Source organism: Chanodichthys erythropterus, chromosome 9, assembly GCF_024489055.1.
Source record: "Chanodichthys erythropterus isolate Z2021 chromosome 9, ASM2448905v1, whole genome shotgun sequence".
Classification (NCBI taxonomy): domain Eukaryota; kingdom Metazoa; phylum Chordata; class Actinopteri; order Cypriniformes; family Xenocyprididae; genus Chanodichthys; species Chanodichthys erythropterus.
The window spans coordinates 34243032-34303979 of record NC_090229.1 but is presented as its reverse complement, the minus strand read 5'-3'; the positions used below and the strand labels follow the sequence as shown (position 1 = coordinate 34303979).

General features: G+C 38.1%; 2 protein-coding genes and 1 pseudogene across 3 annotated transcripts; 2 read left to right on the top strand and 1 right to left on the bottom strand.

Moving 5' to 3' along the window:
• Nucleotides 1–579: 579 nt before the first annotated feature.
• On the bottom strand, nucleotides 580–44806 carry gfpt1 (glutamine--fructose-6-phosphate transaminase 1). Of its 2 annotated transcripts, XM_067395426.1 has the most exons (19): nucleotides 44749–44806; nucleotides 40062–40169; nucleotides 39832–39939; nucleotides 38629–38754; nucleotides 38465–38523; nucleotides 38237–38368; nucleotides 38079–38140; nucleotides 37243–37322; nucleotides 36861–36969; nucleotides 35720–35883; nucleotides 31788–31883; nucleotides 31328–31425; nucleotides 29953–30073; nucleotides 29712–29869; nucleotides 19282–19396; nucleotides 16150–16277; nucleotides 15066–15233; nucleotides 10576–10737; nucleotides 580–3522 (listed from the first exon to the last, which is right to left on the bottom strand). In XM_067395426.1, exons 1-19 carry the CDS (start codon nucleotides 44753–44755, stop codon nucleotides 3478–3480), a joined length of 2046 nt encoding a protein of 681 aa, XP_067251527.1. In that variant the 5' UTR covers nucleotides 44756–44806; the 3' UTR covers nucleotides 580–3477. The 2 variants fall into 2 exon arrangements, with proteins under 2 accessions (XP_067251527.1, XP_067251528.1); XM_067395427.1 differs by lacking the exon at nucleotides 10576–10737.
• LOC137027444 (5S ribosomal RNA) lies at nucleotides 27512–27628 on the top strand (annotated as a pseudogene).
• A 5978-nt stretch (nucleotides 44807–50784) lies between the features above and the next one.
• Nucleotides 50785–52891, top strand: LOC137026487 (serine/threonine-protein kinase pim-1-like). The gene is made up of 7 exons (XM_067393840.1): nucleotides 50785–51286; nucleotides 51602–51696; nucleotides 51802–51852; nucleotides 51950–52328; nucleotides 52420–52596; nucleotides 52709–52797; nucleotides 52880–52891. The coding sequence occupies exons 1-7, from the start codon at nucleotides 50785–50787 to the stop codon at nucleotides 52889–52891; spliced, it is 1305 nt and encodes a 434-aa protein (XP_067249941.1).
• Nucleotides 52892–60948: the final 8057 nt, after the last annotated feature.

Genomic DNA, 60948 nt, shown 5'->3' with positions numbered 1-60948 from the left:
AGCGTTCACGTCCTCGTAGAGCTCGTAATTAGTTTGTAAGCTGGGAGTTTTCTGAAAGCTCCCACATGTAACATGTGGCCACTATACCACCTGACCGCTGCAGATTGATTTATTAGGCGTTGATAGTGGTGCCATGGAAACGCATAATTTCCAGTCCAAGGACCAAAAGGACGTGAACAGCTCTGAATATAACGTCATTTCAAGATAGCGGTAAATACAAGGTGACGTGAACGCAGCTTATTACTGGCTCTCACAACAAAAGTAAAAAGAAAAAAACATATGTAATTACTATATATATTTTTTTCAAAATGCTTTAAATATGTACCTTATTAAGGTGAATTAAAATGCAGCCTTATTAATGAGCAAAACGCTCGGATGTTAAACGCACTATTTACGTGTGACTGGGAGCAGGTGTAGATTTCTTTCGTACCAACTAACATTTGGAAAATACGAACATTTTAATGAATCTGAAAATTTACGCCAGAACCACTTTACACACGATTTACACAAAAAATCGTTCTGCTCGCGTTTCATGAATGAGACCCATAGTCATGAAATATTTGCCATACACAGTAGGATCACAAAGTATTTTATTTGAGTTTGCACTACAGGGTAACTTAGTTGACAGGTAACATAGTTGACACCATTTCACCATTTTGCCTAGTAACATAGTTGACAGAAGATTTTTGCAGAGATTAATAAAATTAAACATTTTCGTATTTGAAAGAAAGTTAAATTTTAAACTCAATCTATTTTTCTAAGTTATTTAGATAGAAGAAATAAATATAGATAAACTTGAAATGTACCTTAAATTATAGAATTTAGAATTACAGAATTCTGTGTGATATTAGAAGAATATCACATGGCTGGAAAAGACTCTCAGCCAATCAGATTTCAGAACTGTGTATCGCCTGTTTGGTAAGACTACTGCAAAATTACAAACTTTATGTAATGTGAAAATAAATTAAAACAGCTCACATAATATTTAGTTTGACCTTAACATAAGGGGAGGCACCTCCTTGAAAAAGAAGAGTTCCATGCCCTATTTTTTACCCTAGTAAAATGACTCTAGACAAAGCATTTTTCCCACAGTATGACTTGGCCAAAGTTGAATGAAAGCAACCAGAGAGTTAGAAAGACTGAATGTTTTATTAACTTTTTTATCATAATTTTAAATCCTGTACACACTGCCTTTTTTTGTACTACAAATTGGGGGTGGGGGGAATGTTGTTTGTGGATGACAGAACTGATCTGGAAAACATAACTTACCACACAATCCTTCAAGGTGAAAAGATAAAGCTACACGTATATAAGATGCTCTTGTAAAATCTAAATGCAGTTCAATGCTCCACAGACCAAAGAGCATTACTAGTATTTTAGCCTGTGAAATTAAAACCCTTTCCATGAGCTGGCATAACTTAAATATTTAGTCTCAGAATATAACAAGAATATAACCACAGAACTGTAATTGTACCTTCATAGCTATTGCCCCATATGCCCCTTCTTCAACCTTTGGTTATATGCTACTAATAGAAGATATTTTGGTTAACGCTCATCTGATGCTTTGAACAGAAGTTTCAGATGATATAATCTTTATTCACGTTGATTTTATGCACAACATAGTAATGTAATCATGAAATTTAAAAATCACAATATTTGAATGAAAGGAAGTACATAAGCATTTTAATCCCAAATAAAGTAGTATATAAAATATAACCCTTCAATACCCAAACACAAAACAAGTGAAAGACAAAACACAAAATGGTCCCATGGAAACAATCAAAATGATGGTGGCGTTGTATGGGGCAGGCTCTATGTAACATAGCATACTTCATGTTCGCGGTTTTTCTCTGTCATTTGGCAGTACTATTGTAAACCGGAGACACACTGTAACAAGGCCTCTGAATTTCCTAAAACAAAGGAATCAAAGAACGGAAGCCAAAATGTTCATCCATATATTTCAAGTACACAATTGAAGTGTTAATCTCAGTAACTGATTATAAATATTACACTCATACAATAACTACCGATACAGTTGAGTCACCAACTGCAGTGATTCATTATCGCTATCTGTGTTTAAATCATTTTTATGATTTTTTTTTTTTGTGGGAACTGATAGCTAGTACTCAAAAAGGCAATATTCAAACATTTTGTTCTCTTCATCATGCGATGTAAACATTTCATTTCATTTAGAAATGGCTGACTGGTCTTTTAAAACGCCAGTAGATTTCCTTGTGCGAAATTAAACCGAACATGACCGTTTCTATGACCCAGTTTGGCAAAAGCACATAGAAATTGAATTAAAATGTAGCCACATAGTGTAAATCAGATCATACATTCACTTTATATTTGACCCTTCATGCACATGCATCTACAGGGGTTGTAGTCATTTCGCCTTCCTTCCGGCAGGGATTCATTCAGGTCTTTGCAACAAGACTCTAAAGAGAAGTATCATGAACTTTTTTTTTTTTTTCTGCATTTATTAATCTAGGTCATTTATAAATATACTATTAACTGTTAATTCACGATTGTTCAGAATACATTAATTATGTTAATTTATATATCTTTATTTGTTAAAAATAGAAATTAACATGAACCAAGATTAGTAAATGCTAATAAAAATACTTACCTTACTGTACCTTACTGTAAAGTATTAGCCAACTATTTTAAACACCATTAAAGTTATCAATCAATTGCTTTGAGATATTAATATATAAGACATGATCTCTAGACCAAACTCTAGTGGACATCAGAAATGGTTTAAAATTCAGACAAAAGAAATACTTTATCAATGCCCCTAAAGGTCACTGTGTGCTCTGAGTAAAGAAGGTTAACTATGGAAATCCCTGTGGATATGAAAATCCAGATGATTAGAGGTCATCCCGGGAAAACATGCTCATCAGTAACAAGTGCGTCCCCTTAAATAGCAGCAAACCGGATAAACTAAATAGTGTGCAAACTACCACTAAGCACTGATTCACAGTTTTTTTTTTCTCAGTGCCATATTCACTAGAATCCTGCTTTTTTTCCCTCATATGGAAAGCAGCTAATGGAGAGTTTTGAGCCTCTTTTGTTACTAAAAGCAAACTGGAACACCATCTTTGCTACACAAATGCATATGTGTATTTGATGATAGGCATCTAGAAGTCTTTCTGGGCTAAACAAATATTATGAATAGAGCAAACAAACAATAAACAGACCTAAGACAAACGTGTTATAGGTTTAGGTCTAGTATCGCCACCCCATACACGCCACCACTAAAAGACAAATATAAAAATAATCACATTCCAGTCAACAGCAATGATATGAAGCCAGAATCATGCTCTGAGATGAGATATGAGATAGGAGGTACACTTCAGGTTCTTTAGGAACGTTATATGAAAGCTGGCGTGTATAAAACTCACTGTCTTCATGTTTTGATAGTCTGTACTTGGGAATATGTGTGTGTGTGTGTTTGGGGCATCGATCAGGAAGCGTTTACTCAACAGTCACAGACTTGGCCAGGTTTCTTGGGCAATCAACCTGCATGGAACAAAACAAAACAAAAAAAAAAGAAATATTACTACAATTTAAAACAACCGTTTTCTATTTGGATATATTTTAAGATATATTTAAAGCAGGATTTTCAGTGTCACATGATCCTTCAGAAATCATTCTAATATGCGGATTTGCTGCTCAAGAAACATTTTTTTTGTATCAATGTTGAAAACAGTTCTGCAGATATTGTGGAAATCGTGATATAAGATTGTTTGATAATAAAACGTTTAAAAACAGCATTTCAAATAGTTTTTTTTTTTTTTTTAATCAAAAGCCTTTACGGTCATAAACGTATATTGCTGAATATAAGTTGTAACACTTGGCCTAGTATTTTAAGCTAAACTGTCACAAGATTTATATGAGGGAGGGACCATCAGCAAAAGATCCATGAAAATCAAAAATACTCAGTAAGGCAACCAGTAGATGCAAAAGTATATATAATTTGTAAAAGAGAAAAACAATGAACACATTCAATCATCAATATCAGGTTATGAAATCACCCGTAAGCAAGTAACCACTGGAGTCAGATCATTTAACCACTGGGAAGGATCATGTGTAAATAAACACCCTTCCCAAGTGACATGGTAACTTATCTGGATAGTTTGCAATGTTGAAGTCCTTGCAGCTGAAGTCCAGGGAGTAAAAATCTTGAAGTGATGTGAGTTGAACCAGTCAGGTATAATCCAACAAGTGCCCAAGCATACCAGCATACATTTCCCCTAGCGCCTCATGAAATCACAAGGAAGTTGAAGGCAACAATTCCTGAGGTAAAGGGGCCTTTTTGGTGAATAATCCACCTTTGTATTGTTCATAAAGACTAAAGAGTCCTTATTGACTGAGCAGAAAATCCCCAAAGATTCCCAGTCAGGACTCATAAGAGTGGGTTGCAGACACCATCCACCATGCTGTAGCACCAAACCAATCTTACTTCTTCTACCTCTACGTTGCTGATATACTACAGCAATCAGGGCCACACTGCCCCTAGTGTCAGGTAGTGGATCTACATTTACCAGGGCACCTAATGTGACAGTTCAAGATTGTTACATACCCTCCCCCTCAGAAGAAGGTTGACTAAAACCATAACATGGCTTCATATTTTGAACATGTACAGTTTCTACAACATTAGGATCATCAATGTACCTCAAAGAACAATTAACAGGTCCAAGTACTTTTACTACTCTTGCCGGGCCTTTCCATTTTGCTGCCAACTTAGCCATATACCCTTCGTTAGCTCTGGAAAGAGGATGGGTTCGGACCCACACCACATCTCCCACCTGAAACTGAACTGATTTATGCCGTTGATTGTAGTATCTCCTCTGTTTATCTTGGGCTCTTTCAACATTTGCCTTCACCACGTTGCGGAGCTGCTGTTGTCTGTCGATAAGGGAGTAAGTAAGATTGTCTGGATCAGGTGGTTTGTGGATGGCTCTTTCTATGGATCCCTTCAATTTTCGCCCCAATGCAACCTCTGCAGGTGTAAACCCAGTGCTCTCGTGCCATGCTGTATTGAGGGCAAAACGAAATTCTGCAAGCCACTTGTCCCATAGTCGATGTTGGTCACCGACATAAGAGGCAATCATTGTTTTGAGATTGCGGTTAACCCTTTCTGTAAGGTTGGTTTGGGGGTGATAAGCAGTTGTCAATCTCTGGATAACCCCCCATTGTTTGCAGACTGCACTGAGTAGTTGAGATGTAAATTGTACTCCTCTATCCGACACCAAATACGTAGGCGTGCCCCACCTGGTGAAAATCTCCTCCACAAGAATCCGAGCTATTTGCGGTGTCTTGGCTTTCCGTAATGGAAACATTTCTACCCATTTAGAGCAATAGTCAACAACCACAAGGAGGTATTCATTTTGTTTACTGCTCTTAGGGAAAGGTCCCATTAAGTCCACCCCTAACATATGCCCAGGTTCGACGACAGGCGTTGATTGGAGATGACCAGACAACTTGGTTATTGCAGGTTTGTATTTTTGACAGATGGTACATTCCTTGCAATACTTCCACACATCATTTCTCACGTTCGGCCAATATGCTATGTCGAGTAGTTTTAGAAGAGTTTTCAATCTCCCCAGGTGTCCACTAAGGGGACTGTCATGTGCATAATGTAACAGAGCTTCACGTTGACTGGATGGAATCATCAGTTGGAGTTTTTGTCCTTGTCCTTTTGGTAGGCTACGAAAGAGAAAACCATTCTGCATCACGTAATGGATGCGGTTAGGATCAGCAACATCCTTGCACTGTGTCTCTTGAATCAATTCTTGTAACTCTGGGTCTCTTTGTTGATCATTGGCAATTTGTGCTAGATCCACTTCCATGTTATTTGGTAACACGTCGGTGGGTTTTATTACTGCAATCATTTCCTGAGTATGGTTATGAACTCTGGACAAGATGTCAGGCACCACATTGCATTGGCCTTTACGATATTTTATTGTAAAGTGAAACCCTTGTAACCTTAATGTCCAACGGGTGAGACGTGATGACGGCTTTGGGTGTTGGAACACCCATGTCAGTGCTGCATGGTCTGTAATAACTGTAAATGAACGCCCCTCCAAATATGGCCTCCACTTTTCCACAGCCCAAATTACAGCCAAACACTCTTTTTCAGAGACAGAGTAGGCTTTCTCTGCTCCTCGTAGTAAGCGTGAAGCATAGGCAATGACCTTTTCTTCACCTGCCATCTCCTGAGTGAGTACCGCACCTAACCCAACCTCACTAGCATCCGTTTGTACTGTGAAAGGTTTACTGAAATCAGGGGTTTCAACACGGGTGCTTGGGTTAAATCCTGTTTTATAGTGTTGAATGCATGTTGGCATTGTTCTGACCACAACCAAGTAGATTTTTTTGTTTCAGTGCATGAAGTGGGGCAGCTTTCTCAGAGAAATGTGCAATATAGCGGTGATACCAACCAGCAAGCCCCAGAAAGCGCTGTACATCCTTGAGTGACTGAGGGGTTGGGAAAGAAGTGACTGCCTCCACTTTTGCTGGATCTGTTTTTATCCCACTGCTTGACACAATGTGACCTAAGAAGGTGAGAGTCTGCTGCATAAAGTTACACTTACTCAGGTTGAGGGTTAGACCGGCTTTATGGAGACAATGAAAAACTTGCTGTAGGTGGCAGAGATGATCTTCCTCATTCTTGGAGAACACTACAACGTCATCAATGTAGATGAAACAGCACTTGCCTTTGAGTTCTCTTAGAGCCTGTTCCATCAGTCTCTGGAACGTTGCAGCAGCATTTTTGAGCCCAAACGGAAGACGACAAAATTCATATAGCCCAGATGAAGTGACGAAGGCAGTTTTCTGGATGCTGTCAGGTGCCATTTCCACTTGCCAGTATCCACTTTTCAGGTCAAGTGTACTAAATATTGCGGCACCATGCAAAGATTCAAGAATATCTTGAATTTGGGGCATAGGGTAGGCATCGAGGTAGGTTTTTGCGTTCAAACCACGATAGTCCACACACAGTCTTGAACTACCATCCTTCTTTGGCACTACTACAACAGGTGCTGCCCACGGAGAAGTTGATGGCCTGACAATCTTCTTAGTCAGCAGATCATTTATTTCAGATTCAATGAACTGCTGCTTGTCTACAGACACTTTATATGGGCGTTTCCTGACAGGAACTTCATCAATTGTGAGAATTTGGTGTTTTACCAGGTTGGAATGCCCTATTTCATGTGTGCATATTGCAGGCCATTGCAACATTAACTTCTCCAATTCGGTTTTGAACTGACCACTAGTATTAGCCTGTTGAACCAGTTTTCGGATGGATAGATGGGTTTCACTGGATGTAAGAGGGATGGGTAAGGCTATATAAAAATTTACTGTTGCTTGGGGTCCATGTGGAGAGAAAGGAAACGCTTCTTCAGTTCTTCCTTCACTGGCAGGTATGATGTACTTTGATCTCTGGAAGTCCAAAGTCAATCCAGAATCCATCAGGAAGTCCATCCCTAGGATGATTGGCACGGTCAAATCTGTATCATTCATTATGTATAACGTTAGCTCCATCTTACGTCCCTGGACCTCACATTTCCAAGTCACCCTTCCAATTGCAGTCTGCTGCTGTCCATTGGCGAGAAGGAATGCCTGACCACCGCATGGCTGATATGGCTCATTCTTGCTGATCTGTTCCCAAGTTGACTTTTGAATGAGGGAGAGTGTACTACCCGTGTCTATCATCGCTGAACAGTACCGGTCTTGGAGAATAATGGGGATGTTGACAGTCTTGATTTCAGTTAGAGCCAAGTTAGGAAAAGGTTGTAACATACTGGTATTGGTACGAGAAGGTCCTACTTGGAGACAGTGAGTTGACTGAACTTTCTTTTTCTGATCAGCTGTATTAACTTGACTCCAATATCTCTTTGACTCTTCAAAATCTCTTTCAATTTGCGTGCCAATTCTTACCAGTTCACCAACATCCTTCACTGTCCCTCTTAACAGACTAGCTAGCCGAGGGTTACCGTTTCTTAATATAGCATGGACAATGTCTCTTTCACTCATCTCACTTTTCCATTTCATACACAGCGCTCGGTACTGGTAAGCAAAGTCTCGAATACATTCCTTCCCCTTTTGTTTCCTTTCTTGCAATCTTCTAATTGCTACTTCTTCATAGTCTTCACTTAAGAAGGACTGTAAGAAGACTTCTCGAAACTGCTTCCAACTCCTCACATGTTGCCGTTCCACCATCCACCAGTCCTTAGCAGTGCCTTTGAGCACAGCAGTCAACGCAGCCATAATTTCCGCATCACTGAGAGGTCGCACTGCAAAGTACTCCTCGCACCGCTCAATGAAGTTTACAGGATCCTCTTCCTGCGCTTCACAAAAGCTGGGAAACTCTAGTTTTACTGGAGGATTGTACTGCAAGGAAGTATGACTTTCTGGACATACTGAGGGAATGTTCTGTACACTATAAGTTTGGTTTTGAGAAGCTGAATATGGGGTAGAGCAATTAGGAACTGTCTGTCTGGAGTTAGATAAGCTAGCATTGATAGATTTTAATTTTTGGTCAATTTGTGCATCTCTCCGTTTCAAACAGTCTATCATGGATTGTCCCAAATCCCTTACTGCTAGTTCCAGCTGTTCCTTCATTCTATCTCTCTCTCTATCAAAACGATAGTTAATTTTATCCCTCAAGGCTTGAAACTTGGCATCCAACATCTCTTGAGAAACACACTCAATCATCCTCCGTTTGCTCTCTTCCCAGCAGCCTTCGAGTGTAGTTAGTCGTTCTGATAGCCTCTCTACTGTCATTGACGTCATTGTGGGTGTAGCCGATTTATCCTCACTTTCAACCTCAAGCGGTGGTGGAGGTGGAAATGTTTCCTGTACATCATCACAGATCTTTTCCTCCTCTTCACCAGAATCAATGTATAAGCTGCTGAACGTGTGAATCATCTCACCAAATGGGTCTCTTCGAGTAGTAAATGTCTCCAATGAGAAATCTGGTTCAGGACCAAATCCATCCTCTCCCAGAGCAGCCTCACCTGCCATACTGACGTATTCAAAGCATACACTGATCACCAAAGATTATAAACGCCTTCAGGTCCCTGTTCGGGCGCCACTTTGTAACACTTGGCCTAGTATTTTAAGCTAAACTGTCACAAGATTTATATGAGGGAGGGACCATCAGCAAAAGATCCATGAAAATCAAAAATACTCAGTAAGGCAACCAGTAGATGCAAAAGTATATATAATTTGTAAAAGAGAAAAACAATGAACACATTCAATCATCAATATCAGGTTATGAAATCACCCGTAAGCAAGTAACCACTGGAGTCAGATCATTTAACCACTGGGAAGGATCATGTGTAAATAAACACCCTTCCCAAGTGACATGGTAACTTATCTGGATAGTTCGCAATGTTGAAGTCCTTGCAGCTGAAGTCCAGGGAGTAAAAATCTTGAAGTGATGTGAGTTGAACCAGTCAGGTATAATCCAACAAGTGCCCAAGCATACCAGCATACATTTCCCCTAGCGCCTCATGAAATCACAAGGAAGTTGAAGGCAACAATTCCTGAGGTAAAGGGGCCTTTTTGGTGAATAATCCACCTTTGTATTGTTCATAAAGACTAAAGAGTCCTTATTGACTGAGCAGAAAATCCCCAAAGATTCCCAGTCAGGACTCATAAGAGTGGGTTGCAGACACCATCCACCATGCTGTAGCACCAAACCAATCTTACTTCTTCTACCTCTACGTTGCTGATATACTACAGCAATCAGGGCCACACTGCCCCTAGTGTCAGGTAGTGGATCTACATTTACCAGGGCACCTAATGTGACAGTTCAAGATTGTTACAAAGTATTCAATTTCTTCAAAAACAGAAATCTTACTGACCCCAAACTTTTGAAAGGTAGTGTATTTTTATGTCAAGTATCAGAAATATACATTTATATTTTTATATATATTGCTTTTTTAAGTCTTCGAAAACTGTGGTCAGTGTTTCCAAGTATCTTGCACATGCTTGGGAAGAGATGTATGGTAGACTGAAAGTATACTCGCCGTCCACTTTACCAGTTCAACTGCTTGTTTACTTAAATATCTAATCAGCCAATCACATGGAAGTAACTCAATGCATTTATGCATGTAGACATAGTCAAGAAGATCGAACTGAGCATCAGAAAGGGGACGAAAGGTGATTTAAGTAGCATCGTCTGATGGCTACTTCCAGCAGGATAACACAAAGCTCAAATCATCTGTCATCAACTGGTTTTTTGATCATGACAATGAGTTCACAATTCTCTAATGGTCTCCACAGTCACCAGATCTCAATCCAATAGAGCACCTTTGGGATGAGGTGGAACGGGAGATTCACATCATGGATGTGCAGCTGACAAATCTGCAACAACTGTGTGATGCTATCATGACAATATGGACCAAAATCTCTGAGCAATGTTTCCAGCACCTTGTTGAATCTGTGCCACGAAGAACTAAGACAGTTCTGAATGCGGGTCCAACCCGCTACTAACAAGGTGTGCCTAATAAAGTGGCTGATGAGTGTATATTAGTGAGACAGGAAGTGAGATGAAAGACTCACGTCGAATCCGCGGAGCACAGCGAGGTGGAAGGAGAGCAGCTGTAGAGGGATGACGCTGAGAATTCCCTGCAGGCAGTCCACACAGTGAGGCACTTTGATGGTGCGGCTGGAGTTGTTGATGGTTTCATAGTCGTCCTTATCGCAGATTACGATTGGACGGCCCTACAACAGCAACATAACCATATCCTCTTAAACAGCAAAAACTGCAGAAAACTAAGGCTGTACAAAAATTGCAAGCTTTTTAACAATCTTCAATCTATTCCTTCTTAAGCCGATGGCATACTAGACTTTGAGCACACAATACATTTGCGTTTACTGCCTCCTGCATTACGTATGAATTAGGGGTGGAACGGTTCAGATTACTCATGGTTTGGTTTTTTATCACGGTTTTAGGGTCACAATTTCGGTACGGTTCGGTATGTGCTATATTCAGTAAAAAAAAATAGGACAACTGTCAAATAAAGATAAAGAAAATAAAAACAAATAATCTAACTACAAGAAAGAGCAAAAATAAATACATGAGAGCTCAGATACAAATATAAAATAACACTGCATATTAACTACATAGAAAATATAGACATAAATGACTGGTCATAGGGCACACATCACTGAACATTTGTTTACAAAGAGTGACTGTTTTGTCCATGTTCTTTTGATCATCGCTATTGTAACATATTGGGAAAACAAAAAGGGTTTCTGCAGGTTTCATCAAATCTAATTTATTGCCTTTTAATGCCGATTTTTAAATTTTATATATATACAGTACTGTGCAAAAGTCTTATGCACGTCAGTATTGTCACCCCCCAAAAAAGGTTTTAAGCCAGTTATTTATATCTTTTGCTGTAGTGTGTCAATAGGAAATGTCCGTTCACATTTCCAAACATTTATTTTGCCATTAATTGTAATAATCCAGTGAGATTTGGAGTCTGACAACAGCCGGTGCTCCACATGGAGATCAGAGCTCACCATCATCAAATCCGTCTGTGATTACATGAAGAAACAGATGAAACTGAGACAAACCAAATCCAGAAGAGCTGTGGCCGTGTCTCTAAGATGCCTGAAGAAACCTGCCTGCAAAGATACAGTACTGTGAAGAGTTTTAGGCACTTGTGTAAAAATGCTGTAAAGTGAGGATGTTTTTAAAAAATACTGTTATAAATAGATTTTATTTATCAATTAACTTAATATTAATATTAACTAAATCAAAACAATATTTTGTGTGACCACCCTTTGCATTTAAAACGGCTCTTGTCCAGGTACACTTGGGCATCATGTTTCAGGTAGATTTGGAGGCAGGTTTCTTAAAATCTCTTAGAGACATGGCCACAGCTCTTCTGGATTTGGTTTGTCTCAGTTTCATCTGTTTCTTCATGTAATCACAGACAGATTCGATGATGGTGAGCTCTGATCTCCATGTGGAGCACCGGCTGTTGTCAGACTCCAAATCTCACTGGATTATTACAATTAATGGCAAAATAAATGTTTGGAAATGTGAACGGATATTTCCTATTGACACACTACAGCAAAAGATATAAATAACTGGCTTAAAACCTATTTTGGGGGGTGAAAATACTGACGTGCCTAAGACTTTTGCACAGTACTGTATATATATATATATATATAATGTTGCTAAATGTCGATAGATGACGTCATGCAGCAATTTGTTTGCTTCTCTGCTGCTACCATTTTTGCTCACATAATATATTTTAATACAGCCAAATTCCCAATAAAATCGTTTCATCTATATATTTTTCTGTTTTTGTTGTCAGACTATATGAAAATGGTGACTGAAACGCGGCCCATTAAGACTTCATACAGGGCTTGACATCAAGCCTCGTCATTCACTTGTACGAGTAAAACAGTTGCTTGTCCAAAAAAAAAAAAAAAAAAAAAGGATTTTTATGTGGTGTAAATATAAATTTAAAATTTCTGAAGCAATATCCTTTCAGAATATTGCAGCTTTGACATATTTAAAGGTACAATTTGTGATATTTTTTTTCCGCTAGAGGTCGCTAGAAGCCTATTCAAAACAAAAGGCGTAGTTTGATGACGCCAAGTTTTAGAGCGGAAACTTGGGACATGTGGTCTCCATCTCAACGGACGGTGCAAAAGAATAGGGATTGGAGTCTGGAAGAACTCATGTTCGTGGATGCGATTATTAACGTTACTGTAGTATGAAGCAGAGCAGGAGCGAGTGTTGCGGGAGCTGAACGAGGAGCTGGAGCGACTGATCAACACACGCCTCACCAGCAGCGGGACTTTTATTATGACACAGTCGCCGGCGCCGCTTCCGCTTTTCCGGTCATGAGTTTACGGGAGCTGTCCTTGTCGACAGAACCAGCGGCAGATGGTAAACAGTAATTATGTTCCATAAATAAGTAACACAATTCACCATAAAACGTGCAAGAAGTAAATAAGGAACTGCTTGAAGCAAGCTAGTGGTTTGCTGGACGCTAGACACTACTTCCGCATTTGTCCACGGCACTGTTGTCATGTGGTTTCTACGTCAGTAAAGGCGGTAACAAAGTTAACTGACGTCATTGACAGGCGACTGCACTGCCCCGTGTCACTGTTTAGAATGGGAATTTTCTCATGATTTACAAGTAGTTGAAAACATTAGAGATACTGTTAGTAATCAGCTGGACAAAATATATAACAATAGCCTAGTTGTTATTGGATATTTTACTGCAAAAATTTTACATATTGTACCTTTAAAGCTGCATATTTGTGATAGATTTTTAGTTAAAAAATTAAACTAAACCACCAGTAGGTGGCGTCAAGTAACCGTCTTAAGTGAGTCATTCATTTAAACGATTCATTCCAATGGCTGATTCATTCAAGGATAAGGCAGTCGTTTATGAATGGGTCATTGAATCTTTGACTCATAATGTTTCAAACTGCTGAATCATTCAGTAACGAAAACAAGGCTGAGCCTGCGTCTCAATGAACATTCTATCCATCCTAAATAGTATGTAACATTATTAATATTTAATACTATTAAGGGCAGATAGGGTGGATAGTATGCACATTGGGATTGCTACGCTATGGTTCTGCTGTGATCTTTGTTTGAAACTATTTTCGCTGCTAAAATAGAACAAAAACAGTTAATGTTCCTTCTAAAATGTAAGTGACTTAATATTAAATATTTGTTAACTGAACTGTTGTATGAAATCAATGTCACGTTTTTAATCGTGATGGTAGCCTATTTAGGAAAAACAGCATTCTTGGTCGTGTGATAGTGCTTACCTGTAACAAACTCCACATTTTGATTTTTGACCGCTGTATGTTTAACTGAGATTAATTTTGTGTGCGCTTCGCTCATGTTTCCATTTCTCCTCGAGATGGTGCGCGAGCCTCAACAGCGCAACCTTGATATCATCAGTACATTATACAGCCTATTGTCATCCACTACCGATCGTCACTCACACTAAATGTAATAAAATAATTTTTTTTTTTTTGTATTGACATTTTAATGAGGTCCTTGTCCGGCCGAACAAGTAAAATTCTCTTTCGCTTGCCCCTTTAAAAAAATCCACTTATCCCGGACCAATTGAAAAAGCGTTAGTGTCGAGCTCTGACATGTTAAACCAGCGCTAAATCCTGATTTATAATCGAGACGTTGTCTGGCAAATAGTATCTATTTTATTTGTTCTCTGACAGAGCGCACAGCCTCAACTGAATGCGCTGCTCCTCTCAGCCACTCACTAAACAGCAGATGCAGACAGAGGTACGGCAACGGGAGGGAAGCAAGATCTCGTGCTCGTGCGGCAGTACCGGTGGGTCTCGGTAGCTAGATCAGGTTAACAAGTATATTTGTCACAACGCGCTTTCTTGGAAAAAAGTCACAAAAGGGGTCTGACAAAGTCTCTAAGTTGGCAACACTGATGCAGCCTTCCATCTCCATGTCACAGCCCGCCGCTGCCCAAAATGGCGTTACGACAATTTTGCACCGGCCGGAGGCAATTAGTTATTAATTATGAAGGCTACATTCAAAATAAACTGGTAGTATTATTTTTCTTCAAAACTATATAAAAAAATTGAATGCCTGTAGGAATAAAATTGAATGCTTTTTAATGCCATTTAAGGCCTTAATTTTCGCAAAATCCATTTAATGCCCTGCGGATACCCTGATATCCGTCAACTGAAACATACATTTGCCGAATCCGTCTGTTTTACACGTTGTTGTTTTCAACAAACCATATTATAGATGCGTCGTCAGATTTGGGATGAACCGTGGTGCAAGCGCGTGCCGAACCATGGGTGGAGAACCGAACGTTTCTTTTTTTTTTTTTTACAGAGAACCGTTCCACCCCTAGTATGAATGGAACAAAAAAAAGTGTAGTGTGTACTGAATTGTGATTGGACTGCAACTTGGTTTACAACATGTTTAATCATTTTACCTAAACATTTTAACACTGCTATATCTTGCAAGCAGTGGCAGGACATGCAAATCTAGTAATGATAAAGGTGGACATCTGAATGGCTCTTACCTGTCTTGCCACCACCTGCTGCAGTGCGTTTTGGCACTTGGTGTACGTGTGGTCTCTCATGATGATCATTATGACAGGCATGAGTTTGTCCACTAGAGCCAGTGGCCCATGCTTAAGCTCTCCAGCCAAAATCCCCTCTGAATGCATGTACGTGATCTCCTTAATTTTCTACATGACACACAAACAAGAGCAATATCATGCTACTTGAGAAGACTGACTAGACAGGAACTATTAGACAGGACAAGACAAAACCTAAAACAAAACACAACTGTTACATAATAATTAGGGGAAAAAAATAGCTGCATCACATTTTTGTGGTCAGAGTTGGCTAATGCCTCAATGACAGTTCCCCCATCCTCACTTCCAGTGTAAGTGGGTTTTTTTCTGAACCAACACAGTCAAATTGCTTCCTCTGTTTATTTGCGGTTAAACTAAATGAGGCCAAACTTCTGGAAAATTCTGAAGTCCATCAGTTAAGATTCTTATTTTTTTCCTTGTTCTTACTTTCCTGGTAAGACTTAAATAGTCCAGGTCATTTTTGAATGTGAAACATCAGAGTATCAATCAGTGTAAATTACTCTCCAAACAGAACTAGAACTATCCACCCTCATGTCATTCCAAACCTGTACTTTTTCTTTGTTCTGCAGAACATAAAAGATATTTTGAAGAATGTTGGTAACCAAACAGTTTTAGTGATCATCAAAAAATACTGATACGTTTCTCAAAATATTTTCCTTTATATTCAGCTGAATAAAGAAAATCAAACAGGTTTAGAATGACGTGTAAATGATGACAGAAGTTTCATTTTTGGGCGAAAAAGACCAAGACAATTGCACAGTAAAAGGATATTCTGCATTTTTAAAAACATTTCCCCTTTTTCCACCTGTTCATTGACAGTTGATCGCATGTGAACTGAACAAGCACAAATTAAATTTGAGAGCTATGGTGGAGAGGAAAATTAGCAGTGAATAACTGGGGTATGTTCTTCCCACAAAGCTATTATATGGCTTCAGGAGACTTGAAACAGGGGCAGGAGGGGAGTGAGTGATAGATGGGTGAAGAAGGAGGGAAGAAGCGGTCTAACCAAAGCTCCCTCCAGGCAGGTGGCGTAGTGGTAGCCTCGGCCCATGATGAGAACACTCTTCTGTTGATACAGCTCAGTTGCCAACTTCTGTATCTCATCGTCCAGACTCAACACCTCCTTGATCAGATCTAGAGAAAGAGAGACACAGTGTAGCTTGTAAATGAATTTGTACTTTCGTAAATTCACACATTAAATATTTAGTATGACAGAAATTAGTGTACCAATTACAGAAAATCATCAGATAAGTAGTCATGTTTCATTATGTTATGATGTTGCATTAATGAAGCCTCAAAAATGTCTTGCGAAAATCTAAAGATTTCTTGAGTCAGAGCTAAATGATTTTCATTGATTCGTTGTGATGAACAGAAGCTGTCAGAAATCTTCTTTAAAAATATGTAGTGAAGATTAATTCATGATTTCCACAAACAGTACGGCTATTTTAAGTTCATAGGACTTAAAGGGTTAGTTCACCAAAAAATTAAAATAATGTCATTTATTACTCACCCTCATGCCATTCCACACCCCTAAGACCTTCGTTAATCTTCAGAACACAAATTAAGATATTTTTGTTGAAATCCGATGGCTCAGTGAGGCCTACATAGCCAGCAATGACATTTTCTCTCTCAAGATCCATTAATGTACTAAAAACATATTTAATTCAGTTCATGTGAGTACAGTGCTTCAATATTAATATTATAAAGCGAAGAGAATATTTTTGGTGCACCAAAAAAACAAAATAACTTATTTAGTGATGGCTGATTTCAAAACATGATGCTTCGGAGTGTTATGAATCTTTTGTGTCGAATCATGATTCGGATCGCGTGTCAAACCGCCAAACTGCTGAAATCACGTGACTTTGGCGCTCCTAACCGCTGATTCGACACGCTGATTCATAACGCTCCGAAGCTTCATGAAGCAGTGTTTTGAAATCGGCCATCACTAAATAAGTCATTATTTTGTTTTTTTGGCGCACCAAAAATATTCTCGTCACTTTATAATATTAATATTGAACCACTGTACTCACATTAACTGATTTAAATGTTTTTAGTACATTAAGGCAGTGTGTCCACCAAAGCGTTTTTAGCCAGGTGAAAACGCTAGGCGCTCTGCTTAAAACACCTATCTGTGAGCACTTGAGAGTGCTTCAGCTGCGCACTGTGCGCAGTGGGTTTTTTTCTATGATACGGAATATCCGCGGCACTGTTACTTATAACTGATTTTGCAGGTAATTTGTTTCAGACCAAAAATGTTGACACAATGTGGAATTACTTGCTATGTATGTTCGGAGACCAGCAATATTAATTTCTCATCCATTTTGTTCCATTCTCTGTTTGTTTGATGTCGCTGTACAGCAAGAATGTTGCGACAGTTGGTCGGTGTTGTATTTGTCCCGCCTCTCTTCCACTCTGATTGGATGGCTGAATAAAAAGTGACAGTGATGAGCACAGCGTTTTACTCAAAGTTGAACATTCTTCAACTCGAGGCAACCGCTTAAAAATAACGAGCTCTCAGCGCTTGAGCATGAAAAAGATGCTCAGCATCTCGTTACACTCATGCAGTTTAAAAAACGTGGCGTTCCCATTGAAAACAACTGAGAAAGTACACTAGCAGCAGGAAAAAATGCTTTGGTGGACACATGGCCTAAAGGATCTTGAGAGAGGAAATGTCATTGCTGGCTATGCAGGCCTCACTGAACCATCAGATTTCAACAAAAATATCTTAATTTGTGTTCCGAAGATGAACGAAGGTCTTACGGGTGTGGAACGGCATGAGGGTGAGTAATAAATGACAGAATTTTCATTTTTGGGTGAACTAACCCTTTAATATTTTTCCCTCTTGTTTTGTGTTGTTGACAAAATTTAACCTTGTTTTTGTTTAATTATATATTTTCATAATCTATATGATACTTTTTATCTTATTTATCTTACTTTATATAATACTGTACATGTACTGTAAATGATTTAATTTATGTAATGAATACAATTTTGATTTATTTTAATCAGTAATGTAATTTTATATTTCTGCTCAACTGGCCAAAGGATCCATTCAACTGAAATACTTAAACCTCAAGGGTTTTTTTTTTTTTTCTTCAAATGTTTGCTTGCTCAGTTTAACTAACTTGCAAGAATCTTTTCAAACTGCTGCTCTACCACAACAGAAGTTTAACTTCTAAGGAAACAGCAGATATAATATCTGCTGCAGCACCCCTTGTGGCAAGGTTGAGAATATGACACATACATGTGTACACATTTCAGAATGCAACTATGTTCATGTACTTGCATACATATGTTTTGAGCCAAAGACTGTAAATACAGTGACCAAAACATGCAAGCATTAATGACAGAATCAGCAGTTTTTAGCACGAATAGTAAGCTGGAGTGCAGGGGGAACTTTAGTAACTGGCTGCCAACACATTCCCGACCTCATTGGCTTGGAAGCCGAACAAAAAATCCACAGAGGGAGAACGAAAGAACTGGAGAAAGGAGAGGGAGGGGGGCGCCCCAGCAGACACTTGTGGTCCAATAAAGACTTCCAACAGTGACTGAGAGAGCTGGCCGAGGCCATCTGCTCCTCCCTGCACACCAATCCGTGAACACAAGCACTTACATGCTCTATGACAGTGAATCTCAACCTTTTTTGAGTAATGGACCCCAGTCATATTTGGAACCATCCTCAAGGACCCCAGAATAAAATTTGCTTATTGGTATGATTAATTTCTTTTGTGACGACTAAATGCAATAAAGTATAATTTACTACAATGTTAGTTGACTTGTCCTATATTTAGTCATATCATCAGTTATATTATACATATATTATCTTCTTCTTTTATAGGAACATGTCAAATGTCAAAATATACAAAAATTCATATTCAGATAAGTGATATAAGGACCCCCTGGCATTATGCCAAGGACCACTAGGGGTCCATGGACCCCTGGTTGAGAAAAACTGCTCTATGACATCAGCATCTCACTAACTTAAATGTACACAAAGAGCAAATGTGTAAAAAAAAGAAAAGAAAAAAAAAGAGGTTTAGAATTCATATATTGTGAATTATGATTGAGATCACACTAGAAGCCATTTTTGCAGAATTCCAGATAATTCTAAAACATTTACAGCTGTATGTGTGTTTACCTGGCAACACTTTGAGGCCTTGAATGATTTCTCGCCTCCGTGGCTGTACAGAGATTCTGTCATCACACATCAACAGGGCGAACATGATGAGAGCCACAAACTGACTTGTGTACGCCTGCAATAGACAAAACAAACAGCACAAAATAGAGTTCATATGAGCTCAAATGCAATTTGTATCGTTACAGATGGGGGTTCTGAGTTTTTTATTTTGGATATTCATGATGGCTAGCATAGAAATAGTGCAGAAACTTTTTTATTTCTAAAGCCATTTTTCATAATATTTGTTTTACATTTGTCAAAATCCTTTAGTTTGCTTGTTTTTAGGTTTAAATTAGCCTTTGAAGAACAGATTTCCAATGGGAAATCCAATGGTCATTCATGCGTTGATCAGACAGCTATCAGACAGACTTTGTTAAAAGTGTTCCATTTACACATGGTAACATAAATGTGTCTTCGCCAAATAAATAGACCTATAAATCTAATCTTCAATTACTGCACTGTATGCAAATATGCAAGATATGTGCTTCATTTTATCTATCATCAGCTAATTTCAAGATCAGTGGCCATAATTGGAGAGAGAGCATCATCAGCACTGGCAACATCATTTAGTCTCACTACTTTTAATGAAGATGATTGTGTTTTGCTTCAGGATGTGACGCTGAACTTTCAGTCTCATTTGCAGCAGTTTGCTGAAGAGTTGCAGCTACTCCTTTGTGGTGATGCGTGCTGCAATAGCACTGTCATATCTGGGTACCAGGAGCCATTACAACACGCTCTCGCACATTTAGTTTTTTCCATTTTAGGAGGAGTAAAATTTATATATGTAGCTTCAACAACTAGATGCATTTTGTCCAGTTTCATCTGGAATGCGAATAAAATGGTGTCTTTTTCGGCCTTTTCAAGTTTGGATAGCTATCAGATCAGAGAAAACACATGAAGTGACCAGATATGCGTTAACAGAGTTTCCATATGCATTACAGTCATTTTGATGTGTGTGGAATGTTTATTAGGACTCAACATACTTGGTTGAATGGGCTATCTCCGAAATTTATTGCATTAGCAATGTTCAGTGGAACAAGCTGTAATCTTTCATTCAGTAACTTGTGTGCGCATGATGCTTGGTGGTTGCGCTAATGGTTTATCAGAGAATGGTTTATTCATCGACGTGCACAGTTTAATTCTCACACTTTAATAGTATTTATATCTCCTAACTTAAAGCTGCCGTCCATAAGATTTGCCTCTTAGTCGCCATCTCTGTTTGAAACCTGCAACTGCAGTTATATGCAGAATTATCATCTTTACAGCACAGCTCGTCAGCGCGGATGAATCTAATGCTTGCTGTCAGTCACCATACCGGTGTAGATACTGTACTTCAGAATCACAGATTGTGCTCTTGAAATATGACCAAAGTAGGAATTTTCACCAGAAAATGTCATCTTTATAAGTAAGTAACATGTATGCCACTTTTGTTCTGACCAACTGAGGAAAAAAGCATTAGGCCTACAATAAATCATGCTGCTAATGGTGATTAAATCAACCATTACAAGTAGTCCAAAATGCGGCAGCAAGACTTTTGATGGATGCACAGAAATGGGATCATATCACTCCTATTTTACATTCCCTACACTGGTTACCAGTTCACTACAGAGTGGATTTTAAAATTTTACTTCTCATTTATAAATCTCTAAATGGAATGGCTCCACCTTACCTTTCCACCCTTTTGACTGAGCACCATCCAACAAGATCACTTCAGTCATCTAATCAGACTCCTGTCTATCCCTAAATCAAGGTTAAAATGTAGGGGGGACCATGCCTTTTCTGTAGTTGGCCCTAGACTCGACAAAGCATATAATACATGTTGAAGCACTCTTACGTTGTATTTTATTGTTATATTTTAACACTGAAGCACCAATTCTAGTATATTTTATGGTATGTTTTTACAATTCTCTATATGCGTTTTTTTTTTTTTTTTTGCTTAAATTTTTTGTCTTTTTTACTTTTTGTGTTTTTCTGTTTTTAGCTATTGTAAAGCACATTGGACAATGTAGGTTGTATTTAATTGTGCTATATAAATAAATTGCCATTGCCATAAATCTAATGATCGCTTAGCTCATATTAATATGCATTAAACCGTGCAAATTATTATTGATGTTATACTTTGTTCTCAAATTGTTAACGTTAACAACATCAGCATTGCGTGACTGTGTATTTAGTGTGTATTAGCGTTACCTGTAGATTTCAATTTCTGCAGCCATTCCACAGCCCGAAGTCTTTTGCTTTTTAACCAGGGTTGAATCTCCAGTTGTCATTGAAGATTGTCATTTGACCCTTTCTGGATTACAATCCGACATCAAAGTGATAAGTTTAATTATTGCAGCTGCTGTGAGTAAAGGCTATAAATTATCCGCTACCAGCAGCATCCTATATGCAGGAACTCCTTTCTTTCGGTTTACAGACGTGACGTAATGACACTAGGACGAACTGCTGCATGCTCGAATTTCCTGTGGAAATCCACCAGTATCGATTTATTATAAAACATTATTACAAGCTTACTGTTGTGAATCGGGCTAAGGTAAGGAGATAGTTTTGGCTGGTTATGTACTTGCTCAAATTGATTTTGGATATTTTTTTTAACCAAAAAAAGTTACGGACTGCAGCTTTAATAAAACAAGCGGTGTTACTATGAGGAATGATTACCTCAAAATGTAGATCTGTATGCAACTACTTTAGGTACTTTATCTGAATGAAATGCATACACCTCTCTCGCTTTTGCTCACGTGCCAGCGATTACACCTCCACGTGCCAGTGTTGGCACGCATGCCATCGGTTGCCGACCCCTGCTATAGATTCTACATGTAGAACTTGGGTTGTGGAAGACACTATATTGTATTTCAGAGTTGTTATAAAAAATATAAAGAAAAAAGGAAAACAAAACTGTTTTGGTTGAATGATTTGCCAAATAAGACCAGGGAAAAGGGAAAGGAAAGGTGAATAATGTTCAGCTTCCCATTTTTCTCTCCATCCCAATTTCTCACACGCGCCTTTGATCCCAAAGCCTCTGTGGTTGTAAATCACTTTAACGGCATTCCTCAATGCATACGTTGTCACATTACATGTCTAACTGTAATCTAGCACTATGCCATCATCTTTCAGAGCATATTAAAGTCACTCTCAGTCAAATATGAAGCACATTTATGAAGCATTCAGGACGTCTGACAACATGCTGTGGCTCACTTAAGGTTCTGTGAGTTCACGCAAGATACTTCCAGTGACGGTAGAGGAGCCATGGACAATACACCCACTCTGACAAATCACTAACACATGAGAGCAGATCCATTGACATTACTGTGTTGCTTATTGTTTGCAGATGCTTTTCATCTGTGAAGGTTCACTACCTGCAGTGACAGAGCTCCTGTGCAAATCTGAGGTTAAGTAGCTTGGTCAAAGGTTTGATAGTAAGTAGGGTTGACAGAATATGATCTTGGTAAGCGGATAGATCTTATTAAACCAGCAACCTTTTTGTCTTTAACCAATTTACCAGAGGCCCAATGCATAGTAATCAAACCCTTCTCACTGCAAACCTGAAGTTATAAATAAAAAAAAAGACAAACTCAACTCAAAATCAGTCATTCTGTTTGCTTCCACTGAAATACTTTGCAGTGGACAGTGGTCTATTACCAACCATTCCATGCAACATTGCAGTCTGCCAGTAATTCTTCACTTTGGTGACTCAAAGGCTGAGAGCCCCATTTGGGACCAAATCATAGTTTAAAAGTTTGTTTCCCCCAGCTGTCTCCAATGCAAACAAACCTGGCTATAATAATAAGGTGTAATACTTAAACTCTTAAATATTAAATAAAAAAGTTTGAAAGTGTTTATCTGTTGTCTGTTCATTCAGGGCAGTGGAAGCTGAAAGCAAGGAAGCATAGAAGTAGCATTGGTCTTTCACAGTGACTACGCATTTTTTTTCCTGGCAGTGCGACTAAATTTGTTAGAGGTCTCAACTGGTGCGACCACCATGATGCTCAACTGATAAGAACTGCCATTTCTGTTGCATATGAGAAACATCAAATAGCAAATGAAAGCAGAATGAAACCATGCCACTCGTTTGCGCTGCGCAGTGTTGACCATTTATCAGTTCTGAGCAGCGCAAGCTCAGAACAGGTACTCGTGGGCTAATCTTTGATCACTTTTGACACTTACTAAACAGTGCTGGGAGATCCAGCGAGAAGCATTCAAATTCAGCGCAGAAACCAGGAGAAACATTGTATATTGAGAAACATTGAGACAAACATTAAGAAAGCTTTTCAATCCAGAAATCGCCAACATTCACCATGGATTTAATGTAGTAACGCTAACAGTAAAGATATTTTGGCAATAGTCAAATAGTTTTTTCATTAGGTTTTGTACATCCTTTGATAGTGAAATTCAAGCACTTTTCAGGGACTTTAAAAGTACTTCAAACATTTTCCAGCACTCCAAAGTTCTGCTCCTAGAAGGCTACCACCCAACAGTTTTGTTTTAACCCTAACCACACACTCCTGAACAAGCTAATCAATGTGTTCAGGATCAATGTTGGAACTGAAGTCTGCAGGGAGGTAGCCTACCAACAGCAGGGTTCTCTAGATGTTTCTAAAAGAGGGGTTCACACTGACAGTGATTTGCTATGACAAAGCGAAGAGATACCACAAGAGACAACCGTTTAGGCAATGACAAAAGCTAAGCACAGTAACTTGAGCAACATGAGCAGTGGTGTAAAGTGGGACTACCAATGTTCGAGGGTATCTGTTGCCTGGAAAACAGATGACTGCAAAGAAGTTTGACCGGCAGCTTAACATTACATTAAGGATGTTTTGGTCAAAAGAGTGAAAAAAGAACTGCCGTCAGCTAGAAACTCCCATTTCTCAATCAGAAGAGAGTTATCTTCTCCCCCAACTTAAACTTCCTAATTTTGCAGTTGCAATCCAAATTATTACAGCTGAATTCTGGAAACCCAGGAGCTCAACACTCCAAGTTGTTGTGGGTGTGGGTTTAGAGGTTCCCCCTGAGGGACTGCTCCGGTGCTGTGTACTGGGAGGATAGAGAGCGACTGTCTGCATCTGTGGAGCAATACAACAATTCTCAAAGGTCCTAACATTTTAAAAATGTGGTTTAAGGGTAATTTACACAAGCAAGAAGGCCAGATAACTTTTGACTTAAGAGGGCATGATTGTGCATGTTTGGTGGGTGTTATGTAAAAAAACCCCCACCAAAGTCAGACACTTCATGCCCCTGATCTGGAAAAACATGAATCTGGAACCAAAAGGTAGGAGGAGAAAAGAATGGATGGATGAATTTCTACTTCCATTGATGGATAGATGTGAAAGTCAGAGTGTCGTTCTCTTTGTGATGGGAGTTCCAGTTGGGAAACAGCTTCCAGAATGATCATGGTGTTTCTTAATCCCTCCAAAGGGAATTCATTTGAGACTCTTGAGAAATTATTAATGACAATGCACCACAGGAAACAGACCACCATTTTACAGGGCAACAAAAAGTCGCCTTTCCACCATCGGGCCAAACCATTCTCATTGCTTAACCGTTCCATTCCGATCCAGCCCAGCCGGTACAGATATGGTTTCATTTTCCACTGTGAGGCTAATAACAAAGCTCTTTGAAAATCAATCAATACAAATGCATCAGTCGTTGCCTTGGTAATGTAAGAATTTACAGATGATATGAGATGTAAATAGCGACCACTTTATGGAGAACGATCAGATATTTATTTTAATTTTATGAATAACTTGGGTTAACTAGCAGCCAGGCAACAGACAAGTGACCAATCCTGAGTGGCGACGTCACTACATGCATTCTAGCCAACTGTGCTGAGAATTCCGGGCCAAGAATGGTTTGTAATCGTGCCATGCCAAACCAAGCTCAAGTAACTGTTTTCCAGAAATTTTACTCCCTGTCACCACAGAATGGTATTATGAAACCCTGGGAAGAACCTGAGGTGCCTTGCTTAAGGATACAGAGGTGATGGCCCATGGATTACTTCTTTGAATTAGCAACAACCTGATTACCAGGTTTTTACCTTAAATCACAACATGACTGTATGTTTATCATTAACATAACAAAGAATCTTGGATCTACAAAAGTGGGCAACAATGCCAGAATGACCTAAATGAGATTTTGCCGTTAACAGTGCAGGATGAACAAATACTAAGATCATTTTCTTTGGGGTGATATGTAAAAAGGGTCAATTTCGACTTCATACCAACTTTAAGATGACCTAACGAACAATCTTTTATATGATCTCTGCATATGTTCAATGCTATGAGAGTATAAATCTAATTTTTTTTATGGTGTGAAGCGGGGGTTTGTGTTCTTTTACAACTTTGTAACACCTGGTCATTAACAACCTTTGGGAGTTTCTTATATCACAACCTCATCATAATTACTTTTGAAAAACAGGAACAAATAAACCACCGATGAGGGTCTGATACTAAACTGTAGAGTCCTGTGTTTCATTTGAAACCTGGAACATATCTGAAGGAGTCTGTAACATATCGTTTAAACTCATTGAAAAAGGCCTGCCCAGAAAGTGGAACTAAATAACAGTGCAGGATTTTGGCAGATGTCCCATCTCCTCACCCTCATTATTTCACTCATACTTATATGAGCAATTATAATCACCTAATTCAGCCTGCAGGCATCCATGTTTCTATCCTAATGAAGCTCTGTCATAAATCAATTGCAGCTCTCGTCTTTCTTGCGTGACATGTTAGCAGTGAAAAATGACAATATTCTTCCTTTTAAGAAGGGTCAAAGAAAGTAGGGGTAGAGCGGCTAGAGCAGCAAGATTATGAAAAGTGCAGTCTACTATGTAGTCATATTTTTTCTCTCCATATTAATATCTCTTATCCAGCAAAATCCAGCTGGTCTACAGACTCATGATTCCAAAAACATTTTTTTCTTTTCACATATTATTTGTTGTGACTTCATTAGACTTGTATGCAGTTGTCAAAGCAATGGAATAGTGGTTAAAACAAATGCTCACAGACCTATTGAGCTGTAGTGGTCATGAAGGAGACACAGGTTTGAATCTAGAATATGTCATGTAACAATGGTTCAAAATGGCATGGGATGCTCAAATGTTCTAGTTGTCAATTCTTATACATTTCATCACATTCAAATCTGAAGTGTCAACTCAACTATCTCTGTTGAACTAAAGAAAATCTCTCAACTAATATTGTAACCTACATAGGGAGTCAGTAGGTAATTACTATAATATTGAAGGTTAAAAATGACCAATTTATATAGAAACGCTTAAATTATACACAACAAAGTTTTTATAATAATAAAGTAATAATACTAAATTCATAATTACAAGGTTTGGGTACCGTTCACATTTTCAACAATATCGGTACCAGTATTGGTACCTGAAATTGAGTGCCGGTACCCAACGGTACCTTTTTTTCTTTTTTACACACTAGACAAAATAAACTGTTATGTGTGCGCTGTAGTATGCATGAGAATGTATTACAGTGGAGAATTCAAATGCCACGAAAGAGTTTCTCGTGCTTTTCTTCACCACTGCTGTTCAGCTGCGTTCAGACACGTGCCTTGAGTCTATGTTTCCTCAGCAGCACAGTAGCATAAAAGTGTTGTTTAATTTTCCCCACGATGCTGTTAGAGCTGGAGTTTGACTAACACCACATGGAAAATATGACTTGTGACAATGTTTAGTATGTAACAACAGGCAGAGCGCGCATGAGAGCGGTTTCATTATGGAACACCCCGATGAGATCGCAACGCAGACCATAGATCATATACGGACTGGAGTAAGTGCGTTTAAAGTTTTTATAGACATATTGCATATAGCGTTGTCTCAGTTTGCATCTAGTTTTGTGAAATATAACCACACTTCAGAACGTTTAGCATTGCCCTGTGTGTTGTGTTTGAACAAGTTCCTAGGGTGACATTGCATGGTCTCTCTCTCTCTCTCTTACATACCTTACTCTCATGCCCAGATGAATTCTCAGGTACCGAAATTTGGCACCAATTGATTTATTGTGAATCTGTACCAACGTTGTAGTACCAACGTAATTCGCTCGGTGCCCTTTAATTTACAGAGTTTGGTACCCAACCCTAATAATTACATAATTATGTTTGTACTCCAATTCGTTGTACATATATAAATAAATAAATTAAAAAAAAACAAAAAAAACACAAAGCTTATTGTGATTTGGCCGCCAGCAGCCATATCACCCTGTAGCCCAAGACTGGTAGCCCACTGAAGCTAAGCAGGGCTGAGCCTGGTTAGTACCTGGATGGGAGACCTCCTGGGAAAACTAGGTTGCTGCTGGAAGAGGTGTTCGTGAGGCCAGCAGGGGGTGCTCACCCTGTGGTCTGTGTGGGTCCTAACACCCCAGTATAGTGACGGGGACACTATACTGACAAAAAGCACAGTCCTTCGGATGAGACGTTAAACCGAGGTCCTGACTCTCTGTGGTCATTAAAAATCCCAGGATGTTCTTCGAAAAGAGAACAGCATAGACTAATAGATTGATTCTTGGGATTTAAGAATTGATATCGGTTCATAAAAATAAGAAACGAATGAAATGGAGTAATCAATATTTTTTAACCAGTCCTACTGCAGCATATTGGACATGTTTCTTGAAAAGTTTCCCTGGCTATGGGATAAATGCAGGTAATTTAAAGCACATATTGAGGGTTACCATGTGGGCCGTTCACTTGATGATACAAAGTGAATTTTTAAAAGAATCTGTTGTACTGAGCATTGGATGCTAGCAAATTGGTGGAAATAGGTTGGAGAATGGTATGAATTACGAGGAGGTTTGTAGGGGGTCTGACACCCTTAATTAAGTCTTAAAATTACAAAGTGTTAACTGTTAACAGGGTAATTCCTACAGGCTACATATGGAACATTTCAACACCATTTTCAAACAATATTTCAATAACCCAAAAAGTTAGATTACAAGAAAGTCAGAGTGTGCATTTTCAGAAGCTTGCGACTTAGGAGGTAACCATAGAAACTGTGGGCTGCTTGAGCATTAGTATCAGTATTAGATGTGTACAAATATATATGTGTGTGTGTGTGTGTGTGTATGTACACTATATTGCCAAAAGTTTTGGGACGCCTGCCTTTACATGCACATGAACTTTAATGACATCCCATTCTTAATCCATAGGGTTTAATATGGAGTTGGCCCACCCTTTGCAGCTATAACAGCTTCAACTCTTCTGGGAAGGCTTTCCACAAGGTTTAGGAGTGAGTTTATGGGAATTTTTTACCATTCTTCTAGAAGCACATTTTTGAGGTCAGGCAGTGATGTTGATGAGAAGGCCCGGCTCACAGTCTCCGCTCTAATTCATCCCAAAGGTGTTTATCGGGTTGAGTTCAGGACACCAAACTTGCTCATCCATGTCTTTATGGACCTTGCTTTGTGCACTGGTGCGCAGTCATGTTGGAACAGGAAGGGGCCATCCGCAAACTGTTCCCACAAAGTTGGGAGCATGAAATTGTCCAAAATGTCTTGGTATGCTGAAGTATTAAGAGTTCCTTTCATTGGAACTAAGGGGCCAAGCCCAACCCCTGAAAAACACACCATAACCCCCCCTCCACCAAACTTTACACTCGGCACAATGCAGTCAGGCAAGTACCGTTCTCCTGGCAACCGCCAAACCGAGACTCATCCATCGGATTGCCAGACAGGAGTGTGATTCGTCACTCCAGAGAACACGTCTCCACTGCTCTAGAGTCCAGTGGCGGTGTGCTTTACACCACTGCATCTGACGCTTTGCATTGCACTTGGTGATGTAAGGCTTGGATGCAGCTGCTCGGCCATGGAAACCCATTCCATGAAACCCTCTACGCACTGTTCTTGAGCTAATCTGAAGGTCACATGAAGTTTGGAGGTCTGTAGCCATTGACTCTGCAGAAAGTTGGCTTCTGCGCACTGTTTGCCTCAGTATGCACTGACCCCGCTCTGTAATTTTACGTGGCCTACCACTTTGTGGCTGAGTTGCTGTTGTTCCCAATCGCTTCCACTTTGTTATGATACCACTAACAGTTGACCATGGAATATTTACAGAGGAAATTTAATTTACTTATTACACAGGTGGCAACCTATCATGGTACCATGCTTGAATTCACTGAGCTCCTGAGAGCGACCCATTCTTTCACAAATGTTTATAGAAGCAGTCTGCATGCCTAGGTGGATTTTATACACCTGAATTCAATGATTTGGACGGGTGTCCCAATACTTTTGGCAATATAGTGTTATATATATATATATATATATATATACACACACACACACATATACATACATACATACATACATACATACTTTTTCTTTTTTTTTTGATGGCAGATGACAAAAAAAGTACTTGATAAATTAAGAAACGAACAAAAAAGCCGAACCCACCTTGGTGCTAGCCACACCAATTTCTGGGCCAGCATTGATGTGAATGCCACAGTCTGTTTCTCTGGAGATGGAGCTGCCCACAGTGTTGGTGATGCCAACTGTCAGAGCTCCTCTCTCCTTACAGTAGCGCAAAGCCAGCAGGCTGTCTGCCGTCTCTCCTGAACACGCACATCAGAGTTCAGATGTCTGTCTTTTATTATAAACATAATACACAGCTTCACACACAGACACATGAGCTAACCTGACTGACTGATGAAAAAGCACACATCATCTCGGAAGACTGGCGTGTTTCGATCCAGGAAATCACTGGCCAGCTCCACCATGACAGGAAGTTCAGTCAGTTCTTCCAGTACCTGACGTGTCTAAGCAGGAAACAGAGCCAGCAAGAACCAGTTATTATGTGTAATCGGACAACAATAAAATGAAAATAAATGTGAAAAAGACATTTTATTTGACATATATAATTTTCAAAATCATTTTATTGTTTTTACTCTGAAGTCAACTTATGACTTTGTCACAACCTTTAAAAAAAAGTTCATAATAATATTCCATTCTTTTCAGTGAAATTTCGCAAGTAAAAAAGGGTTTATTGTTTGTTGTCAATAATAAAGCAGTGTATAAAATCCCTTTCAAGCCAAGCAGCTTTCCGTTGGCCAACACGGCAAATCTGCGTAACAGACTTGATCCTATCACAAAATCTGAGTGGTGAAATCTTGTGAAATTTCCAGATTATGTGGTTTTCTATTGAAATGACTGGATTTCTCCTGATAAAAATTTATTGAACAATAAATGAGATTTTTTTGTAAATTCCCTACGTGCATCTAAAATGAATAAAAGCAGGTCCAATATTCTGCACTTCCCCATCTTTTAAAAGCAGCTAATTTACATAACATTATACTGTTTTTGCAGTTTAGTGTCAGTATATGATTTTTTTCAAAATGGCAAGGAAAAGTTTGGAAAGTTACAGAAAATGTTGTTTCATAGCACACTGAACTCTGTCATCAACATGTGTTTCATTATCCAGACAATCTTCAGCTGGACTGCATTGTCACCTTGGATTCCAAGTCTCCAATGTGATTGGATTTAAATATTTCAAAATGATTTTTTTTTTTCATATGACTGACAGTAAATAAGATATCTAGTCTATTGCATTTCCCTATTTAGAAACTGTCTCACGCAAGACATGAGTAAAGACTCAGCAAATCACGCACAGAGAAAGGCATATGTTTACTTTACAAATAATTTTTGAGCCAGTAGTGTTCAACAAAGAAATCTAATAAAGACAGATAAAAGGAGAAGGGCTGATTGTTTTAGCACTGTCATGTTAAAAGTCCCGTTGCTGTCAAAATGTATTATGCAAATGACAAAATCCAAATTACAGCGGAAACAGAAAAATTTATCGGGAAATAATACAGAAATAATTTATATTATATTGACATTTCAGCCTTTGGTGATATATTGGTTGCTCACTAATTGAAACTTTTAAAATAAATGTTTTCATGAACGAATCATCATTTACAGCCAGGAATGTGGTGTCACAATGTGTCTTCAGTTCAACCCATACTAATGTCAGGTGTGAAGTGGGCCTGTGTTTGTTTGTTTAATGATGTACATACTGCAACTCCAGCATGGTAACTGGTCCCACAGGCAATCATGATGAGCCTTCGACATCTCTGGATCTCTTTAATGTGGTCTTTCAGCCCTCCCAAGATCACTACACACACAAACACACACACACATTATGAAAATCCAGTAAACAAGTAGAAAATCCAGAAAAAAAAATCTGCAATTTCCAGTAAACCTGCTACTAGTCACTCTACTGAAATCTGTTGCATTGCTCAGGAGTCCAGTTTTATGGACAATGATGCATTAAACTAACAGATCATTCAGTTTTACCAAACTCAACACTCAACTCAAATGTAAAGGAAAACATCTTAGTGTCAGCTGGTAAATGTTTGGAAATGCATATACCGTTCTTGTTAAATCCATGTAATTGTTTCTAAGGAATTGTAAACTCCCTATAAACTTTACCCACATCTGGTCGGGAAATGATTCACTGAGCACAGCTGGTCTCACCTGTGTTGTTCTCAAAATTAACTCTTCCTCTCATGGTGTTGACCACTGACTCTGGCTGCTCAAAGATCTCCTTCTGCATGAAGGAACTGAAGTTTCCTGTTTTTAAAGAGGAACCAGAGTGATGTTAGTAAGTGGTAAAGCTCATTAGAATATCTAAGAATGTTGTGGTGAAGTTCAATATGTTGTGAATTATGTCGTATTTTTGAGGAAATATCATCTGGAACTGTTCTGATCTCAAAGGGCACCCGGGAGGCGTTAAAAGCCACGACTGAAAATTCATTATCATGAATTGTTAATTACAGACAGTCTCATTGATATGATTAAGAGATTTTATCCACTGACGCCGGTCAAAACCAAAGCCCTTCATTTTCTGCTCAATTACAAACTCTTCATTAATTATTTTCTCACAGTATTATTGAGAAACACAGCAAGAATGCCATTCCCCTGAATGTAGGTCATGAGAATTGGCTTTTTTCACAATAAATTTAGGGAGGTGAGGAGAAATGGGGGATGGAGGGATGGAGGAGGAGCAAAAAAGGAAGAGAAATACAAAGCAGTGCACATCTGAAGCAATGCACTTCCCTCTGGTGTCCATAAAGCAAGTTGCACATTTGCTCTCTGATACATGGCAACTCCACAAGCTCAAGAGAACTATAGACTGCTAGTCTCTGCCTCAGTCCTCAATCAATCAGAATGCTCAACTGCAATGTCACTTACAGGAGTCAGGATGCACAGATTTTCATCAGTTCACTTAAAAGATAGAGTGGACCAGACTATATACTGAATCTGAAAGCTGCTTTTTGACATGTAGGTAGCAGTACTCCCTGGCAGGTACTACCTGGATAGAGACATCTAAAGAGGAACCTCAGCAGCATACAACCACAATCTTTTTTTGTGTTTCAGCATTTTTCTAATGACAGCTTTCTAAAACATGCAGTTTGATGCAGGTCAGATGTTATAAATGTTATAAATCTCAGAAAGGTATAAAATGAAGAATTACCACTGTAAAATGTCCTGCACAAGTTGTGCTTGCGAAGGTGTATTGTGTGTATTATATGTAATATATGATGTATTCAGGGCTTGACTAACTTTTTTGCTCACCAGCCACTGGGGCTAGTGGTTTTCCAATGTTACTAGCCACAATTTTACATTGAAACCATGGAGAATAAATGCCATATAGATATTTTTTATATTTTCTTATAATTTTGCAGCAGGTATATTAGGCTGCCGTCACTTTAAGACCTGACACACAGATCCATTATACTGTTACACATGCGTTTTCTTTCTCAACGGTTTATGTTGACTAAAAGGAATAGTTCACCCAAAGATGAAAATTCTGTCATCATCTATTCACCCTCAGGTTGTTCCAAACCTGTATAAATTTCTTTGTTTTTTGTTCAAATTTATTATCAAAAACTATGGTAATCAAATGAATGCATATGAATGTATAAAAGCATTTAATTAAAACAATATATAATAATACCATATTCCTTAAATGTTTTACAGGGGACCTATAATGCAAAATTCACTCTACCATGGTGTAAATGTGTGTTGCAGTGTGTGTACACAACCACTTATAATGATAAAAATCCAGCCACTCCTTTTTTTTAATCCCCATAAATCATAAGCAGTGTCTCAGAACAAGCCATTTGCAGGTTCCTGGCAGTGTGACGTCACATTCACCACAGGCCCCGCCCAAGAATGTTGACAGACACTGCCGTTTTAACATAGAAACCGTCCTGAGCGAGTTCACAGTCCACCATTGCTGCACACTGAAACGGCACATTTTTGCTCACCAACAAAAAGTGGCAATTTTAACATGCTATAAAAATTATCTGTGGGGTATTTTGAGCTAAAACTTCACATACTTCACTTTTACATCTTGTAAAAGGGGGCATAATAGGCCCCATTTAATAAAATGTATTATTATTTATATTGTTATTATGTTTTGTGCAAGAGAAATTCATGTGTGAGAGAAGAGATTTACACTTGTGCATTACTTAGATTTAATCTCATGTTACAACAATGCTCTCTCAACATTTGGTGGTATAATAACGGCATAATCAATTCAACACAATCAATTCAAAGAGCAAGAAAGAGTAGTGCAAAGAGACGAAGGCCTCTGCTAAAAATTTGCAATAATTTACTTCAAAATGACGCAAAGAGAAATTAAGCACCTCCTACAGCTCCTTTACCATTAGCTAAAACAAGAGTTGCTTATGTGCAAAAATGACAAAATGTTCCTGAAATGGGGATTAGTTCATGCAGTGAGAAATGTCCAATTTCAGCTATTCAGTTCATCCAGATGTTCCAAAACAACATGATAGTGGTCCAAAAGGCCAAGTTTTCATATGAAACTGGTGTGTTTCCTGAGGCCATGGTGCAAATCAATGTTTGAGCACATGTGTTTGGTGTGTTACTGTTGCCCTCTTTGACTCTCTCTCTCTCTCTCTCTGATTTACTCCAGTCATTTCTCTCTTTCTCTCTTGTATGGCAAGAGTAAATAAAAAAGCTGTATTAAGAAGTTTGTCCTTAAACATCCTGAAAACATGTTTAACAATTTAATCTTAATGTTGGTCACACAGGGTGTGGTTGGTTCATTTCCAATCATCTTCGCATTTCTCCCATGACAGTTCTATAAATGGAGATAATCACGTATAAAAGCCTATTCGATTTCTAAGAAAACGTCACTCATTCATGTCAGAGTAGCCGCCTCATACTATACAGGGGAAATATGAAAATAAATTCAAATCACGTGTGCATGTCAGTTTCTGATTATTCTCATAATAATGTGCTCATCAGCATAAAGTGTCATCTACACCAAGAACAATAACTTTAACTATAAAGGTTTAATAATCATTCAATTCTAAGAGAATTATGAAGTCCACATCACAATGATAACGACACAAAGGAATAATATCGCTGGAATCACTTTCAGAACCATTTTCTTTCCACTTGATGAATGATAAAAACATTGACAGCCAATCAAAACCCACCCGAATTTGAAGTGCTCGAGCATTTAAAATGGCCGATGGCAAAACTGCAGCATGCGTATAATAAGCACAATATTATCATCTGGAAGCTAATATATGGTGAGAACAGGCCTTATGTCTGATCATATTCTTGCCTGCCAACTGAAGTGACATGTTTGCAGGTTTGGCATATCTGTGGTTTTAATACATGATATTAGCAGTAATAAATTAATGGTTAACTGAACTTAACTGCACAGCACACAGTTTTTGTAGTCCAGAATGTGTCAGTTGTACTAATGACAATAAAATTATTAATAATAATTTAAAACAAATTTTTCCTGAGAAGTGACTTTGCAAACAATCTATAGTGCTTCCTTTGAAAGTTCCTACCTTGGAATTTTATTTCCAGCAAACTGAATAAGACTAGGGCTGGGTATTGTCAAATTTCACAATTCAGACTGATCCGATCTGGATATATATGTACAGTACATGTTAATTTTTTTCAGGGGGAAAAAAATGTCTCAACTAATGCTGTAAACTATACAGGGAAACCTGTAAAAAAGGTTAAAATTAACAAATGCTTTTTATACAAACAATTTAAATGTCGGCAGTTTTTATAATAAATTAAAGGCAGGTTTTATAATGATAAAGCTCCTCTCTAGAGTTGTTTTGTTTAGTTGACTAACAAGTTATGGTCTTTTCTGAGGTGAATGTAACGTTGTGTAACAATGTTTACAAGCCGTTTTATTAACATCTTTCCGCAGTTGAAACACTGATTGAGTGATTATATGACTATACATTTTGGTAAGTTCTACTGTGTCTTTCAACATACCTTCTGATGTTCATTCATGTTTATTTCATGCTATAAGTAATAAAGAGGAAGAGCCAATCAATCAGGTTGGAACTGGTGATTTCAATCAGCTCTTGCCATTTTTGTGTACAACATGCATCTGTCCTTACCCTTCATGATCTGCTGCAGTTCCATCTGAAGGGTCTGGATGGCACGGGCCGGATGGTCTCCCGCTGTGCGCTTGATCCGATGAATGGAGAGACGGCCGTCACTCACAGCCGCAATATCATCGTCCTCGAGGAAGATGACCCGATTGGTGTGCTCGATGACAGCACTGCAGTGACAAAAGCACAGTCATATAAATACCAAGTTTCTTCATGAAACTCTAGATGGCGCAGGCTGATGGGTCCTTAACCCCAACCTGATGACAATCACATCACTAACTACACGACAAAAGCTGATTAGTTTCTGCTGTATCTGTAGTAGTGTTGTCAAAAGCACTGACTTCGGTACCTAGTCGGTACTGAAATTTAAAAAATGTGATGCTTTGAGCGCTGTTGAGTGGATTTGTAAACATCTCTGATTGGCCGTTGTTTTCACGGCTCATCGGATATGTCTGTGATTGGCTTCAATGATCAACGCTGTAAAATGTTGTAAATAGTCATCAATTATTCTCTTCACTAAGCGCTTACACAGATACACACGGGAGCTTTTCAAAGCAGGAGTCTATCGCGGATCGGTCCACTGTTAGACACCTGCTTTCAATCGCTCGTGCTCCCACTTTCAAAACGCTTTCAAATTCAAACACTTCCGTGCGCTTTCAAATGCTCCCACGCGTTGATCACTGTAGCCAATCACAGGCATATCCAATGATCGCGTCAACACAATGGCCAATCAGAGATGTTTAAGAAACCGCTCAAAGTGTCACATTTTTTAAATTTCAGTACCGATAGGTACCGAAGTCGGTACTTTTGACAACACTAATCTGTAGCTGATGAGCTTGCGCTCAACATTTACATTCACAGCAGTGTGTGTGTGTATGTATTGGCAGTAGCAAGTTTCTATACTTGCTCTGCAGCAGCAGCAGCGTAACAGATCTATTACACCAAGACCAAATTACACCAACACTCATATTCATTACAGTGCTAAACTCCTCAGAGAGTTGTCATGATAGAAATGCATTTAAACACCTATTCTGTGTAAATCCACTCAATTCTTCTTGGGTTTTGCCCCATTCTCAGAAAATGCACAATATATGGATAAAACCAACAAAGAAAGTGAATGGATGAAATGAAACAGAAAGGAATGGACCTGGCATCAGATGCAAAGTAGTATTCCACAGCTTTCTCATCCACGGGAAATAGACACGTGTCCTGGTCCATCCTGGGCAGAGTACTGCAGCTCTTTTTATCTTTACCAGCTATTTAAAAGATACAAATAACACTATCATTCATTATAGAACATAACATGGAAATTTAACAGAAACTTGCATCATTTTTGTTTGGGTAACTCTAAAGAGAATTATATGTATGATGTTACACTCTAAAAAACTCAAACGTTGGGTTAAATTTTTAAATTAACTTGCTTAATGATTGTACAGCATATATGTGTCAGTTATTTGCAAAAATAAATCGTGCTGAATGCAGTGTGAGGTCAGTGCTTCCTATTATGAAGGCAGTGTGTGCAAACTCACAGGAGCGATACAGGATAGGGATGTGATCTGTGGAAAGCTTGTGGTCACTTCTAACTCCAATCAGTAATGGACCTCCTCTCCTGGATGGATACAGAGAAATATCAGTTTGAGTTAAAATAGTTAAAAGTTAATAAAAAAAGCCTTAAAAAATAAAAAATAAATAAATAAATATTGGTATTTTCTTAGTTAAAGCATTCAGCCACATCAATTCAAATCATATTAAAAAAGTCTGTTTAAAAGGTGTTAATTTTGTTTGAACATTTTAGGATGGCAGACTTGGCATTGCTTGAGGATCTTACTGCATGTTCTCTCAGGCAAGAGCGTTTTGTGTTTGTAACCTCAGGCATGCAATTGCTCATTTATAGAAATGTTGTGTATGTACGTGTTGGGAATTAAGTAGAAATGGTACTAGTAGTTCATGTTTTATGAGTAGTAGGATAATCTCTCTCTATTTTTAGTTGATGAGAAAGAACCATATTCATCTGCACAATCACGCAGAGCCGAAGCACAACCTAAACAATGTTCTTCCTCAAAATGCATGCAGTTTTGTTTGTTTTTTAACCACAAGAGAGAGCCAAGTAAACCAGTAAATGTTGAAATTAACATCAACTAAGACATTCATTTTTTTCAACCAAGACATTAATTCTTTCAGTTAATTTACTTTCAGTGTTAATTCATGTGAACTAATTTAGTTAGCTAATGTCAACAAATTGAACTTTATTGTAAAGTGTTAAATCTTCACCATACCGCAAATGACTTGTTAAATGTCTTATCTGGTTTAATTTATAATGTCTTTCACCTTTTCACTGATAACAGGAGCTCTGCTAGTGAATTACCTGCTGCCCACTGCCTCTCCTGGATAGTGCACACTTTTGAAGACAAGCGCAAAAGCTCCTTCCTAAACAGAGAAGGCATTTATTACCACATCATTCTGATTATTTCTTGACCTTTAGATCCCCTCGTCAAGGTGAATGGTGAAAGAAATGGTGTTTACTAGTTGCTGGGTGACTTGTTCCACAAGGGTGGCGAAGGTGATGTCGCTCTCCCGGTTGTCATACATGTACTTCACCAGCTTAGCGATGGTCTCTGTATCTGTCTCAGACTCAAACTCGTAACCTTTACTCTCCTGTACACATAAAAAAACAGAAGTGGTCAAAATATAGACATATGTTGGTTGGATGAATGGATGGATGGATGGATGATGCCAAAATGTTTTACTTGCCAGAAACTTCTTCAGGTCTTTGTAGTTGGTGATGATTCCATTATGGATGACAATAAACTCTGCAAGCAAGTAAAGTAATCACAACTATAAAATATGCTAAATATTCTTTTACAGATTTGAGAAACTAAATACTTGTTATGAAAAGCAAGCTGTTGGTAACAGACCGTTGTTCTTGTCTGATCTTTGCGGGTGGCTGTTGACAGGGCTGGGGACGCCATGAGTGGCCCATCGAGTGTGAGCGATTCCCAGGTGCACGTCAAACTCCACCTCAAGATCAATTTCCTGTTGCCCTGTGGAACAGATGTTCAAATACAAACTGCTCATATCATATTTCAAATAAATAGTGGCACGATCACACTAAGGTTAGAAAATAAAATATTCTTTATACGCAAGTATGCATGAACTTGGTCAATGCACTGCAAATGTGCGACTCATTGTTCAGAAAGTTCACCTGTTAAAACCTCTTCACGGTCACCCACTTTTTGAGCATAAATCTTAAATTCATGAATGTTTCAGAATACAGACCTAAGGTCTCTTTTTAAAGAAGACCCTCAGCAGACTATTGCAGGAGCTGTGTTAATGTCATTGACAAATAATTTTTGCCATTATTTGTCAACAATATTTTTTCACAGACAAAAAAAAGAGACAATGACTAAATAAAAACCAGCTTTAAATGACAAAAGCTATGACAAAAATCTATTGGCAATTTTGTCAATGAATAAACGAGATGAAAATGTTAGGGAGGGATGTTTTAGGAAAAGATTCAGTCAGAACTGATGTCCTGCGATGTAGATGCGCACATTTGAATTGTAACGTGCTGATCTACCAAGTGGGACTTAACCTGGCATACACTTGCTGCATGCCTCAAAAATGTTCAAAAATGTAAATGTCTGGGAGAAAGGAAAGAGCAGACATAAGGATAGATCTGAAAAAGTGCGACGAATCAATAATTTATAAACATAAATGTTTTTGTAGGTCACACAGCACATGACTTTGGTTTTAAGAACAAAGTTTTTTTTAAATATTAATAAGCAGTGAAGCAGATTTGTTAAAGTGTTTTTTTTTCTTTGAAACAACTGGACAGGCGTGTCATCCTGACATTTTTACTTGTCATTGTCAATATGTTTATAGCTTAATCAACTTTAACTTGCTCATCAAGATTCTTTTTAAACTGTTTATTTGTAAAAGAAAACAAACTAGAAGACAGTGTTGAGAATGAGACACATTGCATTGTGTTGTGGTTTGCGCTGTGACACATTTCGAAACACATTAACATGTGAAGTCGAGCTTCTAGAAGCACTTTCATAATGGCATGGAGCGCGTTTCGGGCCTAACCTGAACCTGCAAAATTGAGCACCATTACTTACTATGGATTTCCTCATCCAAGGCTTTCACTTTTCCCGTTTGTTTGATCAGTTGGATGCTTTTGGAGTTGGTCTCCCATTCCTTACTGTTTCCCCCATCAATGCCCACACCTGCAAGCCAGAAAGAAAATGCTCTTTTCAAGATCAGTGGTTCCTGTACCAGAAGAGCTAATTGTGTTTTGTGTGTGTGTGCGTGTGTTTGTAAGCGTTTTTATGAGCCATTTGTTCCTGACCTGCGGAGTCATAGCCACGATACTCCAGGCGTTGCAGACCTTTGATAAGGACCTCAAGGATCTCACGGCGAGTGCGAGGCACGTGATAATTCAGATACGCAAAGATGCCTTCAGAGAGAAAAAGAAAGTGTGTTTTTCATTATGGACAATGCAGTAAAAACTCTTCTGTTTATTTGTAAATTCAGCAATTAAATCAAAGACTATAGCTGGCTGCATTTCGAAGGCTGCGTACATCATCAAGGTTGTCTAATTTAAGAAAAATCACATCACAAAGTCACATGATATTGACCGCATGACTTGATCTAAAATGGTGCCTTTATATCGGTTACTCCGAATGACATTTATGACATTCATTTTTCCGGACATTCTTTCTCATAAGAAAATCAATGACTTCTACACATAATTTTAATATCATTTTGCACTATGTTGATAAATGATGTTATAAAATCAGAGCAGAATAAAAAATATATACATTTATTACCTTTTAAGATATTTTAATCACAAATGAAATGGCTGTATTGGCCTTTGGATGGTGAAACCGAATTACCTTTTGACACGTCAAAATCATTAAAATACCAAAATATAATAAGCAAAATATAATTAAAACGTTTTGGATTCAATAAAAGAGATCTAGTTGTACTACCTTACATACTTTGGATGTCATATCTTTGTTTATTATTATTATTAAGGCCTTTGAAAAAAAAAAAAAAATTGACCCATATATAAAATACAATTTAATGACAGGAAATGAAACAATTAAGGCAATGTTAACTCAAAATTCACAAATGCATTTGATAATAGAAAAAAATAGGCCCATTATTCAAAGAGGCCAGTAGATTTCAAAACTCTCAGTTATTAAATAAGCCTCTCATAAAATGGCCAAATATTGGCTAGCCAATTAATTTTTTATATATCACCCTATACCAGTATTTGTAGTGAATTATAAAAAAAAAAAAAAAGCTATGTAAATTAGGATAGGCCAAATTCATCCGGCAATGGCTAATTAAAAGCGCTTGTACTAATTAAGGAGAATTTTTTTTTTTTTTTTTTTTTCATTGAGGAGCAGATATGAACATGATCATGAACACATATGCCCTCCTACTTTTTAAAATCTGTTACACTCGGATGTACATCACAATAAGGATTAAAGAATAAAATATCTGATGCTACTTCTGATTCTTTAATGAGAAAAAAAAAACTAATTCAAGTGAGAAAAACTGGAGCTTTTCTTTTCCATGAAAAATTATTACAATTAAAAATATTTCAGTGCGCAAGTCTTCATCATGGTTAACAAATACAAAACATCAACTGCCTTTGCTTTTTCCTTGGAAAACTGCAGTGTCTCTAAAAACAGTGACAATCAGAAAGCGAAAGACAAGCTGTTTAAAAGGTTTAAAAGCTAGACAAAATAAAACAAAAGCAAACAAAGTGTGATCTGGTATGAAAGTGGCCTGTTAAAGGTGCCATCGAACGTTTTTTTACAAGATGTAATATAAGTCTAAGGTGTCCCCTGAATGTGTCTGTGAAGTTGCAGCTCAAAAACCCCATAGATTTTTTTAAATTATTTTTTTTAACTGCCTATTTTGAGGCATAATTAGAAATGCGCCAATTCATGCTGCAGCCCCTTTAAATCGCACGGTCTCCGCCCCCTCCTAAGCTCTCGACTCTATCACTGCATAAACAAAGTTCACACAGCTAATATAACCCTTAAAATGGATCTTTACAAAGTGTTCGTCATGCAGCATCTCTAATCGCGTAAGTGTGGTGTTTATTTTGATGTTTACATTGATTCTGAATGAGTTTGATGGTGCACCGTGGCTAACGGCTAACATTACACACTGTTGGAGAGATTTATAAAGAATGAAGTTGTGTTTATGAATTATACAGACTGCAAGTCTTTAAAAAATGAAAATAACGACAGTCTTGTCTCCGTGAATACAGTAATAAACGATGGTAACTTTAACCACATTTAACAGTACATTAGCAACTTGCTAACAAAACATTTAGAAAGACAATTTACAAATATCACTAAAAATATCATGATATCACGGATCATGTCAGTTATTATCGCTCCATCTGCCATTTTTCGCTATTGTCCTTGCTTGATTACCTAATCTGTTGATTCAGCTGTGCACATCCAGACGTTAATACTGGCTGCCCTTGTGTAATGCGTTGAACATGAGCTGGCATATGCAAATATTGGGGTCATACATATTAATGATCCCGACTGTTACCTAACAGTCTGTGTTATGTAGAGATTCGCCTGTTCTTCAGAGGTCTTTTAAACAAATGGGATTTATATAAGAAGGAGGAAACAATGGAGTTTGAGACTCACTGTATGTCATTTCCATGTACTGAACTCTTTTTATTTGACTATGCCCAGATAAATTCAATTTTCAATTCGATGGCACCTTTAAAGAAGACAAAACTGGTTTGACACCTTTTAAAAAACCACTGAGGAAATACGCTAGAAAGATGCCAATCTACAAACGCATTGCCAAAAACAACAAAGTGATGCTATGGACTGGAGTATGTCTTTGAGAAAATAAAGAAGCCTGATGGAAAGAAACATGCATCTGTGTGGATACACACAGTCAGAACAAAATCAATGTTAGGATGGAATCAGCTCAGCAAAATCTAATGTGAACAGCAAGATAATGAAATTGAAAATAAAGAAAATTAGTGGTAGAAATGTTCATATCTTCATAGAGGATAAATGTACTCCAAGTATAGCACTATGAAAGGACAGAAACGTCACAGTAGCACCATTCAGTGGTCTGCATGCGGGCATTGCATATACTTGTGTGTGTGTGTGTGTGTTAGGTAGTCAAACAAGGCTCTGCTTTATTAAGACAGATGACTGGCTAAAATGAATAAAAAGATGGATTGTTAATATAGTTTCTTTCCCCCACATCTTCAAAAAAATTAAACCTGAGGCCTAAATCAATCAAAAAGATGATCTTTAAATATACTTTTACACTACCGCTGAAAACTTTGAGGTCTGTAAGATTTTTTAATGTTTTTCAAAGTCTCTTATGCTATGAATTTACAACAGTAAAAACTGTGATATTGTAAAATATTATTATGATTTAAAATAACTGTTTTCTATTTTTAATATACATTTTAAAATGTAATTTACTACTAATGGCAAAGCTGAATTTTCAGCATCATTACTCACATGATCCTTCAGAAATCATTGTAATATGAGGATTTGCTGCTCAAGAAACATTTCTCATTATCATCAATGTTGAAAACAGTTCATGATTCTTTGATAAACAGCTCAGGTAAAAAAAAAAAAAAGAAAAAAAAGGAAAGCATTTATTTGAAACCTCATAACCTCTTTTATTTGAAAAATCATTATAAATGTCTTTACTGTCTGTCAATTTTGATCAATTTAATGTGTCCTTGAATAAAAGTATCAATTTCCTCTTCAACAAAATGTTTTACTCTTCCCAAACTATTGAATAGTAATGTAAACTTTAGGGGGATAATCTTATAAAAAGTATGAAGAGTAGTATTTTACATTTAGCATTACATTTCCACTGTAGTTACTAAACAAGTTAATGTTTCTTTCAGAAAAAAAAATATAATTTAGATTTTCATGACTATTTTTCCAGCCTCATAGAATTAAATAGGATTTTGTAGCTATACCTATATGTGTGTATGTAAATAACCATCTATACAGTATGTAAACTATATGTGCCTTTAGAGTATTACTACATGATATACTGAGCTCTTCTTTCCCCCCAAAAGAGCAAAGAAAGGCTGTTTTGTATTTCAGACCCTGTTAGAACACATCTGGTCCAAAACTTTAGTCTATTAATCACTTTGTGGTGGCCAAAAAGAACAATCCCTGCCGTTCGTCAAGGTTGTGTCTGCAAACCCCTGAAAGTCTGGTCTATCTTAAGGAGAGGTCATACAGATTTGGCTTATCACACAAAAACCTCTGGGAACAGAACTTCCAGCTGGTCATTCTATCTCTCTTTATCACTTCCTTACCTCTTCCACAAGGGATATTCGAGCCCTTCTCCTTAAAGTTTTTAAAAGCACAGAGTATCTATGTGTAACTTAATCTTCAGTGGGTTTCTCTTTGGCTTTGACATAAGCAGTCAGTCTGTGGTATTTGCCAACAAACCAAACTTGAATTAGAGGTGTGGTCCTTTAAAATTAAGTTTTGTGACCTGTTCCACTGGAAAGAGTGGTCTGGTCATCTTCAAATAATGGGATATTTGATGTCGAATGAATAAATACTATGGTAAACAATATTTATGTTATCTAAAAGATTACACATTGTGCTTTACGATAATATATGTATAATCTCTGGATGGTTTAAACAGAGTCAAGGCAACAAGAAATGTTCAAAAACCTCAATAGACAGAACTTTAAATAAAACGTAAATAAATTAAGGACATGTCTATCTAGAAAACGTTTTATCATCATAACAGTGTTCGTAGATTCGATGTGATGCCCAGAAAGGCTGTCTAGGTAGGCGGCTCACTTCTGTAGGTTTTCAGACACAGCCTCTGTCGGATGCTAAATGCTAGTAGATTTTCCCTCGAACGGCTTTTCTATCTCACTTTTTCAGTACAAATGTCTTTAATCAATGGCGAGTGTAATTTAAATAAATGTCACGTATATTATCAGTGTAAATATAACATAAAAATGTAATTTTCATTGCCATACTCACCACACATGTCTCCGATTCTGCTGCCAAAAGCTGTTTAGTTCCTCGTTCTGAATCGCTGTCACTCAAAGCCCGCCCACAACGTAGGTTATTGGGTGAGAAAGAAGGCTGCGCCTTGATCTTGTGATCGTTGATTGGCTGATTCGGCTGTCTGTCTTTTAGTTACCTGCCAACAGAGTCAGTTTAGACGTGGCAGCAGGATGCGAGTCTGCGGTGTCGCGGCCAGTGATGTCAATTGCATCGTCTTTAGTAGATTGCTTTTAACAAAAACTATTTAATAAATAATAATAATAATAAAAAAAAACCTTTTAACAAAAACTTTTGAAGAAAAAATATCGTATGTTGCAAATATATTAACGTTGTGTATTTCAACGGGATTATATTATATATTTTGAATACAATTATATATATTATTTATATATATATATATATATATATATATATATATATATATATATATATATATATTTTGAATATATATATATATATATATATATATATATATATATATATGCATTGGGGTGCGTGCGTTTTTGGGATTTATGAGGACACAATGACATGGGTATTACACTGGTATTGCAACGTAAACATGAAATATAAGGACATTTCATGAGTCCTCATTTAAAATAGCTTTAAAAACATAGGCTACCAAACAATGTTTTATCAAAAATGTAAAAATGCAGAATGTTTCCTGTGATGGGTGTAGGGGTAGTGTAGGGGGAGAGTGACAGTTTGTACAGTATAAAAATCATTACCCCTATGGAATGTCCTCACTAAGATAGCAAAACAAACCTGTGTGTGTGTGTGTGTGTGTGTGTGTGTGTGTGTGTGTGTGTAGTGTACTTGTACAACTATCTGTGTGCGGACTGTTTTGGGTTTTAGATCATTGAAGTGTGAAAAAAGATAGTAAAGTGAGGACATTTGGCGGGTCCTCACTCTCAGAGACTCCTTTAAAATCTCCCCTTTTTCTTTTTTCTTTTTCAGGGTTGCTGCACATTAAGTCAAATTTAAGGCTATTAAATTAAATATTTAAATATGGATTTTTTTCTAATTTTAACATTTTAATTAAGACACTGGAGATTGCATTGCGTCAGTGTATGTCCTCAAAGAGGTACAAGAATGTATGTGTGTGTGTGTGTGTAGATATGTATTTATTTACTGGTGGCCGCGGGGCTCTGAATGAGAAGACTGTTTAATAGTGTATGAACACAGTGCTGTATAGTAACAGACAATGGCTGGGTGTGAATTACATGATTTTAACCCTATAAGCCCACTGTATTACATTTGATACATGAATTTCTAAGGCCTCTAAATTATTAACTGCAAGCAAGCAAGCAACATGTTCCCGATGATCAAAAATATGTTGATAAACCTGTTGTACAATCTACTTCATGCCTTCTGTCATCTGATTGATAGTTCATACTTTTTTTAGCAAATAAAATAGTATAACTGTAAAAATGTCCCCCTGCAGGTTATGTTAAAGCTCTTTTATGTTTCTGATTAATTGTATTCTCCACCAAAATACCTACAGGAATTTGCATATCTTGAATGTTTACTCTTTTCAAAACTGTAAAACGTAATGATATCTGTAATACATTTATGTTGGTTCTGTTCTGTTTACCCTAAGGGGTTATCGATGCGCTCGCTGCTCTCCCTTGCTATAGGCTGCATGGATGGGCAAGGAATTCTTGCCCAGAACAGAATCATACCACCAAAATAAACCATATGCTTATTGTCAATCATCTTTGATGATAGTGGTCCTGATAAAACTTCAGTCAGATGCATTTTCACTATTAGAGATTTTACACTCACAGAAAATTGTGTTCTGCTCTCTTTCAGGCTGTAATCTCACTGCTCAGGATTCAAACTCTGTCCTCAGAGGGCTGGACCTGAGCGACAATGACCTACAGGATTCAGGACTGAAGCTGCTCTGAAGAGTCCAAACTGTCAGCTGCAGATACTGAGGTGTGCATTAATATAATTGGTCCATGCAATCTCTGATGGAGTCCTGATGTTGTTTATCGTCTTTCCCTTTCCATTGAGAGCATTTAGCAGATTGTATTGAGTTCCTCTTGATAAGCTGAGATGTTAATTGCCCCATCTCACTGTTACTCCAGTGATAGTAGGCTGGTGTTCACTTTGAGTTGCTTGCAGCAAGATTTTCAGACCCTTATATGCACTGTGATCCTGTAATAGGGTTTTTTTTTATTTGCATATTAAAAAAAAAAAAACATTCAAAATGCTTTCCATCATTTTAGAATTAAAAGTGAAAAAAGGTGAGTGAAATAAAGTCAGAATGAGGAGATAGTGACAAATGACTGAATCAAACAAATTTTACAAAGTCCATTTTAAAAACAATTTATTCTAGCTTTATAGATGTTTTTATCAACACTTGAATGCACTTGAATTTAAACAATAATCTGAGAAAATCGCATTTTTGTCAAAGATTTCACACAGATCAGATTCAGAACGATGATCAAAATATAAGTAAATAGAGTCCATCAACACCCCCAAAGCTGTTTCCTCTTCATGGGTTTGACATTTCATTCAGTAACATTGGCAGTTTTGATTTACATGTGTAACGGAGCGGGAGTCATGGTAAGATCCAAATGCAAGCTTTATTAAGAATGTCGTACAAGCAGGGTCAATCAGGAGCAGACGAAAACAGCAAGGGACAGGCAGAATCGTAATCAGGAAACAGGCAATGGTCAGGACAGGCAGCAACGGGTCAAGAAACAGGAACAGGCAGTAACGGTAACAGACAGGCAGACAGGAATAGTAATGCTCGGAAATGACACACGGGGTAATCAAGACTTCGTGGTGAGGTGGTGTGTGTATGAGTCCTTTATAGTCCAGGTAATGCGCATCAGCTGGGTGTAGTGATTAGTGTGGAGTGTGCATGGCTGTATGTGGCAACAGGTGATTGGTCGAGTGAGTGCATGTGATTGACAGGAGGGATGATGGGACTGACAGGATTGTAACAGGAACAGATGGTGATCGTGACAACATGTATATGTTTGATGATCACATTATTTTACATTTGTGTATAAGCAATCCTTTATCGCTGGTTTCTGCTTCTTCTTCACCTGTGTTTTGAATCAAAGTGTCTGTACTCTTTCAGAAGATGTGTAATATCGCCCCCTACTGTATAACAGTGAAAACATTGTCTAAAAATCCAGTCAATGGCGGGGAAAGAGTAAAGTAGATTTGAAGTAAATTCCTATATGTACACTACAAGTGGACTAGCCTACACACAAAGTCAGATACTCAGAATTAAAACATATCTGTTTTCTTAATACATCAATATTTCCAAACAACGTAAGTTTATGAGACAGTATGTAAAACTTTGGGGGAAAAAAGTATATTTAATATGCTCAGTTATAAGTATACTTTTAAGTATACATGTAGTATATGTATAAAGTATATGTTCTTCATACATGTGAGAACAGCATAATCAATTCGTCATAGAACAAAATTACGAGCCAATCACAATTCGTTATTGATTAACTTGGGCTAGTGAAGGCTGGATAGGCGGAATCACGCTGAATGACACACACCAGACAAAACATTGCAAAACGTTTTTTAAATGGAAACGGTGGTGCGTTGTTCTGATGACGCAAGAGTTGCAACTATGGCAGCTGTGAGCAAACATAAGCTGAGTCATTGCCAGAAGTGGCCAGAGTTGGGCCAGTTACAGTGAACAGGAATCTGCCAAGTGCTTTACAGCCATAACAAATATTACATGTGCCAGGGCGAGCTGGTAGATTACTGCTATCTGGGTTTATTCACAACCACAAATGCTTAGAGTAAAAAAATAAATTGGTTTCAATCTTGCTTTCGTGTTTACTGTGAATTTTTCAACATCTCTCTGCCAATTGATTTTTAATCTTGTGCAGAAATGTACAGGCAGATCATATGTACAGATGCTATATGTACAGATCATATAGCAGATTGTGTTGTTGTTTATGATAACATGATGATGTTTCATACACAGCTCAGTTTTTTTTTTTTTTTTTTATGTGATCTAGCTTCCGCCAGACCACCTTCCGTGCGTCAGTTACACTTTTTTCTGTAAACTGAATAGGGAAGCGTTTTGAACTGCAAGAGTTTTACACTTTCTTCGTAACTTGAATATGGAAGGGGATCTGGCGAAAGCTTCATAACTTGTTAAATATGGATTTTTTTAAAAACATTTTGACACAAACACATCGCTTCACTTCAGAAGGCCTTTATTAACCCCCCGGAGCCGTGTGGAATACATTTTTGATGGATGGATGTGGCTGGAGACACTTTCTTCAGCTTCATACACGTTTGGTAACACTTTCTGCCATTATAAAGCTTGGACACGTCAGGATATTTATTAATATTTCTCAGATTTTGTTCATCAGAAAAAAGAAAATCATATACAACTATTTTGAGGGTAAAGCTTTTCATTTGAAAGTGAACTAATCCTTTAAGAATTTTATTAGACTTAAACTATGTATGGGCACTTACAGTTGTTTTTTTCCAACTGCTTACTCAAAGGGTGGCAAATTCAAAGCAAATGACTGAGGTCTGGTGAAACTGGGAATTCTAGGAGAGCAGAGAGGGATTTTCGTGTGGGTTTGAATGTTTGCAAAAAGAGTTGACTTTAGAGCACTGACACGATTTCACTCACACAGGAAAATCAATTTAATATGGTAAAGAATAGATTCACAACAGTAAACCTTTCACAGTACAAAGACTGCACACGATAAAATCAAATCTGAACATATTTCATGTTAAATAGACGCCCTCTACTGGAGAAACTAACAACGTGCCAAATACACTGACAGCTATAGAAGTTAGGCCACATGTAGGAATGTATGGAAGCTATAGTAATTTATAGTAAATACTATAGTGTTTTTGAACCATACTATAGTAAATTACTTGAATTAATTTGTTGTGGTAATTCTAGTTGCTGTGGTAATATAGCAATTATATAAACATATTACTTTACCCAGTAGGCTACTTACTATGTTTTTCAATTATAGGGAATATTATACTGCAAAACACTACAGTTTACTGTAGTAAAACCAAAGTATACAGAATTTATTACAGTTTATCAGTTCACTAGTTAATACTTAAGTATTCATTAAAAAGTGTTGTAAATACTATAATATATAGCCTACATACAGTTTAATACAATTTACTAGCTATAATATGGTTCAAAAATTATGAATGACTATAGTATTTTTCGTGTGAGTTGTTTCCTCCACCAAAAAAAAAAAACGTAATTGCGACTTTTTCCCTCCCATTTTGTTCCTCAGAATTTTTTCTCGCAATTGCGTGTTTATATCACTCAATCCTAACTTTATATCTCGGTCTATCTTGCGAGGGAAAAAAAAAAAAAAAAACAGAAATGTGAGATAAAAAGACGCATTTAGCTTTTTTATTTTATTTCATGGCGAAAACAAGCTTCCATAGGAAAGTCACTGCCAAAACGAGTCATACAGGCTAACGTTACCTTCGTTAATTTTTTTAAATAGGTTATCAGTTATATTTGTTGTAATTTCAAACCAGACAAAAATAGGCTAACAGCAACAATTCCTATTAATAATAAAATGTTCCATTCAGCAAATATATAGCCTATACATTTTTTTGACTATGATATATTACGAAAATATCCATTTTACATATTTTAATATATTTCATAACATCGAAAACACCTGGATAATGCATATTTACGTGCATATATTAAGCATTTATAATAACATATGTAATATTTGCTTTATCTCACTGTTCTTAAAAGATTTTGGACCTTTAAACCATGTTTTATTTTTGAAACATACATTTTTAATATTATATTTTATTGATGGGACTGATAGGGAATCATTAATACATTATTGAGCCGCTCAAAGCCGCTGTGTGTGTTTGTGTCCCATGATGTCATAGAGCGCGTTCGAATAGAACGCGCGGGGTTTATTAGTGTGTGACATTCTTACACTCTTTGTGGGTTTGTTGCAGTGGTCGAGAGTGATTTTCACAGCGATGGGACAGCGAGTTTGTAAAGTGAGTCCGATGATTGGCGAGGTGTACGATGAACATCCAAGTACACCCCCAAAACCCAGCATCAACACGGCGGTTCAACATCCTCGTCCTCGCGATGAGACCCCTGTTGGTGCTGGTGAGGGAAACGGCCAAGAGAGGAGGGTGATGGAGAGAGAAGGTGGAGGAGGAGAGGAAGGGGGTGAAGAGGAGGAGAGGGTGGTGATGGAGATAGAAAGAGGAGAGGAAGGAGGTGGAGAGGAGGAGAGGAGGGTGATGGAGAGAGGGGGAGAGGAGGAGGAGATGGCGAGAGGAGGAGAGGGAGGTGAGGAGGAGGAGGAGGAGATGAAGGAGTCAGGGAGAGTGCAGGAGAAAAGAAAGAGGAAGAAGAAGAAGTGGTGGAGGAGGCTGACCTCTTTCTTCAGAGCTGCCAAAAAACATCCTCCAGAGAGCAGCTCAGGTCAGGGAGAGGTGAAGCTGCAGCAGGATGAGGGGGAGAAGAGGAAGGTAGCATGGGCAGGAAGAAGTAGTGATGGTAAATGACACAACCATCTTATGAGAGTATAAATTACTACATCTCTATTTGACCATGTAATAACATATACTATCAATACAATCACATACAATATCAAATACACATCAGTAAATATTATACCAAAATCCACATCCATGCCATGATGAGATCTATACTCCATGACATTAAAAACATGATTAAATGTATATGTACAAATGTTAAAACTATAAATATTCAATATATTTTCTATTAAATTTTACAGGAAATTTAGAGTAGTTTTAGATAAGACACTCCTCTCACTTCTGTGAAATTTCATGTTATTTTATTTTTTAATAGACTACATCTTCAGCCGCTACAGTGTTGGCGAACAGCTTGGGAAAGGCGGTTTTGGTGTGGTGTATGAAGGGAGACGTTTGGATGATGATCTTAAAGTAAGTAAAAATAAATAACACATCATCAAGCCATATGTTTGCTCTGTCTCATCGTCCTCTTGTACTCTACATCCTCTTAGTGTGTCTTTTAATTTTTTTCATTAGGTGGCTTTGAAATATGTCACAAAGACCAGGGACACGGAATGTTTATTAATTGTAAGTACATTACACTACAAAACATCTAATTTTAATAACAAATCACTGTTGGAAAACCACCTCCATCTACTGAAGATGAAAACTGTTTGTCTTCTAGCCTGATCATCCAAACCCCCTTCCGATAGAGATCGCCCTCACCATCCTGGCAAATAAAGGTCCCAGCGTGCCAGAGATCATCAGGCTGCTGGACTGGCAGGACCACCCTGACCACTTCGTAATGGTCCTTGAATGTCCCTCTCCCTGTGAGGATCTTGTTCAGTTCATGAAGCGTCACGGTGGGAGACTCAATGAAGAGAAAACGAGGCAAATCATGCGGCAGGCGACTCAAGCTGCAAACATGTGCTGTCTTCGTGGAGTCCTCCACCGAGACATAAAACTGAACAACCTCCTGATTAACAGAGAGACATCCGAAGTCAAGCTTATTGATTTCGGATGTGGGGACATGTTGAGGACTTCGCCATACAGGTCATTCTCTGGTATGTGTTGTCACTCAAAGCTGCAGTTTGGCACTTGACGAGTTACGAGGTAAATCAAACTTACACATCAAACAAAATCTCTTTCCTCCAGGCACAGGAGTGTACTCCCCTCCAGAGTACCATGAGAGGGGGATGTATTATGGCAGGCAGGCGACGGCATGGTCACTTGGGATTTTGATGTTCGCAATGTTATGCGGACATTACCCAAGTGACTATGACCTGCTGCTCCTTAAACGAAAGCTCTGGTCCAAACCTGGCCTGTCAACAGGTGAGATCTAAAATATTCATTCAGAATCATACAAAACGTCTTAACATGATCAAATAGAGTAGTTGTAAAGTTTAAGGTAATAATGAGACGTCCCTCCCGTCTTCCTGCACAGAGTGCTGTCATTTACTCAGGGCTCTCCTGCAGGACAAGCCAAGTCGACGACTTGGACTGGGGCTAATCCTGTCCCACAACTGGTTTAAGGTAGTGAACCCTAGATCGGCTAAAAAATCATTTATTTTCTCAAGGGAAGACATTGCCAAGTCTTATTTCTGTTTTGTTTCAGGTCGTTGCATAAGGCCACTCCAGTTGATGTCTCTCATGGCAGCTTGGCGTCTTGCGGGCTGCAATGGGAGACGCTTCCATCCCTCCTCTCGCCTTTGCGTCTTGCGGGGCGAGCAAGCCTTGCGTTGCGTCTTGTGCCTTGGCTTGAGGGAGCAGTATTTGCGTCTGGCGGTACTGCTTCCGGAGGGCTGGGAGATGCTTCCATCCCTCCTCTCGCCTTTGCGTCTTGCGGGGCGAGCAAGCCTTGGGTTGCGTCTTGTGCCTTGGCTTGAGGAAGCAGTATTTGCGTCTGGTGGTACTGCTCCAGGAGGGATGTGTAGCTCCCTTCTCGACCAACTTGATGCCAGCCACAGGTACTAAAGAGGTTTCCAGACCAGTCTGTCAATGCCTCCTCAATGCCAGTGCTCCTAGCAAGTCCTGTCACAGGCACCCTAATGGTGTTGTTGCCTCCACAGATATTCCTGCAAAGGGCCCAGCCAGAGCAAGCACCAAAGGCCGTCTGGGCCATCCACCAAAGGCTCCTGTTGTTTCCTCAAGATCGTCTCAGTCACCTTGATCTCTAAGCTTCCTGTCATGACTGCCTGGTCTTTGACATTCTTGTCAAGGCTGCCTCAGATGTCCGGGTATCAGAGCTCCCCATTTCATCCACCCTGGTGTCAGAGCTCATGGTGTCCAATTAGCCAGTAAAAGCAAATCTGAAATAAAAAAATCTGAAATTAATGTTTACATTTAATCATTTTGGGGACTCTGTACTTACTAATGCAGGTAAGTAAAAGTGAAAGACAATAAAAGTGTTTTAACAGAATTGATTTACAGGAAGTGCCTTTTGACTTGATGGAATCAGCAGATGTTGCTCGCTCACTGATCATCGAGTAATGGAGGGAACATTATATCAAAGACGAAAGGAAAAGTGCCATCTAAAACAACAGGCCACAGTTCAGAAGAAACGGGTTGCGTTCAACCTACATTTTACCACTCTTCTGTGCAAAGTGATGGATTTTCAGTGGAATTTCTGAAATGTAAGAAATACACACACACACCAAGATCTATTTTTCCTTTTATTATATACTTTTATTATTCTATATCTGTATCTGACTGTATCTATCATCCCTCTATCTGTCACTGACTGTATCTGTCATCCCTCTATCAGTCTCTTAAAGTATTATGTTTTGTAATATATCTAATGTATTGTCCTCTGTGTTCCTTTCAATATTTCTAGCCTCTCTTTGCATCCTGGGATGGAACATCATCCGGAGCAGAATTGTTCTTTTTTGATCGCAAGTTTGTTGGACTTGTTGTTTGGCCATGTTGGTATGTTCATGAAGTGATAAAAGTGATCTGGGTTTTAAGAAATGTTTTTATATGACCCTGTTGGTCAAGTTATAGTTATAATTGTATTTATTTGTGTGAAGGGCCATGATGGCCAATAAGTAATTTAAAAACATTTTCATGACAAAATTTTGTCCCTTTAAAAAATAAAATTATTTTCCAAATAAAAAATAAATTCAAAATAATACACCTTTTATTGCATTTTTTTATGTAAATTTGAAAGATATATTTATTACATTTTGACCGTTTTTTCAAGATTAAGAAGCCTCAAATATCTTTTTTTTGGGAGTGGGGTGAATTAAGTTATGCATTATACAACACTTTATGCAGTTAAAATTTGTTTAAAGCTTATGCAGTTAATAGATTAAATTTAAAATTCAGCTCCCATTAAGTGAGCAATAGCGAAAATATATTGTATACTGCATTTTACATATTCTACTTGACTAAACTACTTGAATGTATGTATTTGCTATTTAAAGAAGTATGTTAAATGCAGTATACAATATATTTCTTTGTAAAAATGCAGAATACAAAATATATAAATTACTGTAAATTTTACAGTAAAATACTGGCAGCAGGGTTGCCAGCCAATTACTGTAATTTTTACAGTAGTGTTTCTGTAATTTAATTTTCAGAATTTTACTGTAATTGAGAATACAGTAAAATTCTGTAAATTAAATTACAGAAACACTACTGTAAAAATTACAGTAACTGGCTGGCAACCCTCCTGCCAGTATTTTACTGTAAAATTTACAGTAACTTTTTAACAGTGTTGGTAACAAGTTGAGTAACAGTTGACGACAAAGTCTCAAACTGCTTAGCTGTAGATCCAGTCGTTGCATCAATTGCAGAAATTTTCTGAAACATCTTGTCATATTTGCCAGAAAGCTTGCGAATGGCCTTCAGAATTTCCACAGAAGAGTCATTACTTTCCATATGTTCCCATTTTGTTTTCTTTGATAGGGGTTTTAAGGGAGTTTCAAGCAGGGGAGTAGCAAGGAGATCACTCAAATCTGGGCATGAATCGAACCAGTTATGTTCCTCAATATTTTCCGAAATCAATTCCACGGAGGAAACGGTGTCATCGTTTCCATCAGCATTTTGAACAGGCTCCATAGTTGACATAGGCGCATGTGCTGTCATGTTAGAAGTTTGTCTATTTTTCATTCTACCCATAGATAAATTGGCACAAGGAGGGTAATGTGAAGAGCGCAATCACTTACACGTTCATAAATAGCAATGTCTATATTATAAGACAAGACAGTAAGAACGCAAGATTAAAAATCACAGCGCCATCTTGGCCTCAAATGCCTGTCACTCATACCTGATAACTCATACCACATGATAATGTCAATATGGCGGATTGTGTCCGGATCTCATTCATATTCAGTGAGATTTGGCTATTAAGTACCTACTCTTTTAGCCCTCGTTAAGTAAGTACCTACTCATTGAGTGGGCGGTTTCAGATGCAGCTAGTAACTTTGCATTTCTCCTTCGATACAATCTCTGTTCACTGGTTCTTTGGTATCTGATGTTTCCAGCCTCAATCATTTTTTCATTGACCACCTAAAAATGTCTCCATTTTGATGTTTTTGACCATATAAATGAGCTGAGTTGACTTGATGTCTGCACACCAATTATCCTCTTGGCTGTCCTTACAGTCCATTGCAGTCTTCTTATGTCTGATTCACTGGCTGATCCAAACCAGACTGTTACAGAAGTGCACACCAACTCAATAACCGAGCAAAACTATTCCAAATTTCATTACAATTACATATTACATAATTATTAAGGTTTTTATTTCCATTATTTCTCATGGCCTGGTAATCATGATTTTAATAATTATATGATATAGTTTAAACTGAGGGTGTATAAATGGTATGGTTTAAATAGAGACTAAAGCTGTAACCTTCTGCTAGAAAATTTATTTTTTGCTTTCAGCCTAAAAGTTTTATATATCAACATGCGCACGATTTTGACCATAGCGAGTTTTTCATAAACTTCATAAACTTTTACATTTCATATGCACACCTGACATATAAACTCTAAATCTACCAGAACCAGCACAAGATTTTATAATGTAATTTCAGCTAATTTAATAAATATCACGTAAAATATGTTAAACTTATTTCAGTAATGTGCATATCATTTTTGCATACCATTATTAAATGATTAAATCAGCATTAAATCAGTTAATTAATATGTATATCAACCACTGAACCATTGAGTACATTTACATGGACAACAATATTCCGATATTAACACAGACAATACTCTGATTAAGAAACTACCATGTAAACAGTGACCTTAATCCGGCTAAAGTCATACTCGAAGTAAACACAAATCGAATTAAAACAGGTGGAGTATTCCTATTTTAGTCGCATTATTGGGGTGCATTATAGACATGTACACACCTTAATCATGCTATTAACGTCATGTGGGAGTTTTTTCGCCGCATTTTGCTACAGGACACATAATACACACATGGCAGTGGTCAACCGTTTGACGGCAAACAAGAGAGTAAGCTACAAGCAAGAAGCCACAAATCAAATTCCTCTCACCTCATCTCTCATCCAGTACCTCTGAGTTTGTCGCGGTGGCATAAATGAAAGTTGCCAAATTAAAGTACAGGAGGCCTGTTGCTGGAGAATTTATAGCCACCGCCGTCTTTTTACAGAGCCCCACACATGAGAGGGAAAATAAATAAGGCGAACTATTATCTATCGTGCACACGGTTTACTAATTTGTTCTTTCGATTTATAAATCTTACGCATGATTTATAAATCGAGGGAATGAATTAGTAAATCGTGCACACAATTTATTTATTTTTTCTTGCATGTCATATGTTGGGCTCCGTATCTATTTGCACTTATAGCATGTCAAATAAACTGCACTTGAAGCTTTCGTGAAATTAAAAATGAAACTCCCAAAACTATATATGGTACCATAACGAAGATGAACTGTGGTGATATGTGAAATTCTGTAGAGAACGTTGGACGGCGTGCTGTGGGGACGTAATGACATTTGCCATTAATCGATCTATGTTCTATAATATGTAAAACGGGAATATGAAAGGAATATTCTAAAAGCAACTCATGTAAACACCTTAATCATAATATTGTCTTATTCAGAATAAGTTCAGTAATTAGATGACTGCTGTCCATATAAACGTAGTCATTGATGGAGCCCTGGGAATAAAACCATGCATTTAGATCATTAAACATGCTGAAGGGAGGGAAGAACACAATCCACCAATCATATCCTAGTACAGGAGTGTAACATGTGCCTGGGTCTGTGTTTATCAACTTGGTCATATGGACTCCATTTCCCACAATTCCTTATCTAGGAACCAATCACACACTCACACCTGTTTCCCATCAGTGACACTTTATACACAGACACATTGCTGAGTATTGTTTAGCCCTTTGTTTGCATTCCATCTGTTCCTTGTCTTGCCTAGCCTTGCCTATGTTTTTAATCCTGGATTGATTCCTTGTTTATGATCGTTTGCTGCCTTCCTTGACCTTTGCCTGTATTTTGGATTACTCTCTTGCCTTGCCTTCTTGTTTCTGTTTGCTGGTGTTTGACCTACCTGTACGACTATGCTCTTATTAATAAAGCCTGCACGTGGATCTCCAACCCCGTCGTCTTGTTCCCATATGTTACAGAATACTCAGCCATACCAAGATCCAGCGGATTTAAGAGCTTTTCAAGTCTAACCGTGGACCCAGTCAGCCAGCTACTACATCTTCGGCAAAAAGATTTATCTATTGAGGAGTACATTCACCAGTTTTGTGAGTTGTCTTATCAAGTTCCATTTGATGATGTGGCATTTTGTTTTGATCTAAATGAGCCCATAAAATCCTGTTTTCCTGAAGGGAAGTTCAATTGCAGTCTAAGAGACTTTATGGACTATGCCTTATTTTTGTGTTGTTCTTTTTTCACTTTGGGAGTCATGGAAGAACAAAACATTGCTTCCGTTCCTTTAATAGCTGCTGCGCTAGAAAACACTCACAAAATGGCGGCCACAACAACACCAAATCAAGTCACAGTTGATCTTGCTGAGCCCAGTCAAGTTACAGTTGACCTTCCAGAGCCTCGCCACGTCTCAGCAGACCTTCCAGAGCCTCGCCCCGTATCAGCAGACCTTCCAGAGCCTCGCCACGTCTCAGCAGACCTCCCAGAGTCATGTCACGTCTCCGCTGATCTTCCTGAGGCATGTCACGTCTCTGCTGATCTTCCAGAGTGATGTCACGTCTCAGCAGATCTTCCAGAGTCATTTCTCCGCTAATCATCCAGAGTCCTGTTACGTCTCCGCTGATTGTCCAGAGTCACGTCACATCTCTGCTGATCGTCTAGAGTCATGTCACATCTCTGCTGATCTTTCAGAGCCTTGCAACATTATGTCTGACACCCCAGAGTCAGGTCTTGTTGTTGTTGTCGTACCCGCTGAATCAGCCACGGAGTCCGTTGATGAACTCTTGTCCTGTCTCAACCCAGCCGCAGAGGCTGTCTGTGAACTTTTGTCTTGCCCAGAACTAGCCACAGAGGCCATTTATGATTCCTCCTTGTTTTCCAATGGTATCACTGAAGAATCTCCAGTGGTGGCGGCATCTGCTGCAGACCCTCTAGAGATGTCAGTGGTACTTGCCCAGGTGAAAAAAAAGTACATTTCTATAATGTACTTAAAGTGCTCTATTTTCGTGCACTAATTTTATACTTTACTATATAAAAAATTCTTCTTTAGTACTTCTTAAGATAATCTTAAGAACATCTAAGTGTACTCAACTGTGCTATTTTGAGACACCATGAAATATGAACTTAAATATGTTTTTAATATACTATCTCTGCATTTAAAAAATGTATTTAGATACTACTTGTAGTGCACTATGGGTTCAAATTAACTATAGGTAGTATCCTAAATTTCCCGTCTACCTTGACACAACCACAGAGGTCATCCCTGAGTTTCCTGTCTGCCTTGACATGACCACGGTGGTCGTACTAGAACTGTCTACTCCCTGCTACATGACCAGAGAGGACATTCCAGTCAGAGCCCTGGAAGGCTTTTCTGAGCTCCCTGCATGTCCTGTTATGGCCCTAGTGGCCAAAACTATCCTCTCTGTACTTCATGTTGCAGTTTCACCTGATCAGCCTTGGTGGTTCCTGGTGTTGCCTGAGCTGCAATGGTGGTCATCTGCTCTGCCGTGGGGGTCCTCAAGCTCGTCTGAGCTGCAGTTGTGGTCATCTGCTCTGCCGTGGGGGTCCTCAAGCTCGTCTGAGCTGCAGTTGTGGTCATCTGCTCTGCCGTGGGGGTATTCAAGTCTGTCCACCTAGCCGTCTGTCCAGTCTTCGCCCTGGTCGTCTGCCTTTCAGTTTCCAGGCCATCTTCCTCTCCACGGGCCTGGCCCTCCATCCCACCCTCTGTTCCGCCTCCGCTGCATTTAGGAGGATTACTCTCTTGCCTTGCCTTCTTGTTTCTGTTTGCTGGTGTTTTACCTACTAACGACTACATTCTTATTAATAAAGCCTGCACCTGGATCTCCAACTCCGTCATCCCTTTCCCATATGTTACAAGGAAGAGAACTTTCTAAAGGAGATGTTTAGTTGAATAGAAGGACACATTTAGCAGAACTGAAAGGAGAATATCTCTGAAGTTTGTGATCTCTCAGAGCTGCACAGGAGATTTGCTCTTCTCAGCTCATCATCACGCAACTAAAACACTTTCTCTTTAATTGTTTTTTTTTTTACATTATTTATATATTTATGTTTTATTACAAATAATATATACCTCTTGGATTTGATAGAAAATATCTTAATTTGTGTTCTGAAGATCAATGAAGGTCTTATAGGTGTGGAATGACATGAGGGTGAGTAATTAATGACAGAATTTTCATTTTTTGGCGAACTACCCCTTTAAGTCAGATTCAGTGCTGTAACAGTGCTGTATTTGTACTTTGTTTTGTCCTTGTTTTCACCATCTTCCTGCCTGTGTTCATTAATTTGTCACTATGGTTCTCAGTTGATTAGTTGTTGTATTCGGCTGTTGCTTAATTAGTTCTCTTTGTTTTTTCTCCGTATATATCTGCCTGTGTTTCAGTTTTCTGGTGAAGGTTCTTGTTAAAACGTAGGCCTACTCTGAGTTTGGTTATGGTTAGTGAAAAGATTCAAAACAACAAAATGATTCATTGTTTCAAAGTGTTCAAGAAAGATGGAGGCCAGAAATGAGACACAAACCAGTGGATCACAAGAGGAAAGAAGTCATTCATACTGTCACATACTGCCATTCATACTGTCACACAGATGTGACAGTATGAATGACAGTATGATATTCTATTCAGACTTAATGGACTATAGACTATTGAAGCTTTTCACAGATGTGTGTGACTGACCAGATGTGTTTCTGATTGAGAATATGCCATAAATTTAAAATGATGTGTGTTTATTTCTAGTCTCAAATGATCCAGACGGGCCTGTAAAGATTAATTCTGATGTCAAAACTGAGGAGATTCTCTCATCAAAACCTTCATCACTGACGTCCATCACATCTTCATCACCATCCACTCTGTTCTCCTCCCATCATCTGGATGTTTTTACAGACTCATCCGAGCACAAATAAACATCAGTTCAATGTCTTCTGATGCTGCTCTTTACAGTCAACATTTTCACACCCTGGTAAAATTGGTATACTATTTAGCCTAGGCTACCAAAATGAACACCAAAACTTAACATGAACTGTTAAAA

Bases quoted from the DNA above. Each gene is read 5' to 3' on its own strand.
- gfpt1 (XM_067395426.1), bottom strand. The intron at 38,755-39,831 runs GTAAGTAATGGT...TCTGTTCCACAG, and splicing joins CTTGGATGAGGAAATCCATA to GGCAACAGGAAATTGATCTT. The intron at 35,884-36,860 runs GTCCATTCCTTT...TTGTCACTGCAG, and splicing joins TACTTTGCATCTGATGCCAG to TGCTGTCATCGAGCACACCA.
- LOC137026487 (XM_067393840.1), top strand. From the start codon at position 50,785: ATGATTGGCGAGGTGTACGATGAACATCCAAGTACACCCCCAAAACCC. The intron at 51,697-51,801 runs GTAAGTAAAAAT...TTTTTTCATTAG, and splicing joins GTTTGGATGATGATCTTAAA to GTGGCTTTGAAATATGTCAC. The intron at 52,329-52,419 runs GTATGTGTTGTC...TCTTTCCTCCAG, and splicing joins GCCATACAGGTCATTCTCTG to GCACAGGAGTGTACTCCCCT.